A 68,621-nucleotide genomic window follows, 5' to 3' on the forward strand; every position below is an offset into this window, starting at 1 on the left:
TGCAGTACGTGGATTCCCGCACCAAACGCTATTGGGCACGCAACCAGTGGAGGCTGGTGGCCACGCTGTCAGCGGGCCTGTGAATCCGCTCTGGGTTCAGTCAGAACTCTAAAGGAGCTGTCCAAGGTGCTGAACCCAATCTCCAAAATAGGTTCGGCACCTTGGACAGCTCTTTTAGAGTTCTGACTGAACCCAGAGCGGATTCACAGGCCCGCTGACAGCGGGGCCACCAGCTTCCACTGCATGCAACAGTTTAAGCCCAAAGTCTTATTCCCACCCCCCAGTACAGTCGGTCACTTTCTGATGGTGGCTGCCAAGTTGGTGCAGACCAAAGGCAAATGTTCTCATTTAACAACAGCTAACAATAGCTTCACCTTTCTCAGTTTGAATACATCATCCATCAAAAGTTGCCCTTTTAGCAACTTCGATGCACAATTTGCACACATAGAAGCTATCCCAGTCATATGAGATGATAATTTGTACAGTGGGATCTGCAAATCGGTACTTATTCGGCTATTAAAGCATTTTTATTCCACTTCAGCCCAAAGACAACTCTTGGGATCATTTCTTTCAGCTGTTGAGCGGTTGTATCCATTGCTAATCTGATTTAAATCCCATTAATTTCAAATGGGTCTGCTCTAAGAACTAACATTGGATACAAACCTCTGCATGAATTCTTTAATTTGCTGCTGCTGCTTTTTGGGGTAGGCGGGACGACGCTGACACGCTGCTGCCCAATCACAGCTACGCTAAAAACCCTGCGCTGTTTCACTGCTTTCGATGAGCAAGTCTCCCTTCCACCAAGGGATAAAAACTTGCTGTTCAAGGCACCCTGGAAGTGAATCGTGCCTGCATCTTTTTTACGTCTATGCATGACTCTGTTGCTGCCATCTTGCGGCTAAATTATATAATTTCAGCCCCTCCCCTTTCTCCTCCGTGCTGGTTGGGGAAATCGTGAAATTGCAATCCTGTTGTCAGCCCCTTTGTTCTCTGCTGTCATCCGGTGGCAAATCACAAATAGGGCTTGGAAGGAGCCGTGCCTTGGACCCATGTTTTCGAGATACAGCTGTGCCAGGAAGCGCTGGATCCTCGATCTTATACTGTGGTTTAATAATGGCTTTGTCTGGTCTATGTATCATGTGAATGCAGGAGATGTGTAGGATTTGATCCGACTTCAAATCCTGCCATCTGGACAGCATTCAGTGCTCAGATGACAGAGGTGGCTCAGCCCGCTTACCTTCTGGGTCAGCTCCCGTAGGTACTGCTTTTAGAAGGCTATGGGGCATGATTTGGTGAAATTGAGGGGAGCCCATAATCTGACCGCTGATAACATTACTCTGAGAAGAGTTAGGATTACTCACAGCGTAATCCTATATCTACTCAGATGTCAATTCCATTGAATTCAATGGGGCTTACTCATTGCAGCCTCATTTTCGGGAAGGCTTGTTCTCTGTAGCTCTTCTTCAAACAAAACAAATTTGAGTTCATAGTCTGGACACCCTGCTGTCTTCTTCCTAACTTCATTATGTTCGCCGCTCAATCGACGGACAGGATATAAATGCTCCAAAAAACGTAAATATTCGAAACAGAATAAATGAAAACCCCTTTAAAACCCAGAAACGCTTCTCCTTCTTTAAAGGAGCCAACCAAGAATTATGTCCACGCGGTTAAAGAGGGAGCCGGGCAGGCTCCTCCACAGAGCGTTGCCACTCCTTTGCGGAGGGAGCGATGGTGAAGAGCACGATTATTTTAGCCGCGAAAGCGAAAGGCGCCTCTACGCCGGACCCGACCTCTTGACATTTTTACATCAGACCTTAAGCCCTCCTACCGCTCATGCTCCGCATATGGCGGAGCCGCACCGGAGCCGGAAGCGGCGGTTGCGCGCACCCCCCCCTGCGGCGGCGGCGGGCGGATCCAACCAAAAACAAAGCGGAAGTTTGCCTCTCTTTTCCCGGCGCAGGCGCAGAAGGCGCTACTTGCGGCTGCCCCGACGCGGCGCCCTTCTGGTAGGCTGCGGACTTCACGGGGGTTCATTTTCCCAGGGACAGCAATAGGGCGCCCCGCACTTCGGCCGTCGCCATGGCGATGCAAGCGGCGAAACGCGCTAACGTGAGTCCTCCGCCTCGGCAGGGGCGGCCATTTTGTACAGCGGCCTCTTTCTCCTCTCCCTCCCGCCCGGCTGTTCCTCCCTCTCCGCCGTCGAGGCACGCAGCCCGTCTTGTGCAGGGAAGCGCAGGGCATGACGTGGGCCCGACAGCCTTCCCCGCCCCGATTCCTCCCAAGTGGCGTTGGACTGCAGCTCCCATCATCCCTGACCATTGGCCGTGCTGGCTGCGGTTGATAGGTGTTGTCGCACAAAACACCGGGGGGGAGGCGCCAAGTTGAGGAAGGCTGTGGGAGAAAAACGTTGCGCAGGGTTATGCAACCTGGTGCCTACAGATGATTTGGAGTGCAAGTCCGCATTGTTCCTGTTCCTTTGCCCTGCTGGCTGGGGCTCATGGGAGGTGTAGTAGGAAACATCTGGAGGGCACCAGGTTGCCTGTCCCTGATGTAGGGGTTGGTGACAGCATCCGATGTTGGATAGTCCATGGGAATGGGCTGCTGATCCTGATCGGGAATGTGACGGATGAGAAGTTCCCTTTCAAGGGTGCACTGTGGAAGGGGTGTGTGAATGGAGAACCCACTCTGGCGTTCATCAAGGATGGACTATGGTGAGGTGACTAATCTGTGGTACCCGATTCTGAGTATCCATACCTAATACATATATTAAGTTTTTGTCACCAGGGATATTTGCCCTCTTTAGCCAAGAAGCGGTGATCTAGCTTTCGAAGTAATCTCTTCATCCCTTTAGCTCAAGGAACTGTAACACCCATTTGTTAAGCATGTTATTCCAGAGGTAAGTCCCAATGTACCATTTATTTTTAGGGAGACTCAGGCGCACACTACTGGTGATGGTGGCAGACTAACCATCCTGAAACATGTGTCTGCCCCATATGTGTATGAAGCTGGGAGTGCCTTAATGGGCCAAATGTGTTTCTGGGTGGGTGAACCTTCCCTCTGCCTGCTTTTTTCCACAAAAGCCCTAAATGCTAGGTAGTTTTCTCCAAGGCAGACTTACTTCTGTTATTGGAACCCAACAGGGAGAAAAGAATGGAGTACAGGGGAAGGTTTAGCAACATTTTCCCCTACCCCATATGTGTCTCTGGTTCTTTAAATTGCACCTACCACTTTACACATTTAGGGCGCAATCCTATAGCTGCTAGACAGCCATAGGATTCGTCGGTTCCTGGAGAACCGCTTCCCCACCCCCTCCCCCGCTGCCTCGTAGGCAGTGCGGATCCTCCCCGTGCTTGTAAGAGCAGCTTAGAGCGGGGGGGAAGGGGGTATTCCTGGGGGCGGGAAGTTCGTAAGTGCCATTAAAACACTTCCTATGTGTTATCTGGCCTCCTCACCCCACGCTCCAATGTCCTGTGGCTAGACAGCCAAAATCTAGCTGCGAACGCAGGGTGGCTGGAGCACGGAGGAGACGATCCCCTCCGCGCTCCTCCCGCCATGCATTAGATAGGCGGTTGCCTCTGAGTTCGGAGGTGGCCAACTATCCCCATAGGATTACTCCCTTAAATGTTCAGTTTTGTTGCCATCATGTATAGTTTCAGCTTCATAGCCAGATTCTTTCTATTTAGGCACTCCAAAGCCCATTAAAGTCAACATGCTTACGTACATCTCACCCTGTATAGGAGTTTAGAACTTTGCACTACTAAATCAATCATAGGGGTGATTAGGTCCCCCTTCCATCCTCAAAACAGGTACATTAAGATCTTTGAGAAAGATTATGGGGTACAGCAGCTTTTAGGAGCAGTAAAATATGGGTAATTTACAAATGTTTGCATCTGGCTTATTGACTTCTAGGAATTATTGCTGCTGTTGCTAAGTTGTATATTTTACCAAATCTAGATCCGTCTGCCCCCTGAAGTCAACCGAATTTTGTACATCAGAAACTTGCCATATAAAATCACAGCTGAAGAAATGTATGACATTTTTGGAAAATACGGACCAATTCGACAAATCAGAGTGTAAGTCTGTGTTAGAAAACTACTCTTTGATTTTGAATTATTGTGGTTATGCCAAGTAGCTTTCTAGTTGATTGGCCCATCACTATTGCAGTTATTCATGTAAAATAATGGAAGCGATGATACAAAGCAGCCAAGTTTGATTTGAATGTTACACAGGGGAGAGGCATGTGACACATGGCCAATGTATTGTAAAAAGTGCAAACCCAGACACATATAATATGTGGGATATCTCATGGTGCAAATGTCAGAGTGAACATACTAATCTTTCACAGAAGTTTGGGTTTTTTTTTTAAGTTGACAGATCCATCATGTAGCAGGAATGTTGTGAAGGAATTGGCACTCTAAAATAATTCTGATAGTTTTTCATAGGAAACAAAGGTTTGAGGGAGATTGCAAGGAACCATGATGATTAACTTGAAAAACCAGCCAGGGAAATGTTGGCATTTAATATAGCAATATCATTATAAAGCAGCACTGTAGCACCAAATTATTAAACTATTTCGAACTATATAGAGGAATGAGCCAAAGTGAAATTCCCCCTACGCTGGCTGGGGTTGACAGCAGTTGTAGTCCAACACATCTGGAGAGCGCTGTGTTGGGGCTGCAAATTCATTATATTGTATGAGTTATTGCAGTAAAGGAAAAATGTGTTAAGTGTAGTATTAAATTTCATTAGCACTTGAGCAGAACAGACACTGGTGCTGAAACAGTTGAGTTCAGGCAGGTATTGTGCTTGGTTTTACTGTGTATAAATGAAATCTTAACTGGACAGCCTTGTTTTACTGCAGCATTGCAATTAGCAGCCTGTTCAGTACAAGAACTGTCTTTCTGGGTTAGAACCATACCAGACTTGTTGCTTAGTTGGTTTTTAAGACATGTATGAGTGAGTGGACAGTTATACATATTGTTGTATGTATCTGTCAAGCCATGCATAGGTCTGTAGCCCGTCGTGGGGGGGGGGTGTCCTTTTGTACTAGCCCTGTATCTTTTGAGTCTTGAGACTTATGCTGGCAACATACTGAAATAACAGATGTCACTGGTATTACAGATCACTTCTGTTTTAGATGCTTTACTTTGTGCTATACACTGCTTTCTCAGTTGATATGTTAAGGGTGGAGTTTACCTGGAACCCCAACTGGGTGTTTAGACTTGATGCACCAGTGTGCATTACTATGAGTTCATTCTTGTGCAGCCCAGTTGTATGTGTGTTTACTCTGAATTAAGTCCCACAGAATTTCTTGGGTTTACTGCCAAGTAGGAGAGCATAGGACAGAAGCCAGTCTTATTAACTGACTCTACAAAAAACAACACCACACTTAAGTGTGTTGAATAATTTCATTAGCGACCATTTCCTTCTGTATGGTCTGAATGCTAACAGAAATTTCTTCTCATCCTTTGTAAATATTCTTTTATCTTACAGAGGAAATACTCCTGAGACTAGAGGAACAGCCTATGTTGTCTATGAAGATATCTTTGATGCCAAAAATGCTTGTGATCACCTGTCAGGATTCAATGTGTGCAACAGATACCTTGTTGTCTTGTACTATAACGCAAACAGGGCAAGTACACAAGCTTTTCTTAAAACATTTCAAATCTTGTTAGAACATAAGATGAGCTTTTTCGCTTTATTTTTGATGAGAGCACTGTGAGAAAAATGCTGGAATAATTTAAGATAAGTGAATAGGGAATTGGGTTCCTCTATATGGGCTAAGGGGCCGCGGTGGCTTAGGGGCCGCGGTGGCTTAGTGGTTAAGATGCTGAACTGCAGACTGGAAGGTCAGCAGTTCAAGACCCGAGTGCTGCGTGATGGAGTGAGCTCCCGTCTTCAGTCCCAGCTTCTGCCAACCTAGCAGTTCGAAAGCAAGAAATTGCAAGTAGATAAATAGGTACTGCCTCAGTGGGAAAGGTAACAGCGTTCCGTGCACCTCGGTGTTCAGTCATGCCGGCCTCATGACCACGGAAGCGTCTTCGGACAGCGCTGGCTCTTCGGCTTAGAAACGGGGATGAGCACCGCATCCTAGAGTCGGACACGACTGGTTGGGGACACCTTTACCTTTTACCTTTACCTTTATATGGGCTAACCAAGGTAGGATTGTAGAAAGCAGTAATTTTGGCAGTCCTGTTTAAAGGTTATGCAGTTTGATTAGAAGTAATCAAAGCAGAGTCAAATTGAATCTGATCTGAGAATTTGACTGATTTTTTATTTTTGTGAACTGAACAAAATCTGAACCATTGGGTTCAACAGAAACTTCCAAACAAACTGGGAACTCCCCCACCCACCACCAATATAATTGAAGTTGCATATTCAGAGCAAGGGTTTGAATAAAATATGATGGCACAGTCCCTGGCCCCAACTAGAATGAATCATGGGCACATAAAAACCGTATCCCGGAGGAATTGTATACATTTTGGGTTTGCCCAGGCCTCTTTGAGGGCTGCGAAATAGCAGGCAGGATAGAGTCTTGCTTATTTAAAGCTGTAATCCACTGTAGCAGACTGTGAAGATACAGAATCTAGAGGGAGAAGTGGGAAAAGGCAGCATTTCTGTGTCCCACAGAAAGAAAACAGCTTATGGATTGGTCTTTAGTCTCAGTGCATTTCAACATATAATTTTCAGATGGATGGGGAAATCTTACCTGGAAAAAAAAAATCAACACCCAATACAATAATTTGTATATATCTTACTTGCATTCAACATTATATTCTTTTTCCTGTTTTTTGTTCAACTTATTTTGGCACACATTTTCAAGTGTTTAACTGTCTCTGTAGCTGTTAAAGTTGTTACCATCTCTTTCTGACCTAGCCATTTGATATCTATGCTGACATTCAAATCAATCTTATAAGCAAGCTCATCCAAGTTACTAGCTGGCTGGGGGCTGGCAGAGGTGGGACAGAAAGCTGTATTTCTCTGCTGAGTGTTTCCTTCCTCTAGCATCCCAATTCGTTTCTATGAAGAGGAAGGATGGAGCGGTCCATCCTGGCCAGCTCTCTCACGTGCATAATTCCTGGTTGCCTATGGCTACCAGGCTAGTGATTAAATACAAGGCTGTTACACATATTTGCCAACAGTGAGTTACACACAGGTTCTATTCTGCCATAGCTGGGCATGTGAGTTTTTCTTTCCCGTTTCTGTATTTCATTTTTTTATGGTTAATGCTTGACCATACTATTTCTTAGGGGCTGCAGTGGCTTAGTGGTTAAGACGCTGAACTGCAGACTGGAAGGTCGGCAGGACAGCAGTTCGAGACCCGAGTGCTGCGTGACGGAGTGAGCTCCCGTCTTTAGTCCCAGCTTCTGCCAACCTAGCAGTTCGAAAGCAAGAAATTGCAAGTAGATAAATAGGTACCGCTTCGGCGGGAAAGGTAACAGCGTTCTGTGCACCTCGGTGTTCAGTCATGCCGGCTACATGACCACGGAAGCGTCTTCGGACAGCGCTGGCTCTTCGGCTTAGAAATGGAGATGAGCACCACACCCTAGAGTCGGACACGACTGGTTGGGGACACCTTTACCTTTTATACTATTTCTATTAATTTGCTTTATCCAACTCTGTAAATCAGCACCTTAATGTGAGTATTGGCCTGCTTTAACGAGAACTAAATTGATAAGTGACATAATTGACACGAACCCACCCAAGAGGAAGTGGTAGTATAAGACTTTCCTATGACAACATTATACTAAAAGAGGGCCAGAAGAAGGCCCATAACATACAACTTTCTCTTGAGGCTTAGAACAGGCATGAAGACCTGCAGGGGGCTTGTGTGTGTGTTATTACAGCCCATTCCTTGCAGTGTAAATCTTCTCCAGAGAGTCATGTGCAGTCTCCCTCTGCCACCCACTCACCCATCTGCATTAGTATTGTTAATGGGACTATTCTAGTTGTTTCAAATAGATCCACAAAAGTTAAAAACCCAGGGGAAAAATGACTAGTTTGCTTGCCTACACATATCTAAGTTAGCAATTTGTGGCACATTTGATGGCCTGAAACAAATAAAAACAACCCAGATTTTTTTCCCCTTCTAATTCTCAAAGCTTGGTTGTCTGGAGGAGATTCTTACCACAGATTATAAGGGGAGAGACTTTTTACAAGCTTGCTAAAATAGATGAATGGGGGGGAGGGGCAGGAGTCTCTCCTATCACGTTATCTGTGGACATCCCAGAGCAGCACAGACATAATGGCAGCCTGCTTGAGCGATAATATTCAGGGTCAAGCTGTTAGCTGCTTTTTCTTCAACACTTGGCAACTTTTGTGGAATTAAATACGTGTTTGCATTTTGGAGTATAGTTATGACAAAGCATCTTGATTTCTTGGTAGTAACATGGCTTGTTTGACAAGATTATCAGTTAAATCAATAGCAAAAGTGAGCTTGCTTTAAAGAACATGATAGGATAAAACTGGTTTGACTAGTGTTTTTTCTATTAATGTTTGTTTTATTACAGGCATTCCAAAAGATGGATACAAAGAAGAAGGAAGAACAACTCAAACTGCTGAAGGAGAAATATGGGATAAACACAGACCCACCAAAATAAGACTTAACCTTCATGAGCAACTGGCTTTTTTGGACATTTTAAAAAAACCCATCAGTGTCTCTAGACTAAGCTTCCCCCCAAATATATATGCCCAGTTTGAAGCACTGGTATTTTTAGGTCTTAAATTTGTTGCATAAGCCACTTGAGAATTCCAGCTTCAGATGGAACAGCCATTGGTGTAGAAATACAATTATTGGCACTTTGAAGTTAAGATCAGCCACTTGGTACACTGCTGTTGATATTGTTCCACAGTTCAGAGGCTTGTATGAAGCTTTGTGCATCATTAATATAACCATTTGAGCATTATGGTAAGGAGAATGTGTAAAATATTCTGGGGCTAAGTGCTGGATTAAATCTGTTAAACAGTTTTTTAAAAATTGTGTTTTGGTTTCTGTCTTCATAAAGGCATCTGCATAATTTGTCTTCTCCAAATGGTGTGCTGTAATAAAGAACAATCTGATACATACTGAGCAGCCTCAACTTGACAGACAAGCCTCAGGTCATGAATTTAAAGTGGTTTCTAACCCTTATGACTGTAAGGGAACCCCTAAAGGAACCCCTAAATCTGCCAAATGTTCAAAAATGGAGGTTCTGAGCAGAGCTTCTAGGTATCTAGGGTGTGAGCAAAGACCTACAAGAATATCTGTCTTGTCTTGAGGGAATCGCCCCCTAGATTCATACTGCCCTTTTTCTTCTCCCTATTGCTCACTGTACCTTCTACTCTACCCCTCCTTTTTCTACTAACGTCTCAAAATGTTGCCCTCAGAAAAGCTTGGGCTAGAGAACACATGGCACTGTTCAAGTGATAGAGAACACATGGCGCTGTTCAAAGCAGCTGTTGGCATGATCTACCTGGCTGGGATACCGTCTACGAAGTCCCAAGAAAGAGCAATGATATAAATATAGGACCAGAGCTTAGGTGCAGAGCACCTGCTTTCATGTTGACTGTCCAGGTTCAATCCCAGTCATCTCCAGTTAAAGGGATTGGGTAGCAAATGATGGGAAAAAAACCATGCCTGAGACCTTCAAGAGCCACTGGTAATCAACCATACACAATTCTGTGCAGATTGTCTGACCTGGTATAAGGCAGCTTCCTGTGTTCAAGTAATAAATCAACATGCCTAAGCAATTTTTTACTGTGTATTCTGAATGTAAAACGTAGGTTTTGTACAGAGCAATCTAGGGAGGGGGGGAGCAGCCTTTCCCAATGCCTTCTTGGCTTGTGCTAGCAGGGGAGAAAGTATAGAAAGCATGGCGTTTTCCTTTTTATTTGGCCACTTTGCCCTTCCATCGATTCCAATGGGGAAAGAATGAACCACACCAGCCCCGAGGTGGTGCAGTTCTTCCCCCATTCCAGGGACTTGTTGTGGGCACGGGAGGGCATTGCTTCCTGGAGATCCACAGCCTCTACCAGCATGCCCACTGAACACCTTTTTGTGCTCTCAGTGTCAGAATAGCACTAGTTAGGGACCTTTCTACAGCCTCATGGAGGAGGTTTGCAAGGTTGGGTCTCCATCTCTTGATAGCAGACTTGATCTCTGTGCTCTTAAAGGGAGAGAACCAAAACATCCTATGGATGCCAACTCAAGGGCCATAAGATTGCAACCTTAGGTCTGAGTATCTTTAAAAATATTTAGTGCAGATTACTTTGCATAATTCCAATTAAAGTTGAGATACGTTTCTTTTTGGATGTCAGCTAAACTACGGATGCCCAACATTTTTGGGCCTGAGGGCCACATTTGATGCTGGTTTGGGTTGGGGGCTGTATACGTCCATGTATGTGTGCGCATGCACACACTCGCAATCCTGAAACATCACTCCTTCCTCACTGCTAGCAGCAGTGGCAACACAGGAATTAGCAGCAGCTGGGTGGTTGGGGGGGGGGCTGCAGTTAAGTCCGGGGGGGGGGGCACATGAGTCCTGTGGGCTGAACAGCTCTAAACTAAACCTACAGTAATATTTTTGTTGTTTGATCCAATTGTTAAATCAGATTGAACCATTCAGTAATCACAATAATAGATTTGGTGGATTAAGAAATAATTATTGCACTTGGCGTGGTATGCTTAAAAGAAGGAGAAAGAGAAGCAATAAGTATCAAGATTTATTTGTTTTCTTGGAAAGTTGAGCCATTTTCTTTAAAACAGCAGCGAGCAGAACATACAAGTTGAAGAGAAAGTGGCAGGGCAGGTAATTTGGTTTGGCTAATGCCCACTTGTGTACATGATGCACACTTGATGTCCGAGCACCCTTGTGTGTTTGATTCTTTTAAGTGTATAGTAAGGCAGTGGTTTTTCAATAAGTAATCTCTGTTTATAGTGTTATACACACACACACACACACACACACATGTTCTAATCAAAATTTTGAAGCTTCACATGCTAACATAAAATAAAATATACAACTCAATAAAATATATAACTCAAAAATGTTACAGCCATTTCCCCACCCCCCATGTCCACAGCAAACAAGCACCTAAACAGGGATCAATGCCCAAAAGTAGTTAAAAAAAAAAAAAAGTGGGAAAAGAACCTCAGGAGAGGCATTGTTAGCATGATACATTGAGTAAAGGTAACAAATTCCAGTGGGATTCTTCCCATTAAAAGGAAAGAATAGATGGGTATGAACAGGAGCCCTCAGTCAGTTGCCAAGTTTATTCGATCCGAAGTAGCTCCACATCAAAAATCAGAGTAGCATTTGGGGGGATGACTCCTGGCTGGCCTGTGGCTCCATATGCCAGGTTGGGTGGAATGGTGAGCTTTGCTCTCTCTCCCAGGCTCATCTAGCAAATGGAAGAGAGAAAATGTGAAGCAGGAGGAAATGTCAGGAAACAATTATCACCATCTTTCTCAAAAAAGACTCGTGGTGACTTACAACAAAATTAAAACATATAAAATTTAAAACAATTATCCACTAAAATACAACCACCCCATAAAGCAACTAAAACGTCAGTGACAACCATAAACAATCCAACTGATGCATTAAACAGCTCACCATATGCCATCATATAGAAGAAAGCCTTAGCCTGGCACCAAAAAACTGACAGTGTTGGGGCCAAGCGGGCCTTACTAGGGAGAGTGTTCCATAATTGGAGGGCCACTACTGAAAAGGCCCTCTCCCTTGTTGCCGTCCTCTGAACCTCCTTTGGAGGAGGACCTCAGATGCTGATCTTAGGGCACAGGTAGGTTCATACCAGAAGAGGTGCTCCATCAGGTACTGCAGTCTTGAGCCATATAAGGCTTTATATGTTAAACCAGCATCTTGGGTATTGGGCTTGGAAATGTATAGACAGCCAGTGCAAGCAGGCCAGAATTGTTGTATGCTCAGACCTAGACCCCATTATCAATCTTGCCACAGCATTTTGCACGAGCTGCAGTTTCTGAATCATCTTCAAAGGAAGTTCCATGTGGAGCACATTGCAGTAATCTAATCTGGAGCTCTACATGCAGTAATCTAATCCATGTAGAGCATAGACTACTGAAGTCAGGTTATCCCTGACCAGATGGGGGCATAGCTGAGTTCCCAGCTGAAGCTACTAGAAAGCACTCTGGCCCCTGTGGCCATCTGAGCCTCAGATGACAACGATGACTCAGGGAGAACCCCCAAGTAACGAACCTGCTCCTTCAGGGGGAGTGTGACCCCATCCAGATCAGGCTGAGCACCATTAATCTGATCAGAAGAACCACCGACTTACAGCATCTCAGTTTTATCTGAAGCTTCAGTTTATTAGCTCTCGTCCAGTCCATTGTCGCAGCCAAGCACCAATCTAGCACATCCACAGCCTGATAAAGATGAAATAGAGCTGTGTGTCATCAGCACATTGATGACAACACACTCCAAAACTCTGGATGACCCCACTCAATGGTTTCATGTATAGGTTAAATAGCAGGGGGGACAAAACCAACCCCTGCGGAACCCCATGATGGAGAATCCACAGGGACAAACAATATCCCCCAAGCACTACATTCTGTCAGCAAATAGGAATGAAATCACTGCCACTCCCAGCTCAGACAGTTGCCCCAGAAGCATGCTCCATGGTCAATGGATGGTATCAAATGCTGCTAAGAGATCAAGGAGAATCAACAAGGTCACATTCCCCTTATCTCTCTCCCAACATAGATAAGCTCACAGGGTGACCAAGTCTGTTTCTGTACCAAAACCTGGCCTGAACTTCAACTAAAATGGATCAAGATAATCAGTGTCATTTGTCTGGAGCTGGTCAGCAACCACCCCCTCAAGGATCTTGTCCAGGAAAGGAACATTCATGACTGGCCTAAAGTTAAGATCTTCTGGGTCCAGAGAAGATTTCTTTAGCAGTGGTCTCACTGCCACCTCTTTCAGGTGACCTAGGACCACTCCTTCTCACGAAGTGGCATTAATCACCCAGCCTCCCAGCCAGTTTTAATATGTCACAAGGGGTTCCAATATGGAAGTAGTTGCATGAACCAGCCCAATTACCTTGTCTATGTCCTCAAGCTGCACCAGGTGAAACTCATCCAACAAAACTGGACAAGACTGAACTCTGGATACCTCCCCTGATTCACCTGCTAGATCAATGGAGTCTAAGTCCCAGTGGATGTAGGAGATTTTTATCCTGGAAATGCTTCGCAAACATCTCACAGTAGGCATCTGATGGTTCCACAACCTCCTTTGGTCTAGGGTATAATAAGCCCCAAATAACCTTAAGAAGCTCTTCTGGATGGCATAGAGAGGATGCAGTGGAGGCACAAAAGTAATGTTTCTTTGCTGCCTTTGCGACCCCTGAATAAACTAGGACATGGACACACACCAGCATTCAACTGCATTCGCTGGGAGTTTTCCTCCATCTATGCTAAAGCCGTCTCCCAACCTACTTTATCGTTCTCAGCTCCAGGGTATACCATGGAGATGTATGAGCCCTACTAATCCAGAGAAGGCACTCAGGAGCAATTGTGTCAACTGCCCAGATCATTTCTGCATTCCACAGATTGACCAGGACTTCAGCAGGAGAACCGGCCATGCCAGCCAGGGGAAAAACCTGGAGCTCTCTGGAAGCCATCTCCGGGGGCAGACCATTTTAATAGTGGTCACCAGTCCAAGCATTTCAACCTATGCCTAGTTTTAAAAGTGCAAGTGGTTCTACTGAAGTCACATGTTACAATCCTCAGCCAATGGCCATACTGACCGGGGATGATGGGAGCTGTAGTCTAACACATCTGGAGGGTACCAGGTTGGGGAAGGCTGCAAAGTCATTACAGTGTTGTTTTATCAGTTATTGCAGTAAAGGAAGAATGTGTTGAGTGCAGTATTAAAGTTCATTAGCATTTCAGCAGAACAGGTATTGGTGCTGCAAGAGTTGAGCTCAGGCAGATATTGTGCTTGTTTTTACTGTGTATAAATGAAACCTTAACTGGACAGCCTTGTTTTACTGCAGCATTGCAATTAGCAGCCTGTTCAGTACAAGAACTGTCTTTCTGGGTTAGAACCATACCAGACTTGTTGCTTAGTTGGTTTTTAAGACATGTATGAGTGAGTGGACAGTTATACATATTGTTGTATGTATCTGTCAAGCCATGCATAGGTCTGTAGCCCGTCGTGGGGTGGTGGTGGTGTCCTTTTGTACTAGCCCTGTATCTTTTGAGTCTTGAGACTTATGCTGGCAACATACTGAAATAACAGATGTCACTGGTATTACAGATCACTTCTGTTTTAGATGCTTTACTTTGTGCTATACACTGCTTTCTCAGTTGATATGTTAAGGGTGGAGTTTACCTGGAACCCCAACTGGGTGTTTAGACTTGATGCACCAGTGTGCATTACTATGAGTTCATTCTTGTGCTGCCCAATCCTATGTGTGTTTACTCTGAATTAAGTCCCACTGAATTTCTTGGGTTTGTTCTATTGCAGCATTGCAGTCAGCAGCTCATTCACCTCATGAAACATCTTTCTGGATTAGTACTTGCTGCTTAAATATCTTTGACACAGGAATGAATGGGTGGACAGTTGCACATGTTGCATTTATCTGGCAATAAAGTACTTGGCAACATTCTAGTAATGTAATGGTCTGTCACAACAGTGCAGCTGTTAGTATATTTTATTATTATAAGCATTTGTTTGCTAACACAACAAAGTGTGAGGGCTGGGGAGCCAAGAAAGTAGCTGTAAGATTGTATCTGTGATGTCATTGCTTGTGTGACTCATATTTATTAATTTATAATGCCCAGAGCAACAGGCCACTAGGTGGAGCCAGCAGATAGTTGACAGAGGCAAGCAATTAATCGCAGGACATTTATGAGGGCTTGGATTTTTTGGGAATGATGGATGGCTGAAGCTGCGGTCTACGTGCACTTACCTGGATGTAAACACCATTGACCGGGATGGAACTTACTTCCAAGAAACCGTGTATATGATGGCATGGGAAGTTGCCTATATATGGAAAGTTGTTCCCAGTTTTGAACTTTATCTGATTTGGCTTCTTACAAAGATCCTACACGCATCAACTAGAAGAAAGTCCATTTTCTCCAGTGGAACTTGCTTCCAACAAAGTGTGCCCCCTTCTGTGAGTTCTCTTAAATTCACTTCATAAATACCGCAGTAGTAGAAACAGGGATTTATTGACCTGTAAATTATTTCTATCGTCTTTCCACCTTCCCCACTGACAGCATTTTTGTGAAACGGTGCAATAAAAGCACAATTCAATTTGAGATTCAAAAGCCAGCAAATATATTGTGAGATACTTTGGTTCCTGGCCTGATTAGCATGTTTTATTATAAGCAGTAAATTGTTATAAGCAGAATGAGTTCCAGTCCTCATATTAAAAAGTATGTTGGAATAGTAAGTGTTATAATTTGTTAAAATAGATTTGTTTACATGCTATAGTTGATTTAGAGCAGTTATAATGACATTAAACTGTAGCTGCTTAAGGGGTAAAAAAAACCCTTTTGCCTTTCATTATAAATAATCATTGTTCATAAAATGAAATTACTATACTTAAGTCATGAGTAAAATGATGGAACTACTTATGCTGACAAGGAAGCAAATAGTTTTCAGGCATCACATGATACATCTGTCCTTCTACTGAAAACAGAAATAGAATAGAAATTCCTTCTATTTGCTTCCCTTGCCTGCCATTTCTTTTTTCACAGTGGTAGCAACAAAATTCCCCTTCATGGATCACTGCCTTGTTGTGGCGAAGGGGCTTGCGTAACTCAGTGAAGCCATAAGCTATGCCGTGCAGGGCCACCCAAGACGGACAGGTCATGGCAGAGAGTTCTGACAAAATGTGGTCCACTGGAGAAGGAAATGGCAACCCACTCCAGTATTCTTGCCAAGAAAACCCCATGGAACGTATCACAAGGCTAAAAGAGATGACGCCGGAAGATGAGCCCCTCAGGTCGGAAGGTGTCCAATATGCTACTGGGGAAGAGCAGAGGGAATTTCCAAGTAGCGCCCGAAAGAGTGAAGCGGCTGGGCCAAACCCGAAAGGACACTCAGCTGTGGATGTGTCTGGTGGTGAAAAGAAAATCCGATGCTGTAAAGAACAATATTGTTTAGGAACCTGGAATGTCAGATCAATGAATCAAGGTAAGCTGGAGGTGGTCAAACATGAGATGGCAAGATTGAACATCGACATCTTGGGAATCAGCGAACTAAAATGGACAGGCATGGGCGAATTTAATTCAGGTGACCATCATATCTACTATTGTGGGCAAGAATCCCTTAGAAGAAATGGAGTAGCACTCATAGTCAACAAAAGGGTGGGAAAAGCAGTATTGGGATACAATCTTAAAAATGATAGAATGATCTCAGTACGAATCCAAGGCAAACCATTCAACATCACAGTAATTCAAGTCTATGCCCCAACCACTGAGGCCGAAGAAGCTGAGGTTGATCGGTTCTATGAAGACCTACAACACCTTCTAGAACTAACACCAAAAAAAGATGTCCTCTTCATCATAGGGGATTGGAATGCTAAAGTAGGAAGTCAAGAAATCACCGGGATAACAGGCAGGCATGGCCTTGGTGTACAAAATGAAGCAGGACAAAAGCTAATAGAGTTTTGCCAAGAGAACATGCTGATCATAGCAAACACTCTTTTCCAACAGCACAAGAGGCGACTCTACACATGGACGTCACCAGATGGTCAATATCGAAATCAGATTGATTATGTCCTTTGCAGCCAAAGATGGAGAAGCTCCATACAGTCAGTAAAAACAAGACCTGGAGCTGACTGTGGCTCAGATCATGAGCTGCTTCTTGCAAAATTTCGGCTGAAATTGAAGAACGTAGGGAAAACCACTAAAGCATTCAGGTATGACCTAAATCATATCCCTGATGAATATACAGTGGAGGTGAGGAATAGATTTCAGGGATTAGACCTGATAGACAGAGTGCCTGAGGAACTATGGACGGAGGTCCGTAACATTGTTCAGGAGGCAGCAACGAAATCCATCCCAAAGAAAAAGAAATGCAAGAAAGCCAAGTGGCTGTCTGATGAGGCTTTACAAGTAGCTGAGGAAAGAAGGGAAGCGAAAAGCAAGGGAGAAAGGGGAAGATATACCCAACTCAATGCAGAGTTCCAGAGAATAGCAAGGAGAGACAAGAAGGCATTCTTAAATGAACAATGCAAAGAAATCGAGGAAAACAACAGAATGGGAAAGACTAGAGATCTCTTCAAGAAAATTGTAGATCTCAAGAGAACGTTTTGTGCAAAGACGGGCATGATAAAGGACAAAGAAGGCAGGGACCTAACAGAAGCAGATGAGATTAAGAAGAGGTGGCAAGAATACACAGAAGAACTATACAGGAAAGATCTGAATGTCCCTGATAGCCATGATAGTGCGGTCACTGAACTTGAGCCGGACATCCTCGAGAGTGAAGTCAAGTGGGCCTTAGGAAGCATTAGTAACAACAAAGCTAGCGGAGATGACAGTATTCCAGCTGAGCTATTTAAAATCCTAAAAGATGATGCTGTTAAAGTGCTGCATTCAATATGCCAACAAATCTGGAACACTCAACAGTGGCCACAAGACTGGAAAAGGTCAGTTTACATTCCAATTCCAAAGAAGGGCAACGCCAAAGAGTGTTCAAACTACCGCACAATTGCGCTCATTTCACATGCCAGCAAGGTGATGCTCAAAATCCTACAAGCTAGGCTTCAGCAGTATGTGAACCGAGAACTACCGGAAGTACAAGCTGGGTTTAGAAGAGGCAGAGGAACTAGAGATCAAATCGCCAACATTCGCTGCATCATGGAGAAAGCAAGAGAATTCCAGAAAAACGTCTATTTCTGCTTCATTGACTACGCTAAAGCCTATGATTGTGTGGATCACAACAAACTGTGGCAAATTCTGAAAGTGATGGGAGTACCAGACCACCTTACCTGTCTCCTGAGAAACCTGTACGATGGTCAAGAAGCAACAGTCAGAACCAGACATGGAACAGCCGATTGGTTCAAAATTGGGAAAGGAGTACAACAAGGCTGCATATTGTCACCCTGCTTATTTAACTTCTATGCAGAGTACATCATGAGAAATGCCGGGTTAGATGAATCAGAGGTCGGAATTAAGATTGCTGGGAGAATTATCAACAACCTCCGATATGCAGACGATACCACCCTAATGGCAGAAAGCGAAGAGGATCTAAAGAGCCTCTTGTTGAGGGTGAAAGAGGAGAGTGCAAAAGCTGGTTTGAAACTCAACATTAAAAAAACTAAGATCATGGCATCTGGCCCCATCACTTCCTGGCATATGGAAGGGGAAGAAATGGAAGCAGTGACAGATTTTACTTTCTTGGGCTCCAAGATCACCGCAGACGGTGACTGTAGCCATGAAATTAAAAGACGCTTGCTCCTTAGGAGGAAAGCTATGGCCAACCTAGACAGCATAGTAAGAAGCAGAGACATCACCTTGCCGACAAAGGTCTGTCTAATCAAAGCTATGGTTTTCCCAGTAGTAATGTATGGCTGTGAGAGCTGGACTATAAGGAAGGCTGAGCGCCGAAGAATCGATGCTTTCGAACTGTGGTGCTGGAGAAGACTCTTACGAGTCCCCTGGACTGCAAGGAGGTCAAATCAGTCCATCCTAAAGGAAATCAACCCTGAGTGCTCATTGGAAGGACAGATAATGAAGCTGAAGCGCCAGTATTTTGGCCACCTAATGCGAAGAGAAAACTCCCTGGAAAAGACCCTGATGCTGGGAAAGACTGAAGGCAAAAGCAGAAGGGGACGGCAGAGGATGAGATGGCTAGATAGCATCACGGATGCAATGAATATGAACTTGAGCACGCTCCGGGAGAGAGCGCAGGACAGGAAGGCCTGGCGTGCTATGGTCCATGGGGTCATGAAGAGTCGGACACGACTGAACGACTGAACAACAACAACAGCAACAAAAAGAACAACAGGACCCTAAAAAATCACCAGTTACCATCAAGCAATTCTGAAAAGTTAATCTATAAACTATGCAGAAGAAGAGCAGACACCTGCAAAAATTCAAGGAACTGAACCAGGTAAACTGTGAGAAGTATATTTATAAAGGTATTACCCTAATATGGATTTTGGCATGGCCAAGACGGCTACCTTTGTTTTTAAGAGAAATATGTTGGTTAAAAAAGTATCACACAGAAAATGTTGGTGTTATCAGTGACAAAGATGAGAGGTGATTTAAAAGGGAAGCAGGAAGATGAAGGAACTGGAAAGTGTGTGAGGTGTGGGAAGGTAGAGGGGAATGTAATGAGGATGTCAGAGTACAGTCTTTGAAGAGCAAAGTATTTCTCAAATATGCTGAAAAAAATTCTTAGAAACATTCCTCCTGGGGGTTGTATATCTGGGAATACAGCAACTTTGAGAATCTAAAAGGCAACCCTCAGTGTTCCAGGAAGAGTAGGAGTGGCTGATGAACTGAATTAACCATACACCTGAGCAAGAAACCTTCCCCCAATTCTACTACACTAAATTCAGTGTTTGTCCTAGAATGTTGAAGGCCCATTTACATGATAGTTTTACCCTGGACTGACTCCGAGCTGATTCAGCAGTGAACCAGGCAATGAATTTAGCCCAGATCAGCTTTTGAGAGATTACCAACAAATTTGCCATCTGACAATCACCGCAGATGTCACTTTGGCAGCATTTTTAGAAATGCAGCAAAAGCGGATCCAGGCTGAATTTAGTCCATGATGACAGAAGGTACATGGCCACCTCTTGACCAAAAACTAACATATCCTACCTGAAGCTATTTATATTAGAACCAACATACAAACACACACAAGTTACAACCTCCTGAGATTATGGGTTGGATCCACATTTAGCCATGCTCAGTAGACCCATTGAAATCAATAGGACTTAAGTTAGTCAAGAATTCATTGATTAATGCATTTCCTCGAGTATGACTAACTCTGGATCCAACCCTACAATTTTACATCCTTTTTGAGAGTAAAATCCAACATAAATCCTTAGTAGACCCACTGCAATGCATAGGACTTAAGTTAGTCATGACTAACTTGAATCCTATTCATTTAAGTATGACTTATATTGGAGTTTAGCCTTTATCTACTGGTGCAGTTAACCCCTCATTATTTTCCTTGCTCTAGCTATTCTAAAAATAGGAAAGCACAATCCTCATACCTGTGTAATCCCTTCGTCAAATCCTTTAATGACTTGTCCTTGGCCAACCTTGAAAATGAAAGGGTTGTTTCGATCTCGGGAGGAATCAAACTTCTTTCCATTTTGTAGCATTCCTGCCAAACAAGACAAACCATTCCTGTTCTAGTCAAGTCCGCTGGTAGCCTCTGGGATGGCAACAAAATACAGATGTCTTCTCAAGTCTGAACAAACAGACATTCCCTACTGTTCTTTAAAGGCTAGGCTGGGAAAGCCACAGTCTGAGGCCTCCAACAGTTCACTGCAGTAGCCCAGTGGAAATGACTTACTATGGTAGTTACATGTGGTGGTAACGAGACCTAGAAGTCTCTACCAAGACTTGGGCCAGAGTTCCCAAGGACTAAACATTGCATAAAGCATTTATTTTATGTGTCGTTTGACTTACCTGACCCTCTGGTTTTAGTCTGTTGCAAGACACTTTCTGCTACACTATAACAGGACTATATTTATCCTCCAAATCCCAGACTATGAATGAGTAACAAATTTCTAACAATTACATAACCCTCTCAGCAATGCCGTTGCCTGTTAAGACCCCAGAGTCAGCCAGACAAACTGGCAACCAGGGCAGCCTGCACAAGGCTATCCACTTACAGACAAACAAGTTACTCTTTATATATTCAAGGGAAAAGATGACACAAGCAGATAACAAAACCAAATAACAATAAAGCCCCTAATGCCAAGGAAACTATTCCAAATGAAGGGATTTTGGGGGGCTTTTTCTTTACCGATTACATTTTCATCCAGCCCTTCCTCTAAAGAGATCAGGAAAACATACATTTATCTATACAACAAGCTTGTGAGGTAGGTTAGGCTGAGATATTGTGACTGGCCCTAGATGAGCTTCAAGGCTCCAAGAGGATTTGAACCTAAGTCTCCCGAGTCCTAGTCACTACACTCTATGCTGGCTTGTGAAAGATGCAGGCTATGATGAGGTTATTCAGACATTTTTCAGGTAATGGCAATGAGCAGTCTAAGTCGATCTATGCCAGCTCTGTGCACTTGGCTGAAGGGTAGCCAGATTGTTCCAGCACTTGGCCCAGGGCCAGCTCCAGACATTTTGCTGCCTAAGGTGAGGAACAAGATGGTGCCTTGTCCCATTCCACGTACAAAAGCCGACTGAACTGGCAGCTGAATCTTCCTTCAACACTGGTAATGGGACAGCATCTTCCACCACACCGGAAGGTAGCAGGCTATGTTAGGGACACAGGGTAGGTTGCTTGGCACACAGCTTTCTCCTTCAACATCTTGCTGCCACCTCCCAATATCTTCTGCCTGAGGCAACTGCCTCAGTCTGTGTTATGATAGGGCCGGCCCTGGCTTGGCCTGATCTTGAGTTCTTTCAACACATGCCCTTATTTCATTAGACCACCTTAGGTGCTTCAAAAAAGGAAGTTTGCCAATGGCTTAACTAAAACACATAAACATACATTACAAATCAGGATTTGGATGGATGGCAAAGCCATCACCTTTCCAATTAATCACGCTCCCAAAGTTGGCACACCTTGGTTTGCTCTGAACACTGCCCCAAGTCAAGACATATATGAAACTGCCCTGTATGTCCATCAAGTAGGCACAAAACATTCTGCTGCCTGAGGTGGAGCTGCAGGTGGCACCCCTCCCCTCAAGTCAAGACGTGTAACACCCAAAGCCAGACAAATTATATACGCACCAGAGGCAGAAAATCCGACAAGTGCATTTCCCCTTCTGTGGCAGTAACAATACACCAATAATAAATTAAATAATTAACTATTTTCTGTCTTTTGTGATACCCGTGATTAGTCACCTGAGGCAGCTGCCTCACCCTGCCATCAAGCAAAGGAAATTCTTCTTGGAGGGCTACAGATAATTGGAGGGCTGCAGGGAATAACTGTAGAATTATCCATATAACAGAGACGTGTCTAAAATTACTTGGCCATTTCCCCTATGTGATAGGGTGAGAAAGCCAAACATATCCATATGATTTTGCTAAAGAGACAAAACTAGCATCACTTGGCACTCCAATTATTACAGTGCTGTCAGGAAAGAATTCTTTCTCCTTATCTAGTGTCAACTTTCTTTGCTCACTTCTGTTAAGGCAATAGCTGCCACTTCACTTCCCCTTCATTGTTAGTTTGGTAAGATCCAGTGTCAGAAATCTGAAACAGAAAAGAACAGCTCCTAATACAATTTTGTCTGACTAGCACTTCTCAGCTGATTACCTCAAATCACTTTTTAAACATTAAAGATCTGCTTCTCTCAAAGAAGTGGCATGTGTTGGTATGTGTTGATCAGAAGCATGTAATGCAAATAAATAAATAACATTATATACTTATTAAGCACTTCACTAGATCAAATGACAGTAATTTCATGTTCTACACCATTAGTTTCTAGCCAAATTTTAACTGATGCCATCGTTCAGGTGTTATTTAAGAAGAAACACTGCTTTAGGTCCCCCCCACTTTTTTTGCATCTTAACCATTGTTCTTATCAATCCAAAGCTACACAAGGCTATAGAACATAACATTACAGTTAATTTAATACATGAATAGTTGTTGTACAATCATAAACGAAGGAGATATTACCAATTTTCTAGACAAGGTTGTATCAATTTTGAAATTCCCTCTGCTATACCATCTTCGGTCACTTGGTGGCAGACGTCCCAAACCAGCACATGGCTTTGCAGTCAATACAATCTGAGGCCCTGAGGGACAGAGTGATATGGATGCCCACTCTCCCCTGCTGTGGGGAACCCTCTAGGGGGAAAAGAGCAGACAGACCCCTCCCTCAGAGAGCTACAGGGGTGCACCATGGCAGGAACCGTGCCTAGGGGTACCAGTGGCCATGCCTTCACCCAGTCGGGGCAGGCAACTTGTGTCCAACTCTGACAGCTGCATGACTTCACTGTATCAAACTATGTGCCATTCCAACCGTGCAGTTGCTTTATATGACTCTGGACTGAACAGAGAATTGGCAGGTTGGTGGGGAGGGGCTTTTAACCCCTTTCCTTTTCAGTCAAAATTGCATCCCCAACCAAGCTTTTCTCTCAGGGAGGCAAAATCAGGGGCTGCCCTACCATGACATGGGGTGAATCCCCTGCTTCAGGTGGTGGAGCAGAAAACTGTGTGCTCCCCCCTCGCTAGGAGGGCCCCCCACCCCACTGCCACTGAGCTCCAGCAGGTCAGCACTACACTGGGTGCTCCTGAGAGCCTCTCCAGTCACTCTCCCGCTGCAGCATTTTCCACACTGGGCCAGCGGGGCTCTCCAGAATACCCACTGAAGTGCCACTGGGTGAGTGGCAGCTCCACTGAGTGGAGCCCCATTGGCCCCACTCTCCCACAGTAGGGGGGGAGTGGGCAGCCATATGACTCTTTCCCTCAGGGCTCTGTGAAAAAAGATGTAGGTATTTGGGGGAAGAAGGGTAACCTTGCCAGTGTTGGCTATTTTTTGTTTTTGAAGGAATCAAGGAGTACTTTTGTGGTAAAAATGTAACATAAATTGTAAGCCCTTGTGCGTGCCCTTAAATGACACGTAGCACCTCAAGAACTGTGCATGCCCTAGAATGAATAAATAGCAACCCCACATAAGGTAGTTAGGCGAGCATGTAGCAACCAGTCAGAAAACGGCACACTGGCTAAGGTATGCAATCTGAAACAATAAAACTGTAACTTGGGAGTTGCCCAGTGTCGACTTTGCTTTGAGTGCTGAGCTCCTCTGTCGATGTGTTTTGCAAAACAATATAATGGAGTTGGACCCAGCCTGAAGTGTGACTCTCCTCTTTTAGGGTGAATTGGACTAGCCTCCAGAGGACGAAACTAGCAATTTGTGCAACACTTTCATGCTGAATGGGGAGTGCTCAGCCTCTAAGGAATAATGTAATGTAGTTAAAAATAAAATAAAAACTTTAATATGCCATAAAAAAGCACAAGCACAAGCAGACTGGGGAAGAGAATAATTTTGTAGTAAAAATGTAACCTAAAAGCCATTGTATGTGTCTTAAGCAGCATGTAGTATTGTAAGAGCTGCGCATGCCTGGAATGAGCGGACAGTAACCCTAAGATAAGGTAGCTAGGCAAACTGCTGGCAACCAATCAAAAGTAACACGCTGGCTGAGGAATGCAAGCTAAGTGATAAAACTGCAGCGCGGGGGTTGCCCAGGGTCGACTCTGCTTTTGAGCGTGAGCTCCTCTGTCGAACTGTTTGCAGACAATAAAATTGAGTTGGACTCGGCCTGAAGTTGACTCTCCTCTTTGGGGCAAATTGGACTAGCCTCCAGGGGACGAAACTAGCATTTTGTGAAACAATCTGGCGAGCAGTCAGGAGTCCCCTTGGACCACCCTGGGGTCAAACGACAGGACTGGCGAAGGTGCCTGTGGGGCGCGCCGGACCACCTTTGAGGTCTGCCATGGCAACAGAGAACAGGGGTCGAGACACCCAGGAGGTTAAAGGCATGGACTCCATTGACTGAGTCAACCAGGCTGACCGGGTCCAAAGGGACGGCGCCAGGGTGCTGGGCGGAGTAAGTATTTGATTTCCCTTGTGTCTTTCTGTTTGAGTTGCCTTCGGTGCATCTGAGGTTTATCAGGCTCCGTGTATGGTTTTAAATAGAGGTAGGCACAATGGGGTCGGGTAGCTCCCATTAAGAAAACTCTGCAACCCCACTGGAATGGATGCTCAGGAACTTTAGGAAGTTCAAAAGATATTTTAGAATTAAGATGGCCAAGGGTAAATTGACCTTCTTTTGCCAACTGGACTGGCCAGCATTTAGAATTAGTTGGCCAGACATAGGATCCTTCGATGTAAATCTTATAAATGCTGTATATAAAAATGTGGTGAATAATGGGCAATGGGATCAATTCCCCTATATTGATTGTTGGTTGAATTGGTGTGGAAAGAATTTAGTTACAGAAGTGTAAATGTAGAAATATGTTACTGGCAAAGGACTGCAGGGGCAAAAGACCCTGGTGCTGTCTGAATCAAGTAGTGAGATAAATTTGCCTCAGGGAAAGTGAGGTTATCAGCATTTGGATAAGTGCTGACCAAAATCCACTGAAGGCGAGAAAAGGTTGAATATAAAGTTCAATATTGTAAAGTCATGATGGTATTCTCCGAGGTGAAGCCCAAAGCCCCTGTTCTCCCCAATTCAAGTCCCACGGAAGGAGCTTGAAGACTAGGAGACCCTGCCCAAGGTGCCCTGAGCTCCCCCCGGTCTTAGGTTGGGAGGAGAGGTTGTTGGGGGAGGGAGGGGGCCCTCCAGAGACAGTTTGTCTGCCACCGTATCCAAGTTTGTTAGAAGAAGCAAAAGCGTTGAAAAAGTTGCAACTTCTAAAGAAAGAGATTTGTTTGAAGTCTTAAAGACTGTGGCAAAATCAAGAAACAAAGACAGAGCAAGTTCTTAATATATCAGGGTCTGTGTGAGCTTATCTCTGTCAGCCTGCTCAGAGCAGAGCCAAGGGGGAGCTACCTAACCACCCCCTGGCCGCCACCGCTGGTTTAGCCTTACCAAGCAGAGTGGCTGGAAGCGAAGGTGTCTGTGAGGACCTGACCAAAGAGTGAGATTTGCAAAAAAACAACAACCAAAAAGCATCACAGCTGGAAAGCTGAGTAGCACTGCTCTGTTCTTATCCGTGGAGGAATCTAGAAGAGGTGTAAGGTCACACCTTCCCCATTTGAACTGATGAAGAGACAGAGAGCTTTTGTTAAAAATATCCCTTCTTTATGGCCCAAGGCCTTCTTTGTTTAGATCTATCATTGTTCAGACTTTTGAGAGGCACTCTGCACATGGACTGGAACTTTGGACAGTTAAAGACTTGCCATAAAAAGTACTGTGAGGCTTGTCATAGCCTTAAACTCCTGTTGTTGTAGATTGTGTGTTTGTTTGTGATCAGCTCCGTGTACAGTTTGATTTGTGATTTCAACACTCAGATAAAAAGCTGCATTTGACTGAAAGAACAGGGCATATTTAGCCTTGAGAAGAGAAGACTGAGGGGAGATATGATAGCACTCTTCAAGGACTTGGAAGGCTGTCCCAGAGAGGAAGGCCAGGATCTCTTCTCGACCATCCTAGAGTGCAGGACACGGAATAATGGGCTCAAGTGACAGGAAGCCAGATTCCGGCTGAACATAGGGAGAAACGTCCTGACTGTTAGAGCAATACGACAATGGAACCCATTACCTAGGGAGGCGGTGGGCTCTCCCACGCTGGAGGCATTCAAGATGAGGATAGACAGCCTTCTGTCAGGGATGCTCTGACTTGGATTCCTGCATTGAGCAGGGGGTTAGACTCAATGGCCTTGTAAGCCCCTTCCAACCCTACTATTCTATGATTCTATGATTTCCAAGGCTTTGATTTCATTTACCCTAATGAAGCACACAGATGCAAATTGCTAGAGATTCACAGACTATAAAAGAAACAACCTTTAAAAAGTTCAAACAGAAACTACGAAAGTTAGTTTCCCCTTAAAAAGGGGGGCAGCAAATTCTCTTAAGAGGTGAGAGGGAAAGATCCCCCCCTTTCTCGTGATACCTCTAAGCCCAGCTGTGTTTCTGAAGCCTGAGAAAGTTCCTGCCCCACGTGTTCCAGCTCTTTCTCAAAATCTGAACTGTTCTGATGTTCCATTTGCTCAAAGGCAAACCTGACACTGCCAAAATTCATGCAGCGTGGAGTTGCAGATGCAAAAATGGTGGCTTGGAACTCTTTGCATGTATAAGAATGCCCTTCCCTTGATCTTGATGGGCCCTGACCATGAAGTCAGAGGAGCGGTATAACTGTTAGATCTGCTTCACCATGCCCTACGATGCAAAACAAATGTTTTCCAGTCATGGTGTTAGATTTTAATGATATGAAAAAGGTATAAAAGAAGGCAGAAGAAAGTAGCAGACAAAAAGACTTAAAAAAGAAAGAGAGCTTATCCCAAATGTGTGTCGTTGAGATTAGTAAGAGAGTCTAAGCAAGTGAGTCTCTGTCGAAGCAATGGCAAACAGCCTAACTTGCAGAGAAGACAAAGAGTTAAAACTGGTGCATGGCACAGAGAATTTGAAACATGATCTGCAGAACAGGCCAGCCAAAAGATAAGTGTGCCTGTTATAAGAGGGAGGCTATAGTAGCCATAAAAAGGGGCGAAGCCCATGTATGAAGCTTTAACAAAAATATTACCCACCAGAAGTGGACAATTAAAAAAAAAAAAGGCTTTTCTTAAATTGAAGCAAGCCTTAATATCACCGCCTGCTTTAGCCTTATCAGACCCCAGATCATAAAATTTTTAGAGCTATGGTGCATGTGAGAGCACATAAAAAGAGTGCCATTCCTGAAAAAAGAAAAAAGCAATGCTGGCAGCCACCATGGGTGGAGATATAAACCGCGGCTTGAGAGCACAGATGCGACTGGGGGGGGGGGGTCAGAAAAGGAAAGGGCCGACCGGGGCTCAATAAATGTGCGTATTGTTAAGAGAAGAGACACTGGAAGAAAGATTGTCCAGAGTTGAAAGAGAAAAGAGACTCACCCTGAAGGCTGCCAAACGCGGGCAGGGTCCTCCGGTGGGGGGGGAGTCTAGCTGAAAAGCCACCACCCTACGAACAAACGCTCAGGAGAATCCCAAGGTAAAAGTAAGGGTTGGTGGCAGGGGCTGTAAGGCCCTAGTAGATGCTGGAGCCACATCTTCTATGATCCCTGTGAAGCCCCCCCTCCCCCGCAAGAGAAAGTGGAAAGCATGTAACTGTAAAAGGAATTAAAAGGAAAAAAAACTAAATTGCCTGTGTGTAAGCCCCTCCTCACGAAGATTAGAAACAACATACTGGAACATGCCTTTGTAGTTTCATCTGCATACCTGGTTGCCCTCTTGGGGCAGGACTTGTTAACAAAACTGCAAGCTAAAATCTTCCATGATAATCAGATTGTAGTACAGCTGCCAATAAAGCAGGGCTCAAATTATCAGATGGCCCTTCAAGCAATCAAGATTGTGTCAGAGGCCAAAGGGACTGAGATTTTACAGAATGTTGATCCATGTGTGTGGGCAGACAGAACCCCTACCCGAGCAAATGCATAACACCAGTTAAAATCTTCTTTAAAAAGGAAAAGAGCCCTGTGTGCGTGAGACAGTATCCTCTGAAGAAAGCCACCTGTGCAGGCTTGAAGCCGCTCATTGAGAAGTTCAAAAAATTATGGTTAGCTATTAAAGGGATCATCCCCCTTTAACACCCCGATTTTGGGTGTGCCTGAGGCAGATAACACCTCCTTCAGGTTTGACCAAGACCTGAGAGCAGTGGCTAACTGCCTTTTGTTTGAATGATTCAAAGATGTTTTGAGCCCCCAGCTCAAATGAGAAGTCGCCCATGGGCTTACTATCCTTTTCAGAGATTTCAAATTGACTTTTCAGAGTTGCCCCAGACTCATGGCTATCGGTACATGCTAGTAATAACAAAATCAACTGACTGTACCATACAGACAGTAGCCAAGATCCTGTTAAAAAGTAATCCCTAGGCCAGAGCTTTCCAAACTTTTCGTGTTGGTGACACACTTTTTAGACATGCATCATTTCGTGACATGGTAACTCAGTTTTACTAGCAAACCGGAGGTTAAACTAACCCGTTATAAGAGATACGGACACATACATAAATTGTAATAACGAAATGTATGGGAATACAACATATCTCATAAAAACCTTTCATTTATATTTTTTTAAATATATGATTTGTAAGATAATAATATACATTGTAGTCATTTATGAGTAACAGTATGTAAATATGTGCAAGAATTTTAAAAAGTTGAACAACACCAATAACTACTTACCATTTTAATGGGATGTATGAGGTTGATGGGATGAACACAGCTTTTCAATATTTGGTGGAATATTAGATAAAGACACTCGCATTTTGTCATCAAGCATTTTTAAGCTTCCACGTTTCAGTGTCTTTAAGTTTGCCATCGCTGAAAAGGATACTTCACAAATGTATGTAGTATTTATTTTATTTATTATTAAATTTATTAATTGCCCATCTGGCTGGTCACCCAGCCACTCTGGGCAATGTACAACGTACAATAAAACAGTTTAAAACAATAAAATTCTACAATAAAAACATTTTCTAAAATACCCTAACCCACCCCAAATGCCTGCCTGAACAACCACGTTTTTAATGCACGACGGAAGCTCATTAAAGAGGGGGCATGACGGAGTTCCCTAGGGAGGGAGTTCCACAGAGTGGGGGCCACCACAGAAAAGGCCCTCTCCCTCGTCCCCACCAGTCTAGCTGTCCTGGCTGATGGGACAGAGAGAAGGCCATCCGAGGCTGATCTTGTTAAGCGGCCTGTCTGGTGCTGTACAAAACTACAGAAGAATTTTTAACGCTTTTTTAGCTATGTTTGGATGCATTTTTGAAATGTGAATCCAAAAGCTGTCTAAGTCACCCTGTTCATGCATCATTAACAGATTTCGATCATTTTTTATGTCAGCTAATTCTTCTTCTTCAATAAGTGAAAAGTTCCTCATTGCAGTTGAAAGAAATGGATTTCTGATCCAATCAGTATCTTGGATTTCAACATTTGGGAAGTAATGATGAACTTTCTCTCCAAGCAATGTTAAATGGTCCACAATTAGCGAGCTGATATCACATTTTAGCTGGCACTCAGCAGTTTTGGAAAACATTTCAAAATTTTCTTCTTTCACTTTCCTTTTCCAAATTGCTATTTTGTCTCTCATAGCACAAATTTTATCTACCGCTGTTAATATATTTTCTCCTTTTTCTTGCATACTGGTGTTCATTTTATTCAAATGTTCAAATATGTCAGCAAGATATGCCAATTTTGTGCACCAAAGTTTGATTTGAATTAGATCGCATAATTCATTTTGCTGATTTTCCTCAAAAAGTTTAAGCATCCTTTCCCTCAATTCATATACACGACAAAGCACTCAACCTCTTGAGAGCCAACGAATTTCTGTGTGTAGTAGAAGCTTTTTAAACCTTGCCCCCATGTTTTCACAAATATGAGCAAATAATCTTGATTGAAGAGGTCTACTTTTAATGTAATTGACCATTGGAACCACTTTGTCCAAAACTTTTCTTAATTAATTTCCAATGGTTTGCGCGATTAGTGCTTCACGATGTAAAAAGCAATGAGTAATTATAATATTTTCATTCTCTTTCTTTGCTAAAGCTATAAAACCTTTTGTTGAACCAACCATTGAGGGTGCGCCATCTGTGCATATTCCTACACAATTTAACCATTGCAAATTATTTTCCTTCATGAAGCAATCTGAAGTTTTAAATATATCTTCACCTCTAGTTCTCATTGGAAGTTCTAGACAACACAAGAATTGCTCAATAATTGTCAGTATGAATGAAGCGTATAAAAACCAATAATTGTGCTAACCCACTGACATCTGTTGCTTCATCTAATTGCAATGTAAAGATCATATTATCGTCTTGAAAAATATCCTTCATTTGCTGCTTAATGTCATCAGACATGTCTTGAATACGTCTTCTGATTGTGTTATCTGCCAAAGGGATTTTATTAACTTCTATCTCAAATTCAGGCCCAAACATTGTTCAAACAATAGCACAGCAAGATTCCTTTATGGTGGTTTTGGCAATAGCGTGTGGGTCCTTGTTTTTGGCAATTATTTGAGCAACCAAGTAACTTGCCTTTTGAGCTTTCTCTGATGTCTTCATTCTCTTTGTGAATGATGCAGACTGCTTCTTTATAGATTTTGAAAGCTCAATAAAGTATCCTACTGATTTTTCTGACAAATGACAGTGTTTTGAGGTAAAATGACACTTTAATTTATTTGGTACCATACTTTCATGTTTTTAGTGCTTATCTTTCTCTGTTCTTTCTTATGAAAATAACAGCACCTGCGCTCCACTCCCACAGCGATAAAGTGAGATAAAGATAGGAATTAGGACCAGGAGAAAATGTGAAAAATAAACAAAATTAACTAAAGTATTTACAATACATATTAGGACACACAGGTCCAGGTAGGAGCTCAGCTGCAAAAACACATGAAGTAGAGAAGCAAAAGTCCAACAAAAATGGTGTAAATATATATGTCTCACTACAAGGCTATACTGCTGTAAATATTTGCAATGCCTATGTCCAGAGTCCAGTTCCAGCACTCTCCGGTGGTACACTGCCAGTGGGTGGTTAATCCACAATTACAGCAGAGTAAAAATAAAAATAAATAGCAGAAATCAACTGAGCTCTGTTCTGACTGGCCAAGAAGGCGGACGGCCTGCTCAGTGCAGTCCCAGGTGGCGTTTCCACCTGTGTGGTACTTTGGCCTGGCCGCGCGGCAGCGCGGTGCAGAAGTCCGCGAAGGGCATGCCCGAAACCATACAGGGCTGGTGGCCGCTGCCACTTCTCCGCACCGGTGTCGGCTGAGCTCTGCTCCCAGGGCAGTGCCTCCCTTCCCCTCTCTTCGTCCCGCGCCTCTACCTTTCTGGGGAGCGCAAGCTCGAAGCTCCTCGCCTGCCCGGCGCAGCCCTCCCTGCTCTGGGGGCGTGCAGCGAGCCGTTGTTCTCCCCTGCCGCCCTGCAGCCGCACCGAGGACGTGGGGAAGCCTTTCACCCGAGCTGATTGCAAATTGCTCGACTAATTGTTCTGCTAACTTCTAATTCTCCACACTCCTCATGCAGCCAGCGTTACCACACTCCTCGCCGTACCGCTCCAACACTGCCAATCACGTGCGTCCTGCATCAAGACGCCACGTGATTCTAAAGCAGCTAATGTTAAAGCACCTAAGCCTTAGCAGCTAAGCTGCTTTAACATTAGCTGCTTTAGAAAGTTCCGGGGGAGGGACCAAGCGAAGCAAACGTGAGTAAGGGAACTCCGCGGTGTCCTTCCGCACAATTTTCGCGCGACACACCTACACACTGCCGGCGACACACTAATGTGTCGCGACACACAGTTTGGAAAGCTCTGCCCTAGGCTCTTGTTACCTAGAGAGAGTGAATCAAATCAGGGGCCCCATTTTGTTGGACAAGTGACACAAATAGTGGCCCAGGCATAACAAACTAACTAGAAGCTACACCCCCAATGGAAACCTCAATCCACAAGTTGAGAAGATGAACCACGCCTTAAAGACAATGCTCACTAGAATTTGTTTAAAGATTAAGTTGAAAGGCCACAGGCCTTGCCAATCGCCTTGACTCGAGTACGGTGCACCCCCAAGGGACGTATTAAATTGACACCCTTTAAACGTTATATAAATGCCCACCTCAGATATTACCTATGGCTGATAGCTTAAATGTGAATTTAGAAGTAAGAGTTTCAAGATTCAAGATTATGTTAGTGCCTTGCAGTCTGTTTTGTTTTCACAGGTTTGCGACACCTCACCAATCCTGGCCTTTAGACGCTCCAGTGCATAATCTCAATCCCGGTAATTGGGTGCTAATCCAGTCCTAGAAAGATGAACCACCTACCGAGAAGCCGAAGGGTCCGTTTCAGATCCTACTTACCACTCCCATTCCTATAAAAGTCGCTGGGGGAAAGAAGTGGGTCCATCACACCTGTGTAAAGGCATCACCTGCACCAGAGAGGGTCACACCGGAAACTGACCCACCTGAAGGCAGCTGTTGGAATAATGAACCCCTGGAGGGACTCAAGTATTTGTTCATGAGAGAGCTTTCTCCTAACGCTTACATGTGCATTATTCCTCCTTCTTAAATTTAGTTGCCTCAACACCCCACTCAAGTAAAAAACAAAAAACATTAGTTTAAGAGGCATGTTGAGCTTATGTTTAAGCAGAATAGAGATAATTTTGCTCTCTATTATGAACACCCATCAACTGTCAGAAACTTTACTTTGTTGCCTGCCTTAATTAGAAAAACACAGGTAGCTCGACAGAGAGAGGGCACTCTCGTTTCAAGGGTTCCTGATGAGCTGAACAAAACTGAGTTCCAAAAGTTCAAATTCCAGACTTACACCAAAAAAAAAATGTGTTTTTGTTGTCAACATTCTAGTAGCTAGAACAACACCGATGCAATGAATATGAACTTGAGCACGCTCCGGGAGAGAGCACAGGACAGGAAGGCCTGGCGTACTGTGGTCCATGGGGTCACGAAGAGTCGGACACGACTGAACGACTGAACAACAACAACAACAAAGCTAGAACAAAGGCGTCCTAGGCCTCACTTGCTGTTTAGAGAAAACCGTCAATGTCACAGCGATAATAGTTTGCGCCTTTAAGTGCATAGTCCACCACTGGACCAAAGAGAGTATAAATTTGAGAAAAGCCTTTTGAGGGGGGAATTGTAGTAAAAATGTAACCTAAAAGCCATTGTATGTGTCTTAAGCAGCATGTAGTATTGTAAGAGCTGCGCATGCCTGGAATGAGCGGACAGTAACCCTAAGATAAGGTAGCTAGGCAAACTGCTGGCAACCAATCAAAAGTAACACGCTGGCTGAGGAATGCAAGCTAAGTGATAAAACTGCAGCGCAGGGGTTGCCCAGGGTCGACTCTGCTTTTGAGCGTGAGCTCCTCTGTCGAACTGTTTGCAAACAATAAAATCGAGTTGGACCTGGCCTGAAGTTGACTCTCCTCTTTGGGGCAAATTGGACTAGCCTCCAGGGGCTGAAACTAGCATTTTGTGAAACAATTTTGCTCATTGCCAGTGATTTCATAGGCATGGAAAAGGTGCTTGTTGACACTTGCAGAATGATATTCTGCACAGCCCTATTGCTCTTGGTACACTAGCGGAGGGAAATCCACATTTTTCTAGTGACAAAATACTGTTGTTTTCAAATGCAACAGAAATGTGACAATACAGAGGTGCTACCTTGAAAAAAAGATGCCTGGATCCCAAGCAACAGGAGAGTAAAGGCTCTGCATTTCCTGCACTCCAAAGTAATCATCTGGAAAGGCTCCAAGGTTGTCTGTGTCATCCAACTGTATGTTTCTACACTTTCCAACTACAGCTTAGATCAAAATGACCCTCACCACAACCTGATATGAAAGTGCTTGAAAATTATGCATCTAGTAGCTGGGATCCAAAGAGTCCCTTGTGCAGCAAGTAGAAGGCAGTTACACTCAAAGCACTCCAAGGTGCTGACTTCTGCTGATTTCCCTTCCCCGGTTGCAAACTCTGTGCCACACTGCAATGCATACCATTCTAGAGGGTCCCCTGCAACCTCAGGAGTGGCTTCTGGGGAGGACATGAAGTGCTGCAGAGAGAAGGGGGCACCAAGTCCCCCCATTGGATCCAAATTGTTCTTCCATTTAAGCCTCCAACTTATTTTTTTCTCTCTCACTCATGCCTTAGTACATGTGCGCAGAAAGCTACACAAGCAGGGATACATGTAAGCATGCTTCTAGGTACCCAAGAGCACAAGTTGTATAAATGCACCCTCAGCTGCTGCTTGCTCTGTGAGGATCTATATTTATTTGCAGTCTGAAAATTGCCTTGTCTTACATCATCTTGTTCAGAGCCACAGATATCTCATTTGCTAACACTTCTTTGATTGCGATCAAAGAAGTGTTAGCAAATGAGGTATCTGTGGCTCACCTACCCCTTGCTTTATTTGCAAATACAGCAGACATGTGATTAAACTAACAATCTGCTGCCCTTTCATGACACTCCAAATGTGCTGCCTGAGGCTGCCATCTCACTCTGCCCAATGGTAGGGCCAGCCTTCTTGTCTGGAAGCAAGCTGGGCTGGGAGAAAATGGAGTGACCAAATGTGAAAAAGTAAGGTGGGGAAGGGTTCAGCTCCCCTGATCCACACACTCCTTCCTATGTAAAAATTAAGGCACGACCCACTTTATAAGAGAATGGGGCATGCTCATGAACTAACATAGCTACCTCTGTCATGCAGCAGGCTCAGCACATATGACTAACTCCTTAGCAAGTTGCTGTTGTTGTTCAGTCATTAAGTTGTGTCCGACTCTTCGTGACCCCACGGACCATAGCACGCCAGGCCTTCCTGTCCTCCGCTCTCTCCCGGAGTGTGCCCAAGTTTATCTTCATTGCATCGGTGATGCTATCTAGCCATCTCATCCTCTCTTTGCAAGTACTGTGTGCTCATATTATGGCTCAGTGGTAGTGAGATCGCAACTGAAGCCAAGGCAAAATGTTCTGTGACATTCGGAGACATGGCTGCACCAGTGATGTGCTGACTCATGAGGCAAACTCGAAACTTCTGGGTTACTTGAAAAATTAATCTGCCAGGAGACAGTATGAACATCTGCCAAAACCCCAATATAGCTGCAGCTGTTCTGAGCCACAGTCTAAAAGGAATGCAGTAATGCCATAGTAGTTCTGACCATTTTGCCTTTATTCTGGATCCATGCTTTGCTGATCAGGGAGAACTGTTCATTCATGGTTTTTTCCAGCTAGAATTTTCATTTTCTTGCAAATCCTGACTGGGCCTCATGCATGCAATAGAATACATTGTAGCTTGTGATTTGGGGAATAACTATTTTGCCACCTGCTATTAATAGCCCTCGCTGTGAGCCTATCAGGTTTTTTACAACCCAATATGGCTTCAGTTTCGGAGCTGCTTGTCATCTCTGGCACAGACAGGCACCGAGTGCAAGTTTTTGCAAGGCTTGCATGTTAAATGCTCCTTCTCATGTCCTCTTTTCATTCCAAGCAGCACACAGGGACTTCACATTGTGACTGTGATTTTGACTGCCTTGACACCATTGTTTCAGAGATGTCAGCCAGCATCTGGATAGCATATCTGGAACTAACATTACTAGGGGAGCCTGGGAGACATTTTGGTACTGGAAGGTATGCGATGAAATTTGGTGGGACATTTTCAGAATGGTACACTTTACAGAATGGTCAAAAATACACTTAGCACTTTAAGCCACTGAATTTTGTGCACTGATCTCACTTGCCCTTTATTTGTAAGGGGAGGGGGGAGAAGGTTTTATTCTTCTCAGTTCTCTTTATCATGTTCATATATGCATAAAAATAAATATTAACCATGAATATAAACTGGAAATGTATTTCTCCTCCCCACACCACAGCAAAAAAGAGATTTATTTTTTTTAAAGGGTGGGCAATGAGAATAAGAAAAAAACCTTGCAGTTCTCATTCAGATGGTAACATTTGTACTCCTATAGCCAAAGCAAGTGTCTCAGGAAAGTTTGAGTAGATACGCCTTCCTCTGTAGCATTTCTATGAGTGAGCCACTTATGCCAACGACAATCGACAGTCTTTCTCTCCATCATGGGGATCATATATGTCTCTACTTACTTTTTGTATGCTGTTGTTCTCAAATATTTAGGTCAAGCTGACTTACCAAAACAATCAAACAAGACACAAGGAAAACCAAAGACTAAACACACCGGAAAGGGGGATTTCAGACAAACATACGTGTGAGGGGGCTGTGCATTTGGCCAATGTGAGAAGGGAGCCCATATGCATGTCGACAGGCACACTCAGAGCTCCTCCATGCAAGGCAAGATCCTGAGCCAATCATAATTCAGCTATCTCCGCATGGAGGAATTCTATGTCATACACTGGTACACATGTAGGGCCCCATCTCACCTTGGTCACAGTGCGCAGCCGGAGGGGGGGGGCATGGCCAGCGGATGTATCGGAGGACCAGAGTTAGTCCACACATCCCCCTCACGTGTGCCGTTGACATGCAAGGGATACATCTGAAGCTCCCTAATAAATAAAGTTGTCAGGTTTCCCCACTCATATCCCTTGCCAGAACTGAACAAGCAAGGGCCAGGAAGCCCCATTCACCAAACATAGACCATTTAGACGGCTGGTGACAGTGCTGATAACTTGGTGTGTTTTTTTGTGGTGGTGGAGACTTAATCCAGCTCCCACACACCCCTCCTGTCTCTGAATCAGGCATAGGCTCATTCAGCTACTGTTGTGTACATTTATATAATCATCATCAATAATAATAATAACAACAACAACAACATCTCTATGCTGCCCCATAGCTGAAGCTTTCTGGGTGGTTTACAAAGATTAAAAACCATTAAAATCCAGTATAAAAAGTTTTAAAAACATTTATATAAAACACACAAACAACACAGAGAGACAACACATATTTAAAAAGAACACATCCAGGACTGGATTAAAACTCATAATATGCTGCCAAATGCCTGAGAAAAGAGAAAGGTCTTAATCTAGTGCTAAAAAGATAATGTTGGTGCCAGGTGGGCCTCATCAGGGAGATCATTCCAAAACTGGGGCACCACCACCAAGAAGGCCCTCTCCCTTGTTGCGGCCTTCTGAGCCTCCCTTGGAAGAGGCATCTGGAGGAGGGCCAAGCTAATACTACAGTCAATGAGCTCACCTCAGGATAGTTTGGTCGCATGTGGGTATGTCCAAAGATGAAAGGAGGCATGGCTTTATCATGTTGTGGTGTTTTTGTCATGCTCTTGACATAATCCTCTCCAGGTTGAGCCCTGGGAAAACTGGTTCTGCTAATTTATAGAAATGATTGGCTGGCAGCTCTGATATCATTATCTCCTTTTGTGTTGCCACTTCTACAAACCAGTTTTGAAGAATTTTAAAATAGGATTCAATTTGTTTTTATAAATGTTGGCAAATGCACTTTTTATTGTTTACGTGGACAGATTCCACTTAAAAAAAACTTTTTAAAAAAGAGGAAGACAACCCAAGTATGGGGCAGGAGGGAAAAACAGACTACGCAAACAGAATTGCTGGAAAGTACATCTGTCAGAGGCACATCTGTCAGAGGCACTGAGGGCAGGAGCGGGAAGAAGGGGAGCCGGGCTAACCCCATGGGACAGAGAAAAACCATGCTAGCTTCTTTTTACAGGTATGTCTGTAAACACCTTGTGTGGACATCAACTGACACTAGCAAGGTGAGTGTTTGATCTTGGATTGGTATGTGAGGACTTTTTGCCAAAAGCAGTGTCCACATTTCAAAATTTCATTTGGAGCAGTATTGGACAGGTGGAGAGAAAGAGAGAAACTCTTTTTACATAGACCCCTGTAGCTTTAGGGAACCTGGTCTAACTCAGACACAGGACTTGTCATTGCACCAGGTATTTTCAGATTGCTGCTTTCTAATGTGTCACAAAACAGGTTAAGCATTGCAAAGTGTGAGTATTACAGATGGCTGAATTTACCAAATGTGTGATGAAAACCTAGCACTTGCATTCAGGTAGACATATAAACAGGGGAACATTGCAGAATGATCTTTAATGCATGAGTGCAGCAGTAGGCTGATGAGTTTTCACACTGGCTCTTAAATTTTGGAGTGGCTGCAGGTAGGTAAGAATACCAGGAGCATCTGAGATGAACCAGGACCAATTTCAGGGTCTATGGAACTCAGGTGCTGGAGGGACCTTTTGGGCCCCATCTAGTACATTTTCCTCCTCTAACTACACTCTGTCCTGCCCATTCAGTCTTTTTCCCCTGCTGAATTTGCACCACCCTTCCTGCTTACATCCCACCTCTTTCAGCATCACCCCCACCTTCAACCACATGACTTTAAAATGAGACAAATTATTGCATCAGTTTATATTCAGTGTAATCAGCAAGAAAGTAGAAAATTTACTCAGCGCATCTGAATACTATCCCTCCTCCGAGAGAGATCAGAATTGCATAAAACAAACCTGTGAGTTAGTAATTTGCCCAAGGATACGCAGCAAACTTCAGATCATCACTGAGTAGGATATGAAACCCAGGTTAGGTCCACATGCAACTCTCTACCCATGGGCTTTCCCAGCAATTCCTTACACAGCACAATCCCATCCATAAGTAAGTCTCGCCAAGTTCAAAGGGGCTTCCGTCAGAGGGCACACAGGATTGCTCATTGCTGCCTTCGCTAAAATACAACAACTCATGCCATCAATCTGTTCAGAAGCAAGCATCAAAAAGTCAATAGCCCAGCTAATTCGTACGCTGCTTCTATTCAATTGACATGAATACATGAGGGATAGCCTGCTGTGTCCACAGAATGTGTGTGTCCTAGGTTCCTGATTGGACCTCTCAACATTTTGGGAGTAGTATTTGTTTTCTTATAAACATGTGAGTGTATAGCAAACTGGCTCTATAGCAAGGTGCAGAACCTCCTTCAGCCTTAGGGCCAAATTCCATTTTGGCCAAGTTTACAGAGGCTGCATTCCAGTGGTGGGTGGGGCCGAAGGCGAAGGGGTTGGGGCCCAAAATACAAAAAATACCAGCATATCTTAGTTTAATGCCCTTGCTGCCAATGACTATGCCTGAGGAGAGGCATTTCAACCTTTCGGAATGGGGAAGAATTGCACTAAAGCTGGGAAACCACCAAATGATTGGTGGTCAAAGGAAAGGGGGTAGGGCTGTCTGGAGAATCCTGGAGGGTTGAATTTGGGGCCTAGACCTGTGGTTCTTGCATCCCTGCTCTATAGGTTAAAGCCACTCCCACCAATTCAAGTTACAATATCACAAGATTAGTACACACCTAAATCAATACTGCATGGAAACTGCAATAAATAAGAAAACAGTCATAAAAGTGGTCTGAAAAATGCCAGGATAGAAAAGCAGAAATAGGGCGAGGACAACAGGTTGGCAAGTGTGTTCTGTGCCAAATGAGTGAGCCAGATGCTGCAGCAATGGGAAAAACCCTAGCACAGATTGACCCTGGGACAATGGGATAAACCCAGACTTAATCATGCTTAGAACAGACCTTTTGGGTTAGATCCAACGGTGTCCCTTCACAGCGGCCCAGGCTTGCTGGCAGTGGCACACATATGGCCCCTACTACTGGAAGCCATGATGTAGCACTTCTTGGGGGAAGTGCTGAAATGAGTGGAAATGCTTGCCAATGGCCACCAGTGGTGTGCTGCCAGCACCGAGCCTGGGCTGCCAGCAGAAGGACACCATTGGATCCAACCCACTGAAATTAGTCCTATGACTAATGTAAGTTCCACTGATTTTAACTGGTCTACGCTAAGCATGACTAAGTCTGGATCCAACCCAAGGGTATGGAGTTACCAATGTCTGTTTACACTGCTAATAGTGAACACCTTTTGCAATGGTCTGAATGATATTTATTTCCTGTCATCTTTCCTCTGGGAAAGCTCAAGGTAGCACACACAAGGTTACCTGGTGGTTTCTCCCACCTGGGAATGACCAAGCCCAGTCTTCTTTAGCTTGAGTAATATACCTTGAGTAAGTGCCTGGGGCCACAGGGTTGCTTTTAAGAGATCAAGCCCATTGTGTCTGCACTGGCCCTTACCGTGTGTAAGGCTGCTTGTGTGGAAACAATCTATAGAGCAGCAGAGTGTGATCACTGATGCATGTGCTGTGAGGGCATCCGCATGGGATCAGAGCCACTTTTGCCACTGGGCTCATCCCCAGTGTTCCTGCTTCAATGGGGGAAAACATGATTCTCAGTTCCAATCCTTCTTCCCACTTCAGATATGAACATCCAAATAGCACAGGCACGGTATTATAAGACTGGCAGCTTCCAGAAGACAACAGGGGTACAAAGCCATCTAGGCTTCCAAAAATGGCTGTATAAATAATTGTGGAGAGAAAAGGAAAAAGGTACCTATCTAAGGGTAGCAAAACACTGATTTTCTGATTTTATCAATTTGTGTTTTAGGATTATGTTCAACCCAGAAATTCACAAGCAGAAGCAACTGTGTTGGATTAGTTCCAGTCATGAAAATGCTCCGGACTTGATGGGAATCTATGGATCCGAGTCACATTCATAATTCTCAATTAGTGATCTGAATCACTGCTGCCATCCAGCCCGGCACATCTACATTATACACAGTTTTGAATAGCTTGTAAATCATAGTGTCAAGCTTTGCAGGAGTCTGGAATGGGTAATTGCAACAATCTGAAACATCACCTGCCAATAAAATAGCAGAACAATATTTTAAAGGCAGCCACTTCATGCTGGGAAATTTGGCACACCTGCTGAAGACAATCAATGCCATGGGAGAGAAGTGTGTATGCTGTCTGAATGAAGTGAAGAGGCAAGCTTTGGAAGAAGGAGGAGGAGGAGAAGGACAAGAAGAACAAGATGCAAAGGAGGGCCATGTATTCTAAAAAATGACAGAAAAGAAGCACACCATTGCTTCTGGTCCATGCAGTCCTCAGGCAATTCCTGCCTAGTTTAAAGAAAGACATCACTTATTATGGAAAAAAGAATCTGCCCCCAGGCGGCAAAAGAGGCTGACATGCTGAGGTCTAGCTTTCAACTGGCACAAAGCCATACATGTCATGAAAGGCTTAAGAGAACTTTCAGCTGATGTCTCTGTGCCAACAATAGATGTGAGCCACAAAAATATTTACAGAACTCAAGTGGGACGAGACTTGAGGGTGGAAAGTCGGGGTGATGCTTAATATAAACACGCGAACACAATTAGAGAAGCTAACAACCCGTGTCGGCTTAACTCAACCTGTGGAGAGCGTCTGACAGATGGGAAAATGATGCAATCAAAAATCCATGTCATCTCCTAGCACAAGATCTCTTTTCACACATGCTGCTCTGCCCAATCTCTCCCTTCCCACGAGGGTTATATTAATAGTAACATATTCATACTGTACATACTGTAAGAACACAAGCATTTCCTGCAGCAAGGCTGAGGTCAGAGCTGTAAAAACCAAGGCAAACTATTTATTTTTTGCACAAATATCCTCTTCAGGATCCCCCAGTCCACCGTTCCAACATGTAATTAAATCCAGTGCTTTTTCTGGGCTAGTCTTGCATAGAAAGCCAATCCCCAAAACTCAGTAATGCCATGCTCTAAGAAGAAGAAATAGGCTGCAAGGAAGCTAAGGGGTAGGTAGGCGATATCCCATATAGACACATTTTAAAATAATTATCTCTGTGTCTTTGTGGATAATTTTATTTTGGATCCAAGATGACATTGCAATGCACCAATCATGAATTGCAATGGGAGGCCCATGCATGCATCACAAATACAGATCCACTGGTCCCACTCATACCTAGGGGCATAAGCATAGACTACTCATGCTCTGAATAAGAACAGCATTCAGGTGCACCTATGGGAAAGAGCAGGGTAATTGGATCTACATACATATGTAATAGGTAATGGCTGATGCATCACAAACCATTCTAAGTAATAGGGAAACCAGTGGGAATGGGGGGAGACACATTTTAAGCCACCAGGCGAGGAAAAAATATAGCTCCCCTGCCATCTGGCCTGAGTCAGCAAGGCTTTGGATGTGACAGATTATCATCCCACCCCACCCAGGATTGTCCTGAAAGATATTGCAAGAATACAGAATGCTGGTTGCTATGGTTCTGAAAACACCTCCTAGATGAATGAGCATCCATAGAATCATAGAACAGTAGGGTTGGAAGGGGTCTATAAGACCATCGAGTCCAACCCCCTGCTCAATGCAGGAATCCAAGTCAAAGCATCCCTGACAGATGGCTGTCCAGCTTCATCTTGAGTGACTCCAGCGTGGGAGGGCCCACCACCTCCCTAGGTAATTGGGTCCATTGTTGTATTGCTCTAATAGTCAGGAAGTTTTTCCTGATGTTCAGCCAGAATCTGCCTTCCTGTTACTTGAGCCCATTATTCCATGTTCTGCACTCTGGGGTGATCGAGAAGATCCTACAGATCCTGTTAAAAAACTTGGGGATTGGGCAAATCTGTCAGTGATTTTGGAGCAATATTCTATTTTAATTAACCAAACTGGCTTTTAGTGGCAAGCATGTTGTATAAATATATGTTTCATAGCACCTTGTTATGCATACATTCCCTAAGCATTCAAATATTACACCAGCAATCAGACAGTCCCAGCTGGCATAGAAATCTGGATTTGCTCAAGTTCCTGCAACTGTGAGAAATAGATGAGGACCAACTAAAAATGGGAACGGTACAATTCCCAAATATACCCCTATCTTTTTTAAAGGATAGGAAGCACCCCAAAGTATGAAGATATATTCCAAACAGAAAAAACAACCACCAACTCAGAATAAGCATAACGTAATCACATCAGAACATCAAAGTACAGTATGAAATGCAAGTTACTCCCCAGAGGTTCACAGTTCTAGAATGATTTCAACTAAAAATGCAATGTTGCTTTCCAAAGCTCATTGTCCTGAGAAACCCTCTGACTCATTTAAAATGTTTAAAAATATTCTAATGATTTCCTAGTAGAAGGGTTAATTCCAAGAATGCACAGAACAAGGTAAGATAACCACAATAGATGCAGTGCAAACCTCAGTACAATTGGTCCCAGAATAGGTATATCCTCATCTGAATCAAGCATCGCCACCATGCTTTTTTCCTCCTCTCTTCCAATCCCTTGTGTCTTGTGTCTTTTCAGAACAGGGAACATCTGATAACTATTTATTCTTGTAAGTGGCTCTGGGAGCCTTTTGACTGAAGAGTGAGATAAAAATGCTTCAAATAAATAACTAAATTAAATAAGTGGAACTGGCATTTTTGTATGTTGTTGTTGTTCAGTCGTTCAGTCGTGTCCGACTCTTCGTGACCCCATGGACCATAGCACGCCAGGCCTTCCTGTTCTGCGCTCTCTCCTGGACTGTGCTCAAGTCCATATTCATCGCATCAGTGATGCTATCTAGCCATCTCATCCTCTGCCATCCCCTTCTCCTTTTGCCTTCAGTCTTTCCCAGCATCAGGGTCTTTTCCAGAGAGTTTTCTCTTCGCATTAGGTGGCCAAAATATTTAAACTTCCGCTTCAGTATCTGTCCTTCCAATGAGCAGTCAAGGTTGATTTCCTTTAGGATGGACTGATTTGACCTCCTTGCAGTCCAGGGGACTCGTAAGAGTCTTCTCCAGCACCACAGTTCGAAGGCATCAATTCTTCGGTGCTCAGCCTTCCTTCTAGTCCAGCTCTCACAGCCATACGTTACTACTGGGAAAACCATAGCTTTCATTAGATGGACCTTTGTCAGCAAGGTGATGTCTCTGCTTCTTACTATGCTGTCTAGGTTGGCCATAGCTTTCCTCCCAAGGAGCAAGCGTCTTTTAATTGCATGGCTACAGTCACCATCTGCGGTGATCTTGGAGCCCAAGAAAATAAAATCTGTCACTGCTTCCATTTCTTCCCCTTCCATATGCCAGGAAGTGATGGGGCCAGATGCCATGATCTTAGTTTTTTTAATGTTGAGTTTCAAATCAGCTTTTGCACTCTCCTCTTTCACCCTCAACAAGAGGCTCTTTAGATCCTCTTCGCTTTCTGCCACTAGGGTGGTATCGTCTGCGTATCTGAGGTTGTTGATAATTCTCCTGGCAATCTTAATTCCGACCTCTGATTCATCCAACCCGGCGTTTCTCATGATGTACTCTGCATGTAAGTTAAATAAGCAGGGCGACAATATGCAGCCTTGTCGTACTCCTTTCTCAATTTTGAACCAATCAGTTGTTCCATGTTTGGTTCTTACTCTTGCTTCTTGACCCTCGTACAGGTTGCTCAGGAGACAGGTAAGGTGGTCTGGTACCCCCATCTCTTTCAGAATTTGCCACAGTTTGTTATGATCCACACAATCAAAGGCTTTAGCATAGTCAATGAAGCAGAAATAGACATTTTTCTGGAATTCTCTTGCTTTCTCCATGATGCAGCGAATGTTGATGATTTGATCTCTAGTTCCTCTGCCTCTTTGAAACCCAGCTTGTACTTCCGGTAGTTCTCGGTTCGCATATTGCTGAAGCCTAGCTTGTAGGATTTTGAGCATCACCTTGCTAGCATGTGAAATGAGCGCAATTGTACGGTAGTTTGAACACTCTTTGGCATTGCCCTTCTTTGGAACTGGAATGTAAACTGACCTTTTCCAATCTTGTGGCCACTGTTGAGTGTTCCAAATTTGTTGGCATATTGAGTGCAGCACTTTAACAGCATCATCTTGTAGGATTTTAAATAGCTCAGCTGGAATACTGTCATCTCTGCTAGCTTTGTTGTTACTAATGCTTCCTAAGGCCCACTTGACTTCACTCTCTAGGATGTCCTGCTCAAGTTCAGTGACCACACTATCATGGCTATCAGGGACATTAAGATCTTCCCTGTATAGTTCTTCTGTGTATTCTTTCCACCTCTTCTTAATCTCATCTGCTTCTGTGAGGTCCCTGCCTTTTTTGTCCTTTATCATGACCGTCTTTGCACAAAACGTTCCCTAGAGATCTTGAAGAGATCTCTAGTCTTTCCCATTCTGTTGTTTTCCTCGATTTCTTTGCATTGTTCATTGAAGAAGGCCTTCTTGTCTCTCCTTGCTATTCTCTGGAACTCTGCATTCAGTTGGCTATATCTTCCCCTTTCTCCCTTGCTTTTCGCTTCCCCTCTTTCCTCAGCTACTTGTAAAGCCTCATCAGACAGCCACTTGGCTTTCTTGCATTTCTTTTTCTTTGGGATGGATTTCGTTGCTGCCTCCTGAACAATGTGACAGACCTCCGTCCATAGTTCCTCAGGCACTCTGTCTATCAGGTCTAATCCCTGAAATCTATTCCTCACCTCCACTGTATATTCATCAGGGATATGATTTAGGTCATACCTGAATGGTTTAGTGGTTTTCCCTACGTTCTTCAATTTCAGCCGAAATTTTGCAAGAAGCAGCTCATGATCTGAGCCACAGTCATCTCCAGGTCTCGTTTTTACTGACTGTATAGAGCTTTTCCATCTTTGGCTGCAAAGGACATAATCAATCTGATTTCGATATTGACCATCTAGTGATGTCCATGTTTAGAGTCGCCTCTTGTGCTGTTGGAAAAGAGTGTTTGCTATGATCAGTGTGTTCTCTTGGCAAAACTCTATTAGCTTTTGTCCTGCTTCATTTTGTACACCAAGGCCATGCTTGTCTTTTATCCCGGTGATTTCTTGACTTCCTACTTTAGCATTCCAATCCCCTATGATGAAGAGGGATTGAACTTGAACTACTGTGATGTTGAATGGTTTGCCTTGGATTCGTACTGAGATCATTCTATCATTTTTAAGATTGTACCCCAGTACTGCTTTTCCCACCCTTTTATTGACTATGAGTGCTACTCCATTTCTTCTACGGGATTCTTGCCCACAGTAGTAGATATGATGGTCACCTGAATTAAATTCGCCCATGCCTGTCCATTTTAGTTCGCTGACTCCCAAGATGTCGATGTTCAATCTTGCCATCTCATGTTTGACCACCTCCAGCTTACCTTGATTCATTGATCTTATATTCCAGGTTCCTAAACAATATTGTTCATGGAAAAAGACGGGCAGGCTGCCGTCCCACAGAGATAGCCTTATGGAGGGAGCCAGGCAAGGCTAACTAGCTCTCTCCAGGCCTTTTGGGGCCAGAAGGTGAAATCGGGGTGCAGAACCTGAAGTGTTGCGGCCACTCCTCTGCCGTACTCCCTTCATGCCTGTGAATTATGATGGTGGCCCGATGAAGCCCAGTGCATAGTCTGAAGATTGTAGCCTTGTTTAACAGAAGACTGCATTCAGGAGGCAGGATGTAAGCCTTCCCCAATCTTGCACCCTCCAGATGTGTTGGACTACAACTCTTTAAGACTAGAAGGGATTAGCGTCTATTTGCGTTCACCTTATTTTCGCCGTCTTAGTCTACGTAAATGTTTACGTAGACTAAGACGTGTCAAAATAAGGAACGCAAATGGCGGCGCCCATGGGCGCCATTTGCGTACGTGCGTTTTTTTTCTTTTAAACCAGCCGTGATAGGCTACGTAAACATTTACGTAACCTATCACGGCTGACTGCAGGGATGCAAACGGTGGCGGCTACAGCCGCTGCCATTTGCGGAGCCAGCCGGCCAGGATTTGGGGGGGGAGGGACGGAGCGCCTCCCCCCCCGGCCAGAATTTCGGGGGGAGGGATGGAGCGCCTCCCCCCCGGCCAGAATTTTGGGGGGAGGGACGGAGCGCCTCCCCCCCACTTCGAATCAATTTCATTAAAAGGTAAGTCACTTTCGTACATCCGTACATACCAGAGAAAAGAGATAATGCTCAACAGAAATGTTTGCACCTGAATGTCCAAAATGTAGGGTACTTTGTTGTTTGATTCATTATAGTGGCGGTTTAGCCAAAGTTGCCCACTTTCCTGATCTTTAAAAATACCTGTATTTAGATCTTTGGCATGCCTTAACTGGTTCGGGGGGGTTTTGTACTGCCAACTGCTATGGGCTCTCAAGGACTCTCAATGTTAGTCCTATGTAGAGTAGACCCATCGAAATGAATGGGATTGAAGTTAGTCATGACAAACTTTAGTCTCATTCATTTCAATGGGTCTGCTGTATGTAGGACCAACATTGGATACTACCCTTAGACTAGTATACTACCCTTAGACCTACAAGTATACTACCCTTAGTACTAGATACTACCCTTAGACCTACACACAGGCCCACCAGTTGTTTAATTGATATGGGGGTGGGGGGTTGCGGCCTGAGTAGGTTGTGACACACTGCTGGTATATACTATGCATTACAGCCTTCTGGGTAAAATTACTGAAAATCTGTCACTGTTATCCATAGTTCAGCTCCCATGTCACAAAAGCTTGGAAGATGCAATGCAAAGGACTTGCCGGCTGCTGCCATGCTTCACATTCAATAAGCATCTGTGTGTTGCCAGTTCAAAGGCACTGAAGCAGCTCTACTCGTTTGCGCAACAAGGGTGTCATTCAAAATACCCAAAACACAAATGCTGGTTCATTTCACAAAATTATGGGCTCACTGAACATAGGCTTCAAATTCTAATGTCTCACTAGCCCACCCTTCCCCAGTTGGGGCCCTGTACTAGTATCTCCTAACACTCAAGAGCCTCTCTGTAACACTGAGACAGCAAAACCAATCGCAGCTGGAAGGGGATGTAGTCCAGTTCCAACATGACATACTGTAAGAGCCATTCTAGCAAAGTGTCATTTGGAAGTTTATGTTTATGTATTACCTTTTAAACTTGCTTTTCCTCCAAGTCATTCAGTGCAGCATACATAGTGCTCTCCCTTCATTCATTCTATTTTCACAACAACCTTGTGTGAGGTACGTAGGAAGCTGCCTTATACTCAGTCAGATCCAGGATTTTGGGCAGGGTTTTTTCCAGCCCCACCTGGGGATGCCGGGGACTGAACCTGGGACCTCCTACATGCAAAGCAGGGGCTCTAACAAGTAGCTTAAGCTGCGAGTGACGGGCCCAAGGTCATGTGGTGAGCTTCAAGGGCAACAGAGCCTCAGCCTTTTTGTTATTTTATTTATGTTTTAATGAATATGAATTATACAGAAAATTGGGTAATGAATTGAAACAGTTTTCATTAGTAGCCAGGGTCGATCCTCCAGAAATGGGAGATTGTAAAAATTACCTTTTTCTTCTTAATCACGGACTACAGAAGCAAGAAGGATGGGAGATTCAGAATTATTCTGTTTCATTCCTTTTGGACCTGTATTAACTTCCCTTGTTCTACTGACTCAGTATTTGTGCATGCCATATCAACAGCTGTCCATGCCAGGATGAGAGACAGACTGATGCACCAGGAGATACTTAATCGCACCAGGAGATACTTAATCGCACCAGTAATTATTCACATGCTATCACCTCAGTGACTTATTTCCAATCGTGCATAACTACATTTCACACTGTGATGTATTTTTCACACATGGGCTGCCTGCATGGAGAGGGAGTAAAATGCCAGCTGCCAGCTCCACAGATAGAGTGGCAGTCTCTTTTCTGGAAAGGTTCCTACAGCTTTAAACAGCTGCATAGACAAGCAGAAATCCAGCAGGTACAAGTTTTTCCCATGTAGCAGGGGCAGGGACAGTATGGCCCTCCAAATGTTGTTAGACTACAACTCCCAGCATCCTTCACTATTGGCTATGCTGGCTAGTGCTGATTGGAGTTGCAGTCCAACAACATCTGGGGACCCACATTTTCCCCATCCCTCTGTTAAAGCCACAAGAGCTCTCTCACTGCCAGAAAATGAGAGGTAGCAACCTTATGTACTGCATCAAGTGTATCCAACTTTATGGCATCACTGGGGCTGATTGCTCAATGCTGTCTTTCTCGTTTACCATGTCTGATGGGGTAACCAGGTCTAAAATAGAACTTGGACATAGTTAATCAATCAAACATAGTCAGTAAGGAAAGGAGCCAAAACGTATATAACCTACAGAAAGACTTCAGCCTCCACCATTCAGAGAAGTCAATTACACCTAATCTGCACAAAAGATATTACTCACTTGGTGGTTGGTTCAGACAGCATTGTGCTCATAGTTGCAGGGCATCTATCAATAGTGTGGTAGCGGATTTTTTTTTTAAAGTAGAAATAGATTTGCACAAATCTTCCACTTTGCATCAAATATTCCAGCAGAAGTATTTCATCTTTTCTGTTGCAGAATTCTGAATTAGTTTTGTGCAAAAGTGGCACTTCCTATTAAAATTTTCTACATTTTTCTGGTGTTTGATCACAAATATAGCCCAGTTCAGGAGTTCACTTAGAACTGCAGGAGGGGAAGAGCTGGACTACAGTCATTGTTCCCCCCTCCATTGCATTCCCATCACTTGGTTCCATCCTTCTCCATGCATTAGAGGGGGTAACTTCTGCAGCAAGGAATCTCTACTTGTGTAGGCTCTTAGCATGTTGCTGAATACAAAGGTCACTCGACTAATGTGAACAGCAGATCTGCAGGAGTTTAGTCAGTGTTCACTTGTCAAAATAACTGTTCACTTGGCAAAGTGAGAGACACAAAAGGGCTGTAGAGCACAATAGGTTGTAGCCAATGGTGGCATTCTGCTAACAAGCAGAGCTCCCACTCACAGAAGACACCTCCACCTGATCTTTGGGGATCCCACCCTTCCCGCTCAGCCCTATGCCACAGCTCACCCAATTCAGGAGGGCCCCCTGACCTTCTGTGTAACATTTTGGGAGGCTTTTGGGGCTGCCAGAGGAAGGAAGGGGTGGGGAAATTCATGTCTGTGAACTCCCGTCTGCTAGCATGACATTGGATGGAACCCAATGGAACTGACAGGCCCTAACCTTTGCTCCCACATTTCTGGAGAGAAATTTGGAATAATCTGGCTTAAATTATAAATTGGTTAATAATAAATTGGTCTCTCTGAACCTTGGGTGCCCCCATCTCTTTCACGAAGTCCAAGCATGGAAGCCACGTACCAAGTCATCTTCTAGACTATTGCTTAGGTCTGCTGGCATCTTTCCATTACCAGAATAAACCAAAACAATGATAAATACCATCATCACCTTTTCAGGGGAGCTTGTTTTTGCCAGTTCTTTCAGTCACAATAGTTTTAAGTGGCTGAGGTGGAATTCATGTTCCTCTGACAGTGAAATTGTATTTTTCAGTTGTCTCACAATGAAAATGAGATATCCCCTTGTAGAAATGAGTGGTAGAACAACTTAGCAAGCTTTACAAATAAAGCATGCCACAATCATATTGCCTTCTGATAATTCAGTTCCACATAGATCTTTCTGCAAAGCAACGGGGTGGGGTGGGGGAGAATCACATTATGGTGGCAAAAACCAATAATCTGAATCTATCTTCAGTTTTACATTTTGTGCCACTTCCAGAAAAAAATGTTGGCTTTTTTTTTTTAGTACTGGCATAGATACAGCACAAATGTAGTTGACCCCTGCCTGGCATTTTCTGTTGCTGCGATCACAGTTCACGCATACATCGCCTAAATGCAAACAGCTATATCTGCACAGAGCCCCTTCACGCCTTCCACTGAACACATAGAGTAGCCTTCCCAACATGGCTCTCTCCAATGTTCTGGCCTACAATCCCCATAAACCCCAGCCAGCATGCCCAATGGTCAGGGATGATGGGCACTGTTGTTTAAAAATTCTCAGTTAACAGGGCTGGGAAAGATCACTGCGTGTGATTTTGGTGCGCTGCTGTCAGAGTTAGAGCAATAGTAGAAAGCATCTTCGTATGTTCCATGGGGTTTCCCATATAGCAGGAGTGGGGAATGTTTTTCAGCCTGAGGCCAAATTCCCCTTTGGAGAAGCTCTCAGAGGCCACACTGCAGTGGTAGGTGGGGCCGAAGGCAAAGGGGAATGGGCCCAAAGGTGAAAAGGGTGGGGCCAAAAATACAAAAAAATACCAAAGCTCTTACTGACAATAGCAAAGCCTTATGAGAGGCATTGCAACCCTTTAGATTGGGGAAAAAACTGCACAAAAGCTGGGAAACCACTAAACAGTTGAAGGTTGGGGGAAAGGGGTCCCCCAGGAAGGCCAGATTTGGCTCCTGGACCTGATGTTCCCCAGCCCTGCCTTACAGGGTGAGAGCTACATTGTTCAATAGGAATACAGGATGACCGTAAATACAAAGAGTTCGAGCTCCAATATCTCCTATAAACATCTGCTAATCATAAGTATGATGACACCTCGCTGATTAAGGTTCTACACTGTTCATTGCACAAATAAGGCACATGTAGAAAGGTAGCCAGCGAGGGCCAAAATAGACATTTTAAATTTGTATTTAGCAGCTACGTCTTTTTATTTTGCATTTTTACTCTAGGGTATGTGAAGAGCCCCCCCCCTCCATATTGGGACCCTAGTGTTGGGGTACAGGGACTTAAGATCTAGATTGGGGCTTACACCTACTCTAGAGTAAAAGCAGAAAAAATCTGTTAGATAAAGATTTAAATAATTTTTTGTTTTGGACCTGACCACACTTTGGAATAGAAACTGTATAGTCAAAACATTTTGTTTGTTTTTTTAGGGATCTACATTATGAGGCTGTTTGGATGTAACAGTGGCATTCAGTGGCAAGTTGTGGGTTAATTGTTGCTTCACCTTCCTACAATAATCTACAAATATGGAATGCATAGGTTGTTACCATGACATCTGAACCCAGACACTTGGGTTTGTCTGTCGGTTAAACAACCCCAAGTTAACCCATGATTTGTTCTTGGGTTATCTTGGGGTTATTTAACCCATAAACAACCCCAAGTACCTGGGTTTGGCTGTCATGGTAATAACCTATGAATGCTGCGTTTGTAGGCTGTGGCAGGAAACTGGAAGCATAACACGTTCCCACAATATGTGGGTTGATTAACTCTTGAATTGTGACTGAACTTTGCCATTACATCTGAACAGGGTCTATGTTTCCATGGGGTGGCTGGTTGTATGCTTCTGCTCTTTTTCTCTCCATCGTGTAACTATCCAATAAAAGCATATTTGACATTAAAGTTTGGGTCCCTTTTGTTTTAATAAGAATAGCAAGCTCTGATGTTTTAGCTATCTTCCCTTCCTATTGACCATAAAGATGGAATATAGAAAAACAGCAAAAACCACCAACTACTTGCCTTGGTATAATGGTCAGCAACAGAGCTTTTTTTTCAGCCTATTATCTATTCACGATATTTCTCTTAAGTCTCCATTAAGAATTTTCCTTAAAGTAACCAACAAATGCTGAACAAGCAAAATGAGTATTTGTACTGACTTTTACTGAGACTTTTCATGTCAACAAATTGCTTCTGTGGAGTCTCATAAGAACATGCTTTACGCTGAGCAAGCAAACTGCTTTTTGCTGTCATGACTCACTGAAGAAAACAGAGAGCACTTGGTAACGTACTTTCATAGGTGATCAACTACCACCAAAATCCTCACAGAAATAGAAGTCTTCCATCTTTCAAGACATGGCAGTTTAAAGGTGTATCCATAATGATCTGCTTAGGTTCATTGCAGGCCTCTGAGCATGTGAAATGAGACAAAGGCCGATAACACAGCCTTAGCGCATTCCATACTGGTGAGCAGAGTGTCTTGTGCCTGGGAAGCGAAGTGTGTTTATGTAAAGCTGCAGGTAGCTATGCTGGGAATTGGCACTAGGGGGCACTTGCTGGTGTTGTGCTGCCTTGCTGCTAACATGTATGGTATAAAACCCATTTGACCCCATGGCTCGGGGTTCAGAGAAGCTGTCTGATCCAACCATTGGGTACGCCTGTGAGCTGTAAGTTACTCAATTAAGTACTCCTTGTAAGTAAACTTTTGAGTCTGTTTTATCACTATCTTGGCACCTGTAACCTAGGAGTTCAATGCCCACGGCCGGGGCAACACATCTGGAGCAGCGAGCAGGGTGCCAAGAATACTGCTATGCTCAGATTCAAAGGAAAGGAGAATCAGGGGGTCGGCGTGTTACACTGACTCCCAGGCTGGCCACAGTTGGAGCTGTGGGGTCCAGCCGCCGAGCAATTAGTGGTCCTGTGTGGCCTGATTGCATGGCTGGAGGTCGAAGAGGACTGCACACCAGTGGGTCTGGAAACTGCGTTAGAATCTCTGTGGCTGGAAAAGTGGTCAGCTAAAGGGAAGCAGCATGCAGGGGCTCTAGCATGGCTGTTGCTGATAGCTTTAAGGGCTGTTGGGCAGAAGGAGTTGGAATGGAGAGAGGAAACAGCAGAAAAGTCCAAGGATGAGCTGGGAGAAGAGCAAGATCTGAGGCTGCTAATTAGAGAAATGTTGCAAGACAGCCTGGCCTCTAATGAGTCACGGGAGCGTGAAGCTGAAGAAGTAGCCATTAGCCTGGTACACCAAGCTCGGAAGAATTGCCCACGGCGTTCCGAGGTGTGCAACGTCATCACCTCACCTGATTGGGATGAAATCCCTAAGAAGTGGAAATTGAAAATGAAGACCCGAGAGATGAGGCCAAGGACCAGGATGAAGGTAACGAATCAGCCCCAAGAGCATGGGCTAGACCCCCCTTTTGAGCAGAAAGTGCACCACAGGACAGTCCCAAGGCAGAATGAAGCGGAGAGACCACGTTGAAGATCTCTGTCACGGTAACAGTGTTTAGCTTTGAGCTGTGCTAGAATTGCATAGAGCCTATAGCTCCTGACCATCAGCTATATGATTTCTGAAGAGTGTAACGATTAAGCTTTGCCGTGGAATTCCCTGCAATGAAGAAATCTCATTGATTTGAGTGTCCAGTCTTGGACTGCCTGAGCGTGTGCGCTGAAGAGATCGAGCAAACTGGACAGCGTGTTCGTTCCTGGCCAAGCCAAAAGTGCTACTACCATGCTCCTGGAAGCTGCAAACAAATTGTGTAAACAGCAGAAATGTCCAAGGACAAGCTGGGAGAAGAGCAAGGTCTGAGGCTGCTAATTAGAGTAATGTTGCAAGACAGCCTGGCCTCTAACGAGGTGTGGGAACGTGAAGCTGAAGAAGCAAGTTCCTTACAGCTTGACAGGTTTTGGCTGGCTTGCCTTTACCAGGGCACAATTATAGCATCTGTGGTGGCATAATGTTAATTGATGTTATGTCCTGTTTCAATTTTCACTATGCTGTTACAGATGCCACCTAGACAGCTGAAAAGAGACATACATTTTTTGATTAAATTCCTAGTCAGGCACCCCATGTTCTCCCTGAATGAAAGAATACTTTCTGCATTGACCAAGCCTCATCTACCATGAGTAGAGTGGAACTATTAATCATGGAATTCATTAATCAATGAAAGAAATGTACGTTGGTTTAGGCAGTTTCTTCAGTAGCACAAATAATGCGACCAACCTTCAGAAGCGGCAGTCCCAGAAATAAACATGGGGGAGGTGTTCTGGTTTCCCCAGAAGGGGGAAAGTGCATTTCAGGGTTGGGGGAGAGCACAGCTGGCTGAGGGATTCTGGGAGTTGCAGTCCACCTCTGGAAGGCATCAAGTTGGGGAAGGCTACTGTAATTCCATCACACTTTATGTAATGATGTGTAACAAAGCACCACAGCATCAAGAGACCAGGACCAAATTATGACTGGAACAATCACTGTTCTCCCCCAATTTGCTCAGTACAAAGTATATTACACCTTGTAACTCTTTGCTGCCTGAACAGCCACATCCTTAAGGCCAGAAACCCTTTCAAGTTATACAGAACTGATACATTTTTCTAGAAATCACACACAGCAGCAGCAGGAAAATTTAGTAGTTTTTGAAGGATCTGCCTTGAATGCTGGGATAGGATACTTGGTGAAAGCAGAGCCCTGGGGGCTGGTCCTCACAGAAAGGCTAGTCCTCACCTAGAGCTATGCCACTACCAGCAAGAGGGACAGGAAAGGGTGACAGAACAGGGAGACTTGCTATTGCCTCCACACACACACACCCTCCTCCAGACATACGCATATACATTTCCCTGTCAACTAACATCGTTTTTCCTAAACATGCCTCTCTGTCCTCAAGTGCACAAGCGCCAGCGTACTCAGTCCAGGACTACTGGTTCTACTCCTTTACTGCTGTGCTCTGCCCCTTCAGTGCATGGGCTCTTGGAAGTGGGTCTCAGGTTGCGAGCTGGTTTGCTTGTTAATTTATTTCATCGCTATACTGCCCAATAGCCAAAGTTCTCTGGGTGCTTCACAGAACAAGACTTAGAACTGTAAAATACAATATCTGAATAGAACGTAATATAAATATATCAAAAAAATTAAAACAGAATGAAACTTCAGTAAAAAAAAAAAAAGCCAGTAGCAGTGCAAGGATCTTGAAACACAGCAACACATGTCTTGTCTTAGGCTGGGGTTCCAGATGATGATGATGATATGTTCTTAGATGCCTTTCTCAAAAAACAAAAAGAATCCGGGCAACTTACAATAGAATTAAGACATACTAAATATAACAGAGATGTGTTCCAGCTCTTACCAAATTGAAGACCACTGCACTAGGACAGTGAGATATATACTTTCTTGCCTCTCCCCATCAGTGACATCCCCTCATAGGTCATAGTAAGGGCTGAGCCTGAACAGTTAGAGGATGGGGGAAAGCAGAAAGGTAGCACTGGAACCATTTGTGCTGTACTGAAGAGACCAAGCTTCTGATTTCCTTTTTACAGCTACAACAACGTGAATGGACAGACTACAACCTCCCTGTAATCCAACTCCAGTCAAGATCTTTCCTATGGAAGTGGGGGGGGGAATAGGTTGGAAGATCCAGGATACTTCACATACCCCACAATAGCCTGAACTTCAATTACCCTAAATCATGTCAATAAATAGCATTCCTGCTTATCCAACTGCAATTATTTGGACATTTAGGATGACATCAACCAACCAATACATATAGATGGAAGTTGTTTGCCTGAAAATGTAAAACAAGCTACAAGCACAAAGCAATCTATTTCTGATAGATCTTACCTGTATAATGGACGGCAACAGTCATGCCCATCTTTGGGAATGTCCTTCCTGTTAAAAATATTTAAAAAACGGATACTTAAAAAAATGCTATTCAACATCTCTTTAAAAAAAGGAATTGTTAAAAAGAGATAAAACAAAAGAGACACGGATTCGTATCTAAAGCTATGCAAATAAGCAATAAAATGGCAATAGAATATTTCAGGTTTTCTTGCTAAAAATACTGTCCAGTGTAAGAAAGTACAGAGATAAGTCACAAAAGGACAGAGGCTGAAAAGGTGTCATGTAGTTTGGATGAGTCACACAGCTGTAGCTTCTGCTAGCCCCATCCTCCCACAGAGTTCTGGGGAAACAGATAACAATTTTCAGTAACCATAAATTAAAATAATACAGTTGGTGCCATTCCCTTAATACTGGCCCTATGCAGACTCTGGTTTTCAGACTTCTTCCTGCTCAGGGAACACTTTCCACATCAATAACAATAATAATAATCTGTCTGCACATCTTCTGCAGACTCTGGTGGTGCACATTCCAGGAGGCACTCTCTTTGCACTGGTCACCATGGTGGTGTGTTAAGCCCAACACACTGAGAACATGTCCTGAGAACATGCCCAACAGTCTTCTGTAACTGCACTTTGCAAAGGAAGATTGATAAAGGCAGATGGGGGATACTTGGCTCAACAATACTACAAGCGAGAAGGATCTTGGAATTGTTGTCGATCACAAGCTGAATATGAGCCAACAATGTGATGTGGCTGCAAAAAAGGCCAATGCTATTTTGGGCTGCATTAATAGAAGCATCGCTTCCAAATCCCGGGAAGTACTAGTTCCCTTCTACTCAGCACTGGTTAGGCCTCATCTGGAGTACTGTGTCCAGTCCTGGGCACCTCACTTTAAGAAGGATGCAGACAAACTGGAGAGGGTTCAGAGGAGGGCAACAAAGATGAACAGGGGGCTGGACACAAAGCCCTCTGAAGAGAGACTGAAAGAACTGGGCATGTTTAGCCTTGAGAAGACTGGGGGGAGATATGATAGTGCTCTTCAGGTACTTGAAAGGTTGTCACAGAGAGGAAGGCCAGGATCTCTTCTTGATCATCCCAGAGTGCAGGACACGGAAGAATGGGCTCAAGTTACAGGAAGCCTGATTCCAGCTGAATATGAGGAAAAACATCCTGACTGTTAGAACAATACGACAATAGAACCATCTACCTAGGGAGGTAGTGGGCTCTCCCACACTGGAGGCATTCAAGATGAGGCTGGACAGCCACCTGTCAGGGATGCTTTGACTTGGATACTTGCATTGTGCAGGGGGTTGGACTCAATGGTCTTATAGGCCCCTTCTAACCCTACTACTCTATGAAATGTAGACAAGCTGTTATTCAGAAAGCTTGTGCAGCATGATTGATCTTCTTAATAAGGAACTCTGGATAAGCTTCCGAGGAATCCCAGAGTTCCCATGACACAGGTTGAGAACTACAGCTATAAGGAAACAGAACTTGACCTACAGGGATAACAAAAATAATCAAGAAAGAAGAGGGCTACTGAGGAGAAATAGATCAGGATGAAAACTACTTAGATGTATCTATCACTTTAAGATGTTCAAAGTACTTTACATGCTTTGTCTCAGACATGAACGAGCCTAGAATTGCAAACCAACAGCATTTTGGACAAAATGACAGCCCATACACAAGTTGGATAACTGGATCCACAAATATGGCTTCCAAATCACCAGTGGTGACCAGAAGCCAAACTCTGACAAGCCTCCAATATCCTCTACCACAGATTAACATTTTCTTACAAAGCAATCAGCAACACAGAGAGGCAGCCTATGTCTCAGGCTGGGGTGTAGCATCAGTGCCATGATGCCTGCCACTCCTCTTCTGTAAAACCCTCTTGGCGGGCAGCTGGTACAAAGGGGACACACTTACTTTGTTCCATTGGAGCAGATCAACAGTTGGTTACCATAAAAACATAAGAAGAGCCCTGCTGCATCACTTTAAAGGCCTATCTAGTCCAGCACACTCTTTCTGACTGTGGCCATCTAGATGCCTCTGGAAAGGCCAGGCCCAGAACTAGGATGTGAAGGCAATAACCCATTCCTGCTATTGTTCCCCAGTGACTAATACACATAAGCATGCTGCCTCTGAACCTGGAGGTAGCATATAGCCATCGATAGCCTTATCTTCTCTAATATGCTTATTCTCCTACAAAAATCTGCAAAAAAATCCTCTCCATGCACTAATAATGACATTCAGGAGTTAGGGGCTGGAAGTCAAGCAAAAGCCGAACAGCTGTCAGTGAACATGCTGTGATTATTTTACAAGGAGCAAAGCTTTGGAGATTTCACATCATCCTTCATCTATACCATTAGTTGAGCTAAATGATCATATGGTACCTTCCAGTTCTGAATTCTATGAAAATATTAGTCCTATTCATGCATTAGTAAAAGTAATTAAACCAACACAGAGCTGTACCCAGTAGCTCCTCCCACAAGCATCCACGCATACAGCACCAACGCCTGGAAAAATGAGGCCTCTGCGCATACATGTTTTCCCCATGATAAGAATTTGGCAAAACAACTAGTAGCTATGCACACTGATGTCCAGCACAGCACCCTGCCAATCTCCAGCCCTGCCAAGCTGTTTACCTGGTTTCCACAGCTTTGATGGGGCTGCAGTTGCAGCAGTGGCCACTTTGATACAAGCCTTCTCCAGGTTTTCACTGAGAAGCAAGCCTGCTCTGTCTGCTGAATGGTGACGCTTACGTTTTAAGCAAGTAAGTGCAGTGCACCATAATTTGCTGTTGTTACTAAATTACTTCACTGCACTTGGATTTATGCAGCTGTCAGCAAATGCCATTTAAATACCCCTAATAGCTTGCGGCTGCTGCTGCTGCTGCCAAAGAAGTGGAAGACTGCAGCCCCCGATCCCACAGAGCCCTCTGGGTTTTTCCCCTTGTTATGCTGCTCAGGACAGACATCCTCCACCATATTCTATACCAGCGAGTGTCTGGCAACAGGAAAACGTTGCTTCCACCCCCACCTCCATGTTGGTGTTGTGGCCACCACAGCACCCTGCCAATCTCCAGTTGTTTATTTGGTTTCCACAGAAGTTCACTGCTTTGCTGGGGCTGCAGTTGCAGCAACGGCCACTTTGAAAAAAGCCATATTATCACTGTGTTCCTGCACTTTTCATTTCTTGCACATTTTCACATTCCTCTTTTGAACATCCTCTAGTTTTCTCTTTTGTTGGTCCTCCCTGGTTGGACCTCCTGATGTGCAGAGAGTCATATCCCCCCCCCCACATCCCCCAAATCATACAAAACCCATATTAGGAAACCACCAATTCCCTTTTGTCAACCACAGCTCAATGGAAAGATCCTTGACGTGAGCTTGGCAAGGCAGACGAAGTGTGATGGCCAAAGCATATGGGAAGCAAAGACCCACAAGCAACGGACCAGAGCTTGGAGGACAGGTGAAGGGACTATAGCACCGAGAAGGTGCCGAGATCCCTTGGCTCAAAATGGTCTTTAGACTGTTATTCTGTAGATGCCCCGCCACGCCACGCCCAAGTATCACACTGGGCTGATGTTGCTCCATCCATTTTAGAATCACCCCTCCTGGGATCCCCTAACATACCCTCTTCTCGTAGCAACCTCCCCGCAACCCCCGTTCCAGTTAATTCACATCTCCACCTCTTCCCTTCTCAAGTCAGTTATTTCTCTCTCTCTTTCTCTCTCTCTCTCTCACACACACACACACACGTTTTCTCCCTAGCATCCTACATTTCCCCTTGCAGTGGCGCGCACACAGAGCTCCTCCGTGCCACAACTCCCCCCCCCCCCGGCCTCTGCGCTTCTCAGTTCCAACCACAGGAGGCTGGTGCCGCACCGTCCCCCGGCGTGATGACCTCTATTGCCACACTCATGGCTGCGGTGCTCCTCCAGGCGTCGCGCGTTTCCCCTCTGGATCCGCTCCCTCTGAGCAGCAGCGCTCCGCCCGCCTCGGTCCCGGCGCAGTCAGTCCCTCCAGCGAGCGCGTGCCCCGCTTTATCCCCTGATGGACAAGCTGGAAGGGGCGTTCCTGCCTCCGCCACCCAATCCCACCCGCTCAGTTGCGCGGGGAAGGCGGGGTCCCGCAGAGGACCCCCCCCCCCCGGCTTCGCTTCGCTGGGATTTGCTTGGCGGCGGCGAGCGGGAGTCAAAGGGAGGAGGCGAGCGGGCGAAAGCGCCGTTCAGCATCTGCTGACTGAATGAAGCCCAATTTCTCTAGGGGAAGCAGCGGCCGCTCATTCCGCAGCGCGGTGCCCGGTTCTCCAGACGTGGGCGCGGAACTGGCCAGGGCCAGGTTTCTGTTGTTGGTTTGGAACAGCGATTGCATTTCTTCTGCGTTCACAACTGATGCCGAGCGCCACAGGCCCTCGGCGCCAATGCTACCCCGTTTCTGACTCAGCTCAGGTATGAGGTAGGTCATTCGGACACGGGGAGTATTCACTTCTGCCCCGCGCCCCCCAGCTGCGCATCCTGCCGCAATCCTGCCGGTGGCCTCAGAAGGTAAAAGCAATACGGATCCTGTAGCTATTACCACTGGTGCTCTGGACAGAAATATACTAACGTAAGAAGAATCATGCTGGGTCAGACCAAGGGTACATCTAGTCCAGCATCTTGTTCACACAGTGGCCAACCAGCTTACCCCCGGAAACCCACAAGCAGGACATGAGTGCAAAGCATCCTCCGACCCATGTTCCCCAGCAACTGGTGAACATAGGCATACTGTCTCTGATATTGGAGGTGGGATATAGCCATCAGGAGTAGTAGCCATTGATAGCCTTCTCCGAGAATTTGTCCAATCCCCTCCCTTTAAGCTATCCAAAGTGGTGGCCATCACTACATCTTGTGGAAGTGAATTCTGTAGTCTTAACTATGCACGGTATGAACAAATACTTTTGGTCTGTCCTGCATCTCTCACCACTCAGCTTCGGGAAGACTCTGGGTTCTAATAGTATGAGACATTAAGAAAAATGTCTCCCTATCCACATTCTCCACACCAGGCATAATTGTGTACAACTCTATCATGTCTCCTTTTGCTTGTTTTTTTCTCTAAGCTAAACAATCCCAGCTGTCATAACCTTTCCTCATAGGAGAGGTACTCCAGCCCCTTGATCATTTTAGTTGCCCTTTTCTGCACTTTTTCCAACTCTACAATGTCCTTTTTTAGGTGCAGTGACCAAAACTGTACATAGTATTCTGAGTGTGGTTGCACCATAGATTTGTACAAGAGCGTTAAATTACAATTTCTATGTTATGGAGAAGATAACTAAATTGGTACAAGTCTTAATTTTCTCTTAAACCAAACATTTCAAAAAAATTCAGAATGACTTTTTTAAAAGAAATGTACACAGGCACACCACTGATAGCAATACCAGCCTTCATGTCATTCCTAAACACTAAACAAGATCATAATATCTGTAGATAGCAAGTACTTGGGAAAGCAGAGCCTGTTGAATTTCTGCCTTCATTATCTACAATTTGTGCTGCGTAATTTGCCAACACTTTTCTCCTCAGTGAGTAGTAAAGGAGGGGGGGTTGCATCAAACTCTAAACCATGCCCCACTTTCAAAGGTGACAGTTGCGCCGCCCCCCATTGAGATGGGAAGTCCCGCCCTAGCCGGAAGCCCCACATATGTGATCAGCTGACCCCGGTCATATGACCTTCAGGGTCACCTGATGGGGGTCATGTGACCCCTCTACGAACTCGCCATGCCACCGTGGACCCAAAGGAATTGGATTTAGAGCCCTAGGGGGCACAGGCACGGAAATGGCCCATGGTGCCATTTCCAAGCCATGCCCTGGATTGGCCCGGCGGGGTCATGTGACCCCCTCTACAAACTCACCATGGCGCCATGGACTAATAGGAATTGGTTTTAGAGCCCTAGTGGGTACGGGTGCGGAGATGGCCCGTGGGGCCTTTTCCAAGCCGTGCCTGGATTGGTCCTGTGGGGTCATGTGACCCCTCTACGAATTCACCAAGCCACCGCCACCCAATAGGAAGAGGTCTTAGAGCCTAGCCCTGTAAGGTCACACCCTGCAACCCCATTGACCAATAGGGACAGACTTGCCCCCAGAAAAACAGCCTTTTATCATGCCCAGACGCGTTTTCTGCACAGAGAACATGGCGCACCCAAGCACCTCTCCAGGGCCATCTGGTATTCCTCCACTGGCTGCAGAACGTGACCCCCGAAAACAGTATATTAGTACCAGTTCTGATGACTCTGCTTTTCCACCACCTAAACGTCTACACGAGGAGGAGGCCGAGGTTTCCCAAATGTGGCAGAACATGTTGGAGGCCATTTCACTAGAGAACATTGTAGCACAGGTAAGATTTCAATGTTTCTATCTATGTGTATGGATGGATGGTTGGAGGGGATATTTTGTGGTGGTTTCTGAAGATTAGAAACAGGTCCTATAAATATTTTCTTACATCTGTAAAGCAAAACTCTGAATAAAATGGCTCATTTGAAAACTGCTGCATTTTGTTTTGTTTTGTCAGAATCGTTTTTGAAAGAATCATTAAACACAGAAATCACAAGGGCTGCAAGTAAAACCTTCAAGAGTCTTTAAAAAGTAAAACATTCCTTAAGTGCCACTTAGATTTTGTAAAAATCCTACATGGCATGCCCTTTAGAAGAGGGGTGGGGGGGCAATGGTCTAGTCCTCTCACATTTGCTGTTAGCAGCTTGGTAAAAAAAAAAAAAGCATTAATGTAAACATCTGATATTGGAGAGAGGGAAAAAAATCTCAATAACTGTCTTTAAAATGATGGATACATAGGTATCCATTTTTTAAAAATAAACATGATGGGGTGGTAGGGGACACCCCCGCCCGACTTTATGCATTTATATGTAGGGGAGAACTATTTCCTTTTTATTATTTTATTTTTGTCAGAATAGTTTTTGAAAGTATCAACTTCTATCACTAGTTTCCATTACAGGGTAGAGGGGGTGGGCCCCGAAATGTCTCCAGATGGGGCGGTGTAGATTACAGGGGACCTGAAACCCCATTTTGTGTTTTTTAGTAGGTGGTACTAACTTTTAGTGATGGGTTGGAGGCCAGCCTTAGGGGAAGGGGGATCCTTAACTTTATCCAATCACAGTACCAGAATTCACACAATAGGACTAGCGCTGATAAAAAGAGCCCACACTTTTCTGTGTCTTTACACCCCCCAAACCTGAAGGGAAGGAGCTGGAAGCCTACTTACATGTGAGTATACCTTAACTCTTTTTCCTTCTGCCAGCTAAATAAATATTTCGTGCAGATAAACTAAAATAAAATGCAATACAGTTGCCTTTTAAGATCTTTCCTGTATAGTTCTTCTGTGTATTCTTTCCACCTCTTCTTAATCTCATCTGCTTCTGTGAGGTCCCTGCCTTTCAGAGGACACACTCGAGGGAGGGCAAGATATATGCCAAATGGCGACTTTGGTCAGATTTGGCCAAACGCCACGTTTTGCCTCCCAGTATAGGAGAGGATCCCTCTCTGGGCTGCTCTGCATTCCTGAGAAACTCTCTCTGGCATAAGCTTCCAGTTCCTGGATAGCCACATCATAAGCTGATCCTTTCCTGGCTGCTTTGGTACATTCCCCCTGCCTGCTCCCACTTACACCGAGCTCCACTGCCACTGAGGAGTACAAGTAGAACTTTCGACAAGATGCCCCTGTGTCTGTATGTTGTGTTGGTGGTGCAGCTGCTGTGGCGTCATCATCGCCCCTCCTGCTCGTGATGGTGCTACTGCTGCAGATATTATCTTCAGGGCAGGTAGTAGTCCTACTAGCCTCACTCTTCCCCAGCTCCTTCTCATCCAGCACATCTCTCTGGCAGCGCTCCATGACTTTCTCTGTCAAATAGGTTTTTACACTTTGGAAGTCAGGGTTCTGGTTTGGCAGCACCGCCCTTGTTGTGCTATCCCGGAACCGTGGTTCAAGGAATGCAGCAGCAATGTATTTCATGTCCCCCCTCATCGAACTGATGTGTTTCTTGGTGCCCAGCTCCTGCAGAAGGAATTCAGCAAGCCTAACTGCAGGATTGGGGACTTGACTGCCTACAGCACTGGTGCGCTCACAAAGCTCAGCATGGCGTTTTCTCAGCACCCCCTCTATAATCTTCAGCACAGGTAGAACTTGGCCCAGTGTTGCATAGTCTGCACTCAGTAGCGTTGTGCATTCATTGAATATGTTTAAAATGTCCACCAGGTCTTGCATCCAGAGTAGGGGTGTCAGAGAATTTCTCGCCGAAACTTCGGGGGGCCGAGTGCCAACGTATTCGGCCCCCCGAAGTAGTTTCGGGGAGAAATTCTCCCCCCCGCCCCCCCCGGGATGGGACTTACCTTTCCCGAGTGTCGCTCCAGGTGGCGGGTCACAGCGGCGGTTTGGCAGGGCTTTGACAGGGGCGGGGGCGGCAGCCGGTCTTTCGACCGGCTGCCGCCGCTGCCATTCCAAGAAAAGTAAAAAAGAAAAACGCCCCCGTGATAGGCTACGTGATGATTAACGTAGCCTATCATGGCTAGATTTGCAAAGTCAGCCGTGATAGGCTACGTAAATCGTCACGTAGCCTATCACAGGTGACTTTAAAAAAAAAAAGCGCGTACGGCTAATGGCGGCCCCCATAGGGAGCCGCCATTCGCGTTCCTTATTTGGTCGCTGTAGTCTACGTAAAGATTACGTAGACTACGGCGAAAATAAGGGCAACGCTATTTGCGTTGCCCCCTTCATGGATCACTGCCTTGTTGTGGCGAAGGGGCTTGCGTAACTCAGTGAAGCCATAAGCTATGCCGTGCAGGGCCACCCAAGACGGACAGGTCATGGCGGAGAGTTCTGACAAAATGTGGTCCACTGGAGAAGGAAATGGCAACCCACTCCAGTATTCTTGCCAAGAAAACTCCATGGAACGTATCACAAGGCTAAAAGAGATGATGCCGGAAGATGAGCCCCTCAGGTCGGAAGGTGTCCAATATACTACTGGGGAAGAGCAGAGGGTATTTCCAAGTAGCGCCAGAAAGAGTGAAGCGGCTGGGCCAAAGCCGAAAGGACACTCAGCTGTGGATGTGTCTGGTCGTGAAAAGAAAATCCGATGCTGTAAATAACAATACTGTTTAGGAACCTGGAATGTTAGATCAATGAATCAAGGTAAGCTGGAGGTGGTCAAACATGAGATGGCAAGACTGAACATCGACATCTTGGGAATCAGCGAACTAAAATGGACAGGAATGGGCGAATTTAATTCAGGTGACCATCATATCTACTATTGTGGGCAAGAATCCCTTAGAAGAAATGGAGTAGCACTCATAGTCAACAAAAGGGTGGGAAAAGCAGTACTGGGGTACAATCTTAAAAATGATAGAATGATCTCAGTACGAATCCAAGGCAAACCATTCAACATCACAGTAATTCAAGTCTATGCCCCAACCACTGATGCTGAAGAAGCTGAGGTTGAACGGTTCTATGAAGACCTCCAACACCTTCTAGAACTAACACCAAAAAAAGATGTCCTCTTCATCATAGGGGACTGGAATGCTAAAGTAGGAAGTCAAGAAATCACTGGGATAACAGGCAGGCATGGCCTTGGTGTACAAAATGAAGCAGGACAAAAGTTAATAGAGTTTTGCCAAGAGAACACGCTGATCATAGCAAACACTCTTTTCCAACAGCACAAGAGATGACTCTACACATGGACATCACCAGATGGTCAATATCGAAATCAGATTGATTATGTCCTTTGCAGCCAAAGATGGAGAAGCTCCATACAGTCAGTAAAAACAAGACCTGGAGCTGACTGTGGCTCAGATCATGAGCTGCTTCTTGCAAAATTTCGGCTGAAATTGAAGAATGTAGGGAAAACCAATAAAGCATTCAGGTATGACCTAAATCATATCCCTGATGAATATACAGTGGAGGTGAGGAATAGATTTCAGGGATTAGACCTGATAGACAGAGTGCCTGAGGAACTATGGACGGAGGTCCGTAACACTGCTCTCAGGAGAAAGCAACTCAATCCATCCCAAAGAAAAAGAAATGCAAGAAAGCCAAGTGGCTGTCTGATGAGGCTTTACAAGTAGCTGAGGAAAGAAGGGAAGCAAAAAGCAAGGGAGAAAGGGGAAGATACAGCCAACTGAATGCAGAGTTCCAGAGAATAGCAAGGAGAGACAAGAAGGCCTTCTTAAATGAACAATGCAAAGAAATCGAGGAAAACAACAGAATGGGAAAGACTAGAGATCTCTTCAAGAAAATTGGAGATCTCAAGGGAACGTTTTGTGCAAAGACGGGCATGATAAAGGACAAAGAAGGCAGGGACCTCACAGAAGCAGATGAGATTAAGAAGAGGTGGAAAGAATACACAGAAGAACTATACAGGAAAGATCTTAATGTCCTTGATAGCCATGATAGTAATGTCCTTGATAGCCATGATAGTGCGGTCACTGAACTTGAGCCGGACATCCTCGAGAGTGAAGTCAAGTGGGCCTTAGGAAGCATTAGTAACAACAAAGCTAGCGGAGATGACAGTATTCCAGCTGAGCTATTTAAAATCCTAAAAGATGATGCTGTTAAAGTGCTGCATTCAATATGCCAACAAATTTGGAACACTCAGCAATGGCCGCAAGACTGGAAAAGATCAGTTTACATTCCAATTCCAAAGAAGGGCAACGCCAAAGAGTGTTCAAACTACCGCACAATTGCGCTCATTTCACATGCCAGCAAGGTGATGCTCAAAATCCTACAAGCTAGGCTTCAGCAGCATGCGAACCGAGAACTACCGGAAGTACAAGCTGGGTTTCGAAGAGTCAGAGGAACTAGAGATCAAATCGCCAACATTCGCTGGATCATGGAGAAAGCAAGAGAATTCCAGAAAAACGTCTATTTCTGCTTCATTGACTATGCTAAAGCCTTTGATTGTGTGGATCACAACAAACTGTGGCAAATTCTTAAAGTGATGGGAGTACCAGACCACCTTATCTGTCTCCTGAGAAACCTGTACGAGGGTCAAGAAGCAACAGTAAGAACTGGACATGGAACAACCGAGTGGTTCAAAATTGGGAAAGGAGTACGACAAGGCTGCATATTGTCACCCTGCTAATTTAACTTATATGCAGAGTACATCATGAGAAATGCTGGGCTGGATGAATCACAGGTCGGAATTAAGATTGCTGGGAGAATTATCAATAACCTCTGATATGCAGACGATACCACCCTAATGGCAGAAAGCGAAGAGGATCTAAAGAGCCTCTTGTTGAGGGTGAAAGAGGAGAGTGCAAAAGCTGGTTTGAAACTCAACATTAAAAAAACTAAGATCATGGCATCTGGCCCCATCACTTCCTGGCATATAGAAGGGGAAGAAATGGAAGCAGTGACAGATTTTACTTTCTTGGGCTCCAAGATCACCACAGACGGTGACTGTAGCCATGAAATTAAAAGACGCTTGCTCCTTGGGAGGAAAGCTATGGCAAACCTAGACAGCATAGTAAGAAGCAGAGACATCACCTTGCCAACAAAGGTCCGTCTAATCAAAGCTATGGTTTTCCCAGTAGTAATGTATGGCTGTGAGAGCTGGACTATAAGGAAGGCTGAGCGCCAAAGAATTGATGCTTTCGAACTGTGGTGCTGGAGAAGACTCTTACGAGTCCCCTGGACTGCAAGGAGGTCAAATCAGTCAATCCTAAAGGAAATCAACCCTGAGTGCTCATTGGAAGGACAGATACTGAAGCTGAAGCTCAAATATTTTGGCCACCTAATGCGAAGAGAAAACTCTCTGGAAAAGACCCTGATGCTGGGAAAGACTGAAGGCAAAAGGACAAGGGGACGGCAGAGGACGAGATGGCTAGATAGCATCACCGATGCAATGAATATGAACCTGAGCACACTCCGGGAGAGTGCGCAGGACAGGAAGGCCTGGCGTGCTATGGTCCATGGGGTCACGAAGAGTCGGACACAACTGAACGACTGAACAACAACAATTTGCGTTGCCCTTATTTTCGCCGTAGTCTACGTAAATCTTTACGTAGACTACAGCGACCAAATAAGGAACGTGAATGGCGGCTCCCTATGGGGGCCGCCATTTGCGTACGCGCTTTCTTTTTCTTTTTTAAGTCACCCGTGATAGGCTACATGACGATTACCGTAGCCTATCATGGCTGACTTTGCAGATCTAGCCGTGATAGGCTACATAAATCGTTACGTAGCCTATCACGGGGCGTTTTTTTTTTTACTTTTTTGTTGAAGTTTACGGCCGGGGAGACGGGGCGCTTATCCCCGGCCTGAATTTCGGCCGGGGGCGAGGCGGGAAGCCTCCCCCCCGGCCTGAATTTCAGCTGGGCGAGGCGGGAAGGCACCCCCTGCTCGCATGAACTTCGGGGGGAGAAGCGAAGCGCCTCCCCTCCACCGCAAAAAAAGCTGCGGGACAAGGTAA

The 68,621-nt window shown here is 44.6% G+C and overlaps 2 protein-coding genes across 6 annotated transcripts; one reads left to right on the forward strand and one right to left on the reverse strand.

Moving 5' to 3' along the window:
- Positions 1–1,943: 1,943 nt before the first annotated feature.
- Positions 1,944–9,062, forward strand: SF3B6 (splicing factor 3b subunit 6). Its single transcript, XM_084826478.1, has 4 exons — positions 1,944–2,109; positions 3,955–4,073; positions 5,494–5,632; positions 8,511–9,062. Exons 1-4 carry the CDS (start codon positions 2,080–2,082, stop codon positions 8,598–8,600), a joined length of 378 nt encoding a protein of 125 aa, XP_084682604.1. The 5' UTR covers positions 1,944–2,079; the 3' UTR covers positions 8,601–9,062.
- Positions 9,063–10,683: 1,621 nt separating this feature from the next.
- On the reverse strand, positions 10,684–60,219 carry FKBP1B (FKBP prolyl isomerase 1B). 5 transcript variants are annotated; one of them, XM_084826482.1, is made up of 5 exons: positions 60,078–60,193; positions 56,173–56,220; positions 20,197–20,309; positions 12,292–12,379; positions 10,690–11,379 (listed from the first exon to the last, which is right to left on the reverse strand). In XM_084826482.1, the coding sequence occupies exons 2-5, from the start codon at positions 56,201–56,203 to the stop codon at positions 11,276–11,278; spliced, it is 336 nt and encodes a 111-aa protein (XP_084682608.1). In that variant the 5' UTR covers positions 56,204–56,220; positions 60,078–60,193; the 3' UTR covers positions 10,690–11,275. The 5 variants fall into 5 exon arrangements, with proteins under 5 accessions (XP_084682609.1, XP_084682611.1, XP_084682608.1 ...); XM_084826483.1 differs by lacking the exon at positions 12,292–12,379 and having other exon boundaries at positions 10,684–11,379; positions 60,059–60,219; XM_084826485.1 differs by lacking the exon at positions 12,292–12,379 and having other exon boundaries at positions 10,687–11,379.
- Between the last annotated feature and the right edge of the window lie 8,402 nt (positions 60,220–68,621).

The sequence above is a fragment of the Heloderma suspectum genome, chromosome 1, assembly GCF_057233095.1.
Source record: "Heloderma suspectum isolate Gila_16-S chromosome 1, 16-S_ref, whole genome shotgun sequence".
Lineage (NCBI taxonomy): Eukaryota > Metazoa > Chordata > Lepidosauria > Squamata > Helodermatidae > Heloderma > Heloderma suspectum.

What these genes read in the sequence shown, in the direction of transcription:
- FKBP1B (XM_084826481.1), bottom strand. Translation starts at nt 60,095, where the DNA reads ATGAGTGTGGCAATAGAGGTCATCACGCCGGGGGACGGTGCGGCACCA. An exon ending in TGTTGCCGTCCATTATACAG is followed by an intron (nt 20,310 to 56,172) that starts GTAAGATCTATC and finishes CTTGTTTGGCAG; the next exon opens with GAATGCTACAAAATGGAAAG. An exon ending in TTGACGAAGGGATTACACAG is followed by an intron (nt 11,380 to 20,196) that starts GTATGAGGATTG and finishes TCCATTTGCTAG; the next exon opens with ATGAGCCTGGGAGAGAGAGC.
- SF3B6 (XM_084826478.1), top strand. Translation starts at nt 2,080, where the DNA reads ATGGCGATGCAAGCGGCGAAACGCGCTAAC. An exon ending in CCAATTCGACAAATCAGAGT is followed by an intron (nt 4,074 to 5,493) that starts GTAAGTCTGTGT and finishes TTTATCTTACAG; the next exon opens with AGGAAATACTCCTGAGACTA. An exon ending in TGTACTATAACGCAAACAGG is followed by an intron (nt 5,633 to 8,510) that starts GCAAGTACACAA and finishes GTTTTATTACAG; the next exon opens with GCATTCCAAAAGATGGATAC.